The sequence below is a fragment of the Podarcis liolepis genome (assembly GCF_965112155.1).
Source record: "Podarcis liolepis genome assembly, chromosome: 12".
NCBI classification, from domain to species: domain Eukaryota; kingdom Metazoa; phylum Chordata; class Lepidosauria; order Squamata; family Lacertidae; genus Podarcis; species Podarcis liolepis.
The window spans coordinates 6,522,488-6,588,298 of record NC_139563.1 but is presented as its reverse complement, the minus strand read 5'-3'; the positions used below and the strand labels follow the sequence as shown (position 1 = coordinate 6,588,298).

General features: G+C 43.9%; 1 protein-coding gene and 1 long non-coding RNA gene across 3 annotated transcripts; one reads left to right on the top strand and one right to left on the bottom strand.

Moving 5' to 3' along the window:
• Positions 1-5,451: 5,451 nt before the first annotated feature.
• On the bottom strand, positions 5,452-24,523 carry ARF1 (ARF GTPase 1). 2 transcript variants are annotated; one of them, XM_083467289.1, is made up of 5 exons: positions 24,339-24,523; positions 11,583-11,766; positions 10,317-10,427; positions 7,855-7,979; positions 5,452-7,063 (listed from the first exon to the last, which is right to left on the bottom strand). In XM_083467289.1, the coding sequence occupies exons 2-5, from the start codon at positions 11,728-11,730 to the stop codon at positions 6,902-6,904; spliced, it is 546 nt and encodes a 181-aa protein (XP_083323415.1). In that variant the 5' UTR covers positions 11,731-11,766; positions 24,339-24,523; the 3' UTR covers positions 5,452-6,901. The 2 variants fall into 2 exon arrangements, with proteins under 2 accessions (XP_083323415.1, XP_083323414.1); XM_083467288.1 differs by having other exon boundaries at positions 23,761-24,352.
• Positions 24,524-24,642: 119 nt separating this feature from the next.
• Positions 24,643-35,826, top strand: LOC310689579. The gene is made up of 3 exons (XR_014517522.1): positions 24,643-25,669; positions 32,841-33,706; positions 35,699-35,826. It is a non-coding gene; the product is annotated as an uncharacterized lncRNA (long non-coding RNA).
• The last annotated feature ends 29,985 nt before the right edge of the window (positions 35,827-65,811 follow it).

The following is a 65,811-nucleotide window of genomic DNA, read 5'->3' as shown; positions in this document are numbered from 1 at the left end:
AACCAAAGTCATGGAGGATATCAATGGCCACTAGCCACCAATGCCCATTCTCTGCCTCAATAATGCTTCTGAAAACCAGTTGCTGGAAGCATCGTTGGCCAATTGGTGCCAAAGAAGGACAGAACCTTTTTTATGTATGCAACAACAGCAGCAAGAATACTCATCGCAAAGTATTGGAAGACACAAGATTTACCCACTCTGGAGGAATGGCAAATGAAGGTGATCGACTGCATGGAACTGGCAGAAATGACTGGCAGAATCCGAGACCAGGGAGAAGAATTGGTGGAAGAAGATTGGAAGAAATTTAAAGATTATTTGCAGAAACACTGTAAAATTAAGGAAAGTTAAAGAGACGTTGGAGGGAAAATAAGTGGTATTGGTTAAAAGTTTTTTCTTCTTTTTTTAGTGTATGTAAGCATAGATTGTTAACTCTTAGAAATATATATTTACAATAGGTGACGAAGTAGAGTTATGAAAAAGGACAGAGGGTAAGGATTTGCTGAAATGACTTTTTAAATGGGAATACAAAAGGGGAAGTGTGAGGGGGTCAAAGAACTAAGGTGATGAGATAAAGGAGATTGAAGGATGGAATTAACTTTAAACTTTAAACTTCTTATGTTTGTTCTTCTTTTTACCTATACCTAATCATTCTTTTGCTTTTATGTCTTTTTTATTTCTCTTTAAATTGTTAGTGGTGTGAATTGTTCTTTATAATTTTATGTGTGTTTTTTTAAAAAAAATCTTAATAACTATTATATAAAAAAAAATGAAAACCAGTTGCTGGAAATTGCAAGAGAGGAGAGCATTCATGTCCTGTTTGCAGGCTTCCCATGGGCTGCTAGCTGACCACAGCGAGAAGACAGTGCTGGACTATACGGGCCACTGGCCTGGCCCAGCCGGGGCTCTTAGGTTTTGTCTCAAAAGGCATTCTGCTTCCTTGATGAAGTTATGACACAGTTGTGTCAGAAGATGGCACTGTGGAGTTGCACCCACTGAAACCTGCTATTGCAAAGGCATCCCGGTTTAAACTGCCTTGCCAGTTTTAACAAAGCACCTTGCTAAAACCCTGAGGACCAACAGCTTTTGTTGCAGACTACAGTCCACTTCATCATACTTTAGTCTACGAAAGCTTACGCCGTAAGAATGTGTTCATCTGGGCAGTGCCAGAATAGTCTTGGTTTCCCCGCCCCCTGCAAGACGAATAGGAAATTGCCAAATTTAGTGACTTTGGGGGAAACCCTTTATTATGGCATTAGCAGTCCTCCCCAGCCTAAATGGATGTGCAGTAGTGGCAGGGTGGGAAAGGTTCTCTCCTGATGGATGATGATGATGATTTATTTGTTTATTTATTTATACATACATACATACATACATACATACATACATACATACCCCACCCATCTGGCTGGGCTTCCCCAGCCACTCTGGGCGGCTTCCAACAAAATATTAAAATACAGTAATGCATCAAACATGAAAAGCTTCCCTAAAGAGGGCTGCCTTCAGATGTCTTCTAAAAGTCTGGTAGTTGTTTTCCTCTTTGACATCTGGTGGGAGGGCGTTCCACAGGGCGGGTGCCACTACTGAGAAGGCCCTCTGCCTGGTTCCCTGTAACTTGGCTTCTCGCAGGGAGGGAACCGCCAGAAGGCCCTCGGAGCTGGACCTCAGTGTCCGGGCTGAACGATGGGGGTGGAGACTCTCCTTCGGGTATACCGGAGCGAGAATCCCTGCTCTTGTGGGGGTGGGGAGAACAGGCAGAGGTGGAATTCTGCCCCCTCCCCTGTTAAATCCCACACAATGTCAGGGGCTGTGGGCTAAGCATGTACATCACCCTCATGCCCCCAGGGAATGTGTGACCAGTGTTGGGAGACAGATCGTTTTGGCAATAAGAGACGGAGCTTTCACTGCTGAAGCGATTGCAGGGCTGTGTTGGAGGGGAGAATTAAGGGTCACAGGGTGTGGTTCTTCTGTGATCCTATTCCCTCTACTCTCTCTCTCTCCCTCCCCCCTCCACACCGATGAATCTTAAGACTGTAAGGAAGAGCCCAATTGAACAAGAAAAAGCTTTCATCTAGTCCAGCATTTTCCTAATTTAAACTTAAGGAAGCATGCCATTTGCTACATGCCAAAATCGAAAGAATAATGCCACTTTACAATAAAATTATTTTGATAATTGTTAGCTATGGCTTTCTTCTAATCCTTTGTTCCTTTGCTGTTGTTGAGACTTTTGTAAATGTAGGAATCTCGTAACAAGATTTGTCCTTCACAAAAATATCCGTAGTGGACCACTCACAAAACCATACACACACATATATACACAGTGGTACCTCGGGTTAAGTACTTAATTCGTTCCGGAGGTCCGTTCTTAACCTGAAACTGTTCTTAACCTGAGGTACCACTTTAGCTAATGGGGCCTCCCGCTGCCGCCGCGCAATTTCTGTTCTCATCCTGAGCAAAGTTCTTAACCTGTAACCTGAGGTACCACTGTATACACAAGGATGCAGGTGGTGCTGTGGTCTAAACCACTGAGCCCCTTGGGCTTGCTGATCAGAAAGTTGGCAGTTTGAATCCCCGCGACAGTGAGCTCCCATTGCTCTGTCCCAGCTCTTGATAACCTAGCAGTTCGAAAGCACGCCAGTACAAGTAGATAAATAGGTACCACTGTGGCAGGAAGGATAACAGCATTTCCGTGTGCTCTGGTTTCCATCGCGATGTTCTGTTGCGCCAGAAGCGGTTTAGTCATGCTGGCCACATGACACGGAAAGCTGTCTGTGGACAAACGCCAGCTGCCTCAGCCTGGGAGCGCCGCAACCTGTCGCCTTTGACTGGACTTAACCATCCAGGGGTCCTTTACCTTTACCTACCTACCTACCTACCTACCTACACACACACACACACACACAGGCTGGCTTCCTCCAATTAAGTGAACAGGGAAGCCACTTCAGATCAGGAATCATTCAATTTTTCAAGTGGACTATGTTGGGGGGAAAACACCTGCTAGCACATTTGCAAAGCTAAGCAGAGCCCAACAAGGTTGTAAACTGGATGGGGGGACCACACGTTGAGATTCCTTCATTGCTGGGGTTGGACTAGATGACCCTCAAGTTCCCTCCCAACTCTGCAATTCTATAACTCTTAAGTAGCTTTGCTGCCCATCGCAGGGCAGCATGGTAGATAGGAGTGTGAGCAGTGCTTTGGCAGCCCCTGGTTCAAAGCTCAGATCAAGAAAGTCACTCTCAGTATCAACCTCCGGATTGCAATGTGAGAACGACTTGGGAGCTGTGAAAGTCCAACTTCAAATTTCTCCAGAAAGGATTCATCCGAACTGGATGTGTCAAAGGCAGCAGAATGGCAGCTGTTCAATGTAAATAAGGCGAGAGCATGTTGCATACACCAACAAGATCTGAGCTACTTAGACCTCTGGACTAGCCAACGAAGCTGGATGTCTGAAAGCCTAGGACAGGCACTGTGCCTTGGGGCATCTGGTTCACAACTTTGAGGAGAGGATCTTAGTCTAGACTTAAGCTCTTAAGTTCTTTCACGTCAGATGACTTTTAAGAGTTTTAATCAACCCCTTGAAGAAACGAAACAAGTGTGTTATTCCAAACACCTGGTTTACTGGGCAAAGAGGGAAAATTTAATCACTTTCTGAATGGCTTCCTCCCAAAGCCAGTTTGGACTTAATGGATGAGAAACATGTAAGCAAATGTACTTGCTTTTGTATCAGCAAGCTGTTGGGAACATACCCTTAAATGGGGGGGGGGGATGGGTTTATGCTAATTTCCCATGCTGCAATGCCACATGGGGTATATCTTATAGCAGTGTTTCCCAACCGGTGTTCCGCGGCACACTACTGTGCCGTGAGACATCGGCTGGTGTGCCGTGGGAGGGAGGCGGGCGAGAGGCGGCGGCGGCGAGGATCCGGCGGGGGTGGGGGAAGCGGGGGCCGTCGCGCGCAACCGAACTCACTTGGCGCGCTGCCGGCTTGTCCTCCTTCAACCCGGGTCGGGCCAGGCCTGCTCACGTCCCCGGATCCCCTAGCAGCAGCCGCACGCTCTCCAAAAGCGCAACGCTGCGCGCAACCGCTCGGCCAGCTGGTGCTCTGTGACTCCGCCCTTTCCCCTCCCAGCGCCGGAGGGTTCGCGCGACCGCAGCTGTTCCCTTTCGCAGCGCGCGGGAAACAATTCCAGGCCGATTGCCTTGTGCCGAAAAGCACCGCCTCTCCTTCCAGCTCAGGCCCGGGCCGCCGGCTCCCCGAATGACGTCACGGGGGCGGGGCTTTAATGGTGGTGTGCCGCGAGATTTTTTTCCGGTAAACAGGTGTGCCGTTGCCCAAAAACGTTTGGGAAACACTGTCTTATAGAATGACTTGAAACACCCTTTCCACAAGGGCTGAGTTAGCGGGGGATTGTGTGGTTATCAAATAGCTGTCAACACTCAAGACATCACAGCAGCCTCGGGCAATAGCCCAGAATGGACAATCAGTTTTTAACTGTAACTGAGAACTAAGGAAATGGCCTTTTGCCAACGAACACCAGAAAAGGACATTACCACTGTGCATGTTTCACATTTTATCCTACTTCTGCCATGCCAAATTATGCAGGACCCCAACTCACAGGAGTCCTCTACCTCATCTACTGCTGTAACTGCATCTCCATGCTTCAGAGATATTGCAAGGTCCTCCTCCCTGCTGAAGAATCCCTTTAACAAAGGTTGCTGTATTTCAAAAAGTGAAAATCTGGACATTAAAGTTGTTTCTTCTTCTTTTTTGCCAAAGCTGTTGTCATGCCCAAAGTTATTGAGCTTTCTTTTTGCAATATTGAGTGTTTGAGCTATTTTTAATGAAATTCGCCAAAATCTACACTTCCCGACACGGGCTGCCATCATTCTGAATGTTCCCGGATTTGTGCGATTCCCACCTGGAAGCTGTTTACGAGGGCTGAATACAAGCTATGTATAGGAAATTCCAGACGTATGGCAACCCTACTTTTAACAGCTGCAAACATGTTTACTTAGCTGAAAGCAGGTTTTGGGGGAGCCCCTGCTGGAGGAAGGCAATTCTCTAATTCAGTTATTTACATAAAGTGTAGGGTCACTCTTGAAGGGTGGCTAAATAACACAACTTTAAAATTACCCATAGTGTATATGCCTCATTTGCTTTTTTAACAGTTCTGGCCCACTAGCCTGTTCCTGCCAATACTCTGCCCACAACCCATATGGTAACTCACTATAACCCACAATATGTTCCCAAGTAAGAGTTGAACTGGTATGTGGCAGATTACAAGAGGGGCATGTTCCATGGCATTCACAAGTCTGCTTTAACATGATATATATGAGAGAGAAAACAGCTTCGTGGACTGCTTCTTTACTTCAATATGCAGGAGCTCAAGGAGGTAGGAAGGGAACTCGTCTAGTCCAAGCAGTTACTCAAAAGCAGAAACTGACGAGCGCAAAGACCATGAAAGGCTTTATTCAGTATGTATTTGGTTATGGAGCCCAGCAAGATGGAACAGGCAAAGCATGAAAACCCCAGGAAATAGTTAAGAGATTTTTATTCTAATAGCTTTAATTACAGTGCTTGTTTGTCGAAATGAAAACTGAAAACAAGTATACAAAACAGTTGATTACTGTGTATTGAAAGCAAATAAAGAGATTTTCCACAACACTAAACAAACCAGTTCTGATAGTTCCTCAAGTTAAAGTTTAAACAGCTCCAGCTTCTTCAGTGTTTTATCAAAATACAAAAGAAAAAAAAAGTTAAGAGGTCTTCTTGATGGCAAATCTGAACCTTGCAGTATGAGGGATGTGAAGGGGTTTCCACACATATACAGATATGGGAGTGTTCCAAAAAATGGCATCAAACACTTCTAGAATGGAATGAAACTCCAAATTCTCATGCTTTTAGTATTTCCCCCCCTAAACATTACATTAGGTGGCTTGGATGGCATTTCTTACTTAAGTACAGTACTTGCTGATGACAGAGCTGAGCACTGCTATGGGCTGCTGTACTCTGTGGAAATAATTTGTCTTCTGGAGTACTGTAGTTCTACATGAGAAAAGTCCAAAACACTTGGGGAGGGGGCGACAACAGAACAGGTAAAGGATGGCGTCCAAATTAGACGCAAGAGGAGAAAAACGTTCTTGCCCAAATCTGAGAGAGCACTAGAGGGTCATAGTGTTTTACACGTGCGCCAATTTCTCTTAAGTCTGTGGCCTGAACTGAACTGAACTCTGACTTTAGGAGATCTCACATTCACAAAAAACACAAAAGAGGTTGTCAAGCACAGGAAGATCCAGGATGCTGCCCATTCCATGGACCTATAACATGTTAAATTGCTGGTATTCAAGTTGTTGCAGAACTCACAATGGACATTTTGTTCAAGTGTTTCAGCTTTCCTTCTTTTCTAAAAAAGAAACTGACATCTCCAGGCTAAAAAATAGCCACCAAATCTGGCCTCCCCACAGACCTCGCAAGCCAAGAGGGATTGTATTCAGCTCTAGCGTACAACCAGACAACTGGCAACTTTTCTCTGAATCCACTTCAAATCCCTTCCCCAGTACTAAACAGCGAGTTGATTTTCTTTATAATAAAAAAGCTGAGTAATATTGCATAGGAGTACCAGAAACTGTCTCATTGGAAACAAGAACTATTTACATTAAATAAGAAACCTAAACTGTTTTCAGGCTTGGATTTGCCACATGTACAGCATGGTGAAGGACATCCTGTGACAAGAGAAATGAAAACAGCTTCCGGCACTCAATACCACAAAGTAGCATGGTTTGCCACGTTAGAGTAAAGCGAAGGGTGGTGAAGGAGGAGGAGGAGGAGGAGGAGGAGGAGGAGGAGGAGGAGGAAATAAGGAGGGGTGGAGAAAAGAGGGAAAAGAAGAGTATTTTTAGGGCTTCATTTCTGGTTTCGGAGCTGATTGGACAACCAGTCCAGTCCTTCATAGAGACCGTCTCCACTAGTGGCACAGGTGGCCTGGATATACCAGTTCCTGTGGCGAAGAGAATGCAGTCCTAGTTTGTCTGTGATTTCTGCTGCATTCATCGCATTAGGCAGGTCCTGAAAAATGGAAGCAATTTGCTTTAGAAAATGGATTTTTGTTTCCTTTAGAGAATTCATAGGAAGAATCTGCAACATGCAATTCAACTGTGGCATAATGGTAAGATGTTGTATTGACCATTAATCTGTGCGATCTGGACTACAGTGTGATATAGACAGAACCAGATCTGGTTCCCTGAGGCCAAAGACATCCTTGTGCTCTCACATGGCTTGCAACAGTAGCAACCCACCCTTCTCAATCCAGTGAGAACACAGAAGGCCCATAGTACAGATCATGACGAGAGTGGAAATTTTGAATCTGGCCGTATATGTAGCATGCAAAATTCCTAACTTGTCTGAAGTGTGGTGGAGAAAAAGTGATGGAAAAGTGAGACTTGTAAAGGCAACAGATGCTCTGGGATATTCATATATTCATACTCTGACTGATATTGTTGGTACTTTTAAACCCCTACATAATGGCATTGTGGTGCCACAATTTGTTTGGAGGTGCAGCAGTTCAGGAAAGTCAATAAAGAAGCACTTTTAGCATGGTAAAATTGTATGTTTTGTGTTGCAAGGGAAGTCCCAGGGGCTCCTTAATGCAACTGTGTCATGCAAGAGACCATATATTTTACTTCTGAAATCTGTCAGTAATATTATTTCCAGCCCACTGCTGACGGCAAGGCCCATAGACATAGGCATAACCAACAGAGGGTGACTGGAAGGTGAGAACTCCTACAGCCCACCATCACAACTGGAGGCAAAGGGAACCCTGGGGTACCATTCTGGCTGTGCTGTTCACGATCACTTACCTGTTTGTTAGCAAACACTAAAAGGACAGCATCTCTGAGCTCATCTTCTGCCAACATTCTCATAAGTTCTTCTCGGGCCTCATTGACTCTCTCTCTGTCGTTACTATCAACCACAAAGATCAAACCTACAAAGGAAACAACAGTTGTTTACATGGACAGGCATGGAGACAGAGAGCCTTTCTGAAAGGAAGTTTTAAGTATGGAACTAGGTCTATTGTCATAAAAATGTGTCTATACCAATAGGCACTGGCAATCTATAATGTAATTTAAATCAAATCCACTAGTTACGGAGCTAAAGCTAGCCACACAGCGACCAAGTAATAGTGAACTATGTGAAGAAGCCATTTACTCAAGTATTGCTTTTGATCTAGCCAATGGATGTATATAATCTTCTGGAATCTGCTCAAAGTCCAAGGCTATAACAATATCAAAATGATGAGATAATTCTGGGCATTTGCAAACAAGGTAGGAAAGAATGAGTAGGAACCCTTTAAATAAGATTCTTGGGCTCTTAGAAAGAAAGCTGTAGGAAGCGCCTACCAAAATTCTGCATGCTAAAGCCACAGATGAAAGAAAAAAAGACCAATATTTAGAGAAGAACTGTTTAACATGATGGGACTTGCGTATTTTTTTACCTTCATCTGTCAGTCAACATGTCCTAAGGTGGTGCTATCTAAGCAAGAGTTCAAGAGAAGCCATCCTATAGCTAAGATCAGCGCTATTGCTGATGTTTTCATCAGTAACATGCTGATGCAGCCAAATTACAACATACTGGAAAAGCTACTTAAAATAGCTCACCTTGAAAGTGTTTTGATATCTATATGGAAAAGTCACAAACTTGAGACCTCACACAGCTTCATTTACAGAAAAGGTATGGAGACATTACTACATAGGAATACCTCAACAATCTTCTCCTAATACCCAGATTACTCAAGAAGGATAGCAAAATGCTGGTTGAATGCTTGAGATGCTACCAAAATGACTTTCTTACTTACCAGGATAAAAGCCAATGTCTAGTATTTTACTTATGAAAAGCAGCCAGTAGACGAGGCACAAATGACCACCTGAAGTCATGTCCGAGAAAACATCTGACTCTTGACTTCCTGACCTAAAAGCTTGCTTTAGTGCCATGCTGCTGCTGCTGTGGCAACCTTATTACACATGTGCAGGTACATAGGAAGCTGCCATATACTGTAAGTTCATCTAACTCAATTTTGTTTACATAGATTGGCAGTGGCCCTCCTGGATTTCAGTCAGGATTTTGTCAGCCCTACCTAGGTACTCCAGGAAACGTAACCTGGAACCTTCTGCATGCAAAGGTAAACTGTGAAAGCGAAACACATTCTGATCTGTCACAGCCTTTGCTAAGTCAGCCCTGAGGGCTGAAAGAGACACTCATAAAACAGGTCCAAGATTTAATGCACACAGCAATAACTTCGCTAAAAGATCATGAAGCTAACAATCAATAGGCCACTGAGTGATCTGAAAGTGGGTTTTATTATACAAATTGCATACCCTCAGTTATAACATGCTAGCAGGTTTAGAGAGTTGCCTTCCGTTTTCCCTGGACTTGTTCTATTCAAAAGAAGGGACACCTGGCTAGTGTTGCTGACATGAACACCCAAAACAGACCAGTAGTCCATGGGTTCAATTTGGCCCACAAAAGGCCTTCAATTGTTCCCTGGGGTGATATGGAGTTGTTACACACAGGTGCACAGCTACTTTAAACCAATGTATGGCCAAAAATACTGCAGAAGCTAGAGAGGGGACAATTGGGCAAGCTTGCTAGGCACTCCTTTTGTTTGGCTGCCAAACACTGACACAAAACCTGAAGCCAACACTGAAGGTACTTGTACTGACCATGGCATACTACTGGAGCTTGTTTTTTGTACATCCTGTGGAAAGGAATCTCATAGAATCTTGAGATTACTTTTTGGGAACACAGAAGTTGCAGAAAGAACCAGAAGACTGACCTATGTATCTAGCTCTTTACTGTCTGACAACAGCTCTCCAGGGTTCCAGATAGCAATGTCTCTCGATCTCCATTGGAGATGCTAGGGACTGAACCTAGATTTTTTTTTTTTGCAGGCAAAACTATGGTTCTGATTTAGGGGAATGCAGCTGTTAGCATACTTGCAAAGAAAACACTCAAAATGCAATTGCAAGGGTTATGTCACATATGTGAATGAACTAAGATAACCTAAGCTGACGCAGAATAGAGATGTCCTATCTTGATACTTGTGCTAAGAATGGACTATCCCTACTGCAAGTTTCACGTTCTGAATGACAAAAGTCTGTGGGACAGAAAGACCTAAAGTCATATCCCATCACACTCAGTACTAGACAGGTAGCTGATAGGTTTACTTCATGCTATCAACATAGTTATGGAGCAACTGAAGATGCCTGAGTGGGTCTCTATAAATACAAAAAAAGGATATGGTCAGTTACAGAAAATAGCTCACCTTGTGTATTCTGGAAATAATGGCGCCAGAGTGGTCTGATCTTATCCTGACCACCTACATCCCACACTGTGAAGCTAATGTTCTTGTATTCTACAGTTTCTACATTGAAACCTGAAACAAAAAAGTGGGAGAAAAGTTGAGCAGTTAACAAGTGAAACAGCATGCTCATCCATATAACCCAAACTAAGATATAGAAGGAAATGGTTGAATTCAATTATATGCTTGTTACACCCCCCCCCCAATCTCCTGACCAACTGGTCCACATTTTAAAAGCCAGTCTTAAAATGCATATTCAGAATATACACTAATACCCCCTATCAAATATATACTTCATAAGGAGCAAACAGCTTATTTAACACAGATTTTTGCATCTGAAATGGCAATATCAGTGAGCTACTATAGTCCAAAGAGCTGAATTGTATTGAAGGCCACACTGAAAACATATTGCCAAGTGAAGAGCCACAAGTAAGTTAGAATACATAATTGCACCTAAATATTATTCGCTTGTCATTTTCAAAAGCATACAGGCCAAGCATCACGTATTACAGTGGTATCTCCAGTTGCGGATGGGATCAGTTCTGGAGCTCTGGCCAGATCCTGAGGTTTCCGCAACCAGAGGTTCTGCACATGCACACAGCGCGATAGAGCGCTTCTGCACATGCGTGAGCGGCGAAACCTGGAAAAATACTTCCAGATTTGCCGCTTTTGCAACCCAAAGTTTATGTTACCCGGTAACGTAAGCCGAGGTTCTACTGTATTTTGCAATATTTCTTCTTTCAAATGTTTGCCACAGGTTTTTAAAGGATTTACAGGATGACACCTCTCCTATGGCTAGTTTCTCAATTTTAAAAAGGAAATACAACTGACCAATGAGATAACATATTATATATCACAGCAGATATTAACCAAAGCAACAAAAATGGCTGTAGCAACATCTTAACATTCATAGACATTGTCAACATTTTCGTCCCTCTACTATTCCAGCATTAGTCAAATCCTTTCTTGAAGAGAAGCAAATTAAGAAATATTGGAGTTGTATCTTGTGCTCTCTAAGCAATGAGTTCTAATGGATCTATAAACATGGTTAGAGCGACCAAATGCTTATTTCACCTGGGTAACAAATGCATCATCAGACATATGCAGACCAACCATATGCGAGTTTACTCAACAGTACTGTCAGTCTGTGTACAATTCCAATCTTTATCTATTTTTAAATATGTTTAAAACAGTCACAAATTTGTAAAGGGAAGCTGCTTGACATCTTACCTATAGTAGGGATGGTAGTTACTATTTCACCAAGCTTAAGTTTGTACAATATAGTAGTCTTTCCTGCAGCATCCAGCCCGACCATAAGTATGCGCATCTCTTTTTTGCCAAAAAGGCCTTTGAAGAGGTTAGCGAAAATATTTCCCATGCTTAAGTCTGGTGCTCACTCACTGGCCAAAGAAATCTAGGAGAAAATAAATTCAAAACAGTTAGTTCTGTACAGTGTGATGATCACACCCAGCTCAATCCTTAGGAGTAAACGCCCCCTGGAACTCAGCGAGATTTATTTTCAAGTGTTAAGTGTGAAACAATGGAGGCTCAATGCAGAGCAGAAGTTTTAAGAGTGTGAACAGGGATTAGAACCCACATTTTCAATGGTGGGTTCTCAGCTTTGGATACTGCAAAAAGACCAACAGTAACAGATACTTTTAACACAAGACACACAAAATGGGTTTTGTAGGAGACTGCAAGTAGTATGACTATCTTGGCCAGTTTGGGGGAAGGGGAGAGAGAGAAGAAAGAAGCTTGAGGAATTCCCACTATCCAGCTTGAATGGCAGCCCCTCCCTCTCCCATCACAGGGCCTTCTGCAGAAGCATTTTGTTTCGAATGAAGCGAGAAATGACAACTTCTTCTAAACAAATGGTCTTTTCCATTCTACTGTTTTGTTTTTAATCAATGCTTGTTGTTCAAGAATCTTACATAAACTTTGTGAGGTCTGCCTAAAAAGGGTTGTATGGATACCTTAAATGAAAAGCTTGCTGCCGTAAATTCTTATTCTTCAGTATATAGTATTCTAGAGAAAGCATTCAAAGTGTACAAGAAACATATTTCTTTATACTACTGCTTCTCACAGATGTGAACATGAAATCTTTATTACGTCAAAACAAAAAAATGACCACTGGAGTTGGATTTAGATAATGTCATGCCTATTTCACAACTTATTCCTATTGATTTTCAAGCACTTTTTATTTTGTAACCAAACCTTGTAACAAGCAAGGCAAGGCACCAACAAAGGAGCAGTAGGGCAAGGACACCCCCAAGTTACTCTGAGATAGTATAACAAGACTGTATTGACAGTATTGTCAGCTACCATGGAAGTCTTACAACTCAAAATACATTGTGAACCTAAATATACTGGATTGTATCAAACCAAGCAGTCCCATTAGCACAAGGACTTCCACTTGTGCACTAGATCTCTCCCCGCTCCTTGTGCCCCCACCATGACAATTTGCAGAATAAATCTGGGGGCCACACAGGGGGAGGAGAGGTTGTGTTGCAAAGTCCTAGTGCTAAAATGACTAGCATCCAGGTTTTAAAATGTCTGAGTAAAAGCATAATGCTACCAATTTCCAGCATTTTGAAAATTGTCATAAATATGCTATAGTAACAAGGAAGTTAGTATCATTAGCAGGAATGTCATAATAAAATATTATTTTACTTTCCTTAACTAAAAATAAAATCACTAATCCACAGCACATCAGGCACCACTAATCCACAGCACATCAAGCACCACTTCCCCCAAAATTAGGATTGACTTGATAATTCAGAGATGGAAAAATCAGATTCCAGCAGAGCTATTCTTATAAAAGGGTAAAACACTGTTTCAAAATCCCCCCCCCCAAAATAATAATCCCAAAAAACCCCCAACCCATCACCAGCAGAGACTTAGGCAACTAAGCTCCTAGGGTTCTCCCTCCACTCCAAATACTAAAAACGCTTTAAAAAGCTAAGGGGAAAAAAGTTGATGGCTACTTGGGGACACAGCTTCTACTTAGCCACACTTGGCAGACATATCGACAGCTAGCACCACGGTTCAGGCACACGAGAAAGAAAAAGGAATTATATATTGGTAGCCATGTGGATTTTAAAGCACTTTCTTAGAACAGGATCACTGCTTGTCTTAAAAAAACCCATTACCTTTATTTAGCAACAGATTTCACTGTGGCAGCCAAAAAGAACATTTTATATACAGTGAGTCAACACATGGTTCACACCTTTATTACACTTACACACACAAAGATCAGGAGTAACATCGTGACTAGCTCATATTAGCAAAGCAGCTTTTTCCTACAGTTTCAGTCATTCTCTCTGTCACCAGAGGAACAAACAACAATCCTTATTTGGTTAGAGGAAGGGCCTTGTAGGAGTAAAAAACAAGTCCTGCTTTCTGGCCACGGTTTCTGCATGACAGCTTTTAACTCTCTGCCTGCACCTTGTGAAGGTGCACAGCCGTTCCAATGCTCTGCACTTATACGCAAATTCACCCATTTTCTCTTTTGCTCCACAACTGAATACTAACCTAGCAGAAAATGCAATTATCTATATTATTGTAGTAAGTATGTATCAATGTTCTTAGATCACTGGGAAGTGGCTTTAAATCAAACTCAACTATGTTATTCTGGGACATCGCTTTTCTTTTGAAGATAATGCCCTGCTTATAGCATCTCTTTCAGAAATTAACACAGATAAAATATTCCATGTTTTCTTACAAAATAGATTCCACAAGCTTGCTAGGAGTGCTCCAAAGATAATCAATCCATACATTTCACATTTCAGCTTTGTAAATTAACACATCCTATAAACTTTGTTAGGACAAGCTGACAGTATAACATGGTAGTCACACAATGTTCAGTTTCCTGCAGATCACTGTCAACACCACTCAACAGCTGCTAATTGCATTTCCAAAAGTATGACTCTCAAGAATGCTTCAGGAAACAAAGACACCTCAAAAATAACAAAGAAAAGATTGATGGCCAAAATTAAAAAAAACTGCATTATCGTCAGTTTTCTGCTAGAAGCTTAAATATTTTGAGATTAAACCCCTGCTTTTAAACATGCCAGACACTAAGCACATGACATGAAACTCACAAGAAAACTGCACATACCAGGGGCTCAGTTACCATTGCTTCAAATACCACCAAAGATATTACCTTTATGCAGCAACAAAACTGAGAGGACACCACTTACCTGGTGCCATGATCGATGGCATAAATAAACTACAAAAATTTAGGTGAGTAGCTATTAACATCAGTTCAGCATAGAGTACAGTGTGGGAATCTTTCCTAGGAACTTCTATTCACTGCCACACAGTGAATTCTAACTGCATGTACCCATGCTTAGATCAGAGGAGGGGAACCTGCAGCACTCCAGGCTCCATCAGCTCTAGCCAGCATGGCTGTATGATACAGCTCAACATTTAGAAGCCCACAGGTTCCCCAGCCACGGTTCAGGAAGAAGCTGCATACAACACTCTTAATACCTGACTACTGTGTGCCCATAATAGCTTATTTCACACAGTCCATACATATCATTGCATAGTTGTGTCTAAACTACACATGAAATATTTGTAGCTCAATTGCCTCTGGCTGTTTACAGTATTTAAGATAACATCAAAACTAAAATATTTATGCATCACAGCTGTGTGTACGTTTATACTTAAAATCTCAACCCATAAACTCTTGAGTAATTCTACAGACTTCAGTAAGACTGCTCTGGAGTTGGAAAAGACTAATGTTCAGGTTCCACGGGAACAGGATTAAATAAAAATCATGATTATGCAATAGTTCATTGCAGCATTTCTTGACCATTTTGGAACTTTACGAAACTATAAATTAAAGTGTTAAAATAGTGCCATGGAGATACTGGAGTACAATAGGCAACTATTTCTGCCTTTCCCCAAACATTTCCACTGCCCTTTCACCTTTCTTCCTACAGGTCCAAGTAACCATTTCTCCTACTTATTCTATACTTTGTCTCCCACCCCCTCACACACCTCATGACTACCAACAGCTTTCATTCCCCAACAGAATGTGCAGAGATTTTTGTATGCAGTTGTGTACCTTCTGTCTGCATGGACTACAAATACAAGATGGGCATTAGAAAAGGAATACAGTGGTACCTTGGGTTACATACGCTTCAGGTTACACACTCCACTAACCCAGAAATAGTGCTTCAGGTTAAGAACTTTGCTTCAGGATAAGAACAGAAATCAGGCTCCAGCGGCGCGGCGGCAGCAGGAGGCCCCATTAGCTAAAGTGGTGCTTCAGGTTAAGAATAGTTTCAGGTTAAGAACAGACCTCCGGAACGAATTAAGTACTTAACCCGAGGTACCACTGTACCTTAACTTTAAAACTGCACAAACTCACTAGCTAGCCAAACCAATGTTTTCAGTATCATGTGCTGCTTGCTACAGAACAATTCCCTTGTGGTCAAGACTGTCTGCACACATTAATCCCCAACTGAGACTTACAGGTTCTCCCCACAATTAAGAGTTGTGCTTTTCAAAAAATAAACTAAAGAGTGCTTCAAGACACTAGCAATGTCCTGGCTATTCATGTAAGAAGCGTAGACTGGCTAATGTGCATGGATGCAGCACAAGCATTTGTCCTATTTAGTGTTGGCCATTTAGCATCCCTTCCAAGTCCCTTCATGACGAGGCAACAGCCACCAACACATATACTTTATTCACTATACCTTATGGACTGCAGGCTGGTGTGAACTTCATACAGGGAAATGTTATTTCATATTTAGCACTCCCTATAATAGCAGATGTGCATGTATATCCATTGCATCCAAAGGAAGAGTGGGGTGAGGAGACTTGTTCAATGGTACAGAGCCCTTTATTCTTAAAGAAAATACAGCAGCAGGGTCTTTTAACACCCCTTGCCTCCCCTCAAACATCAGTCCTGTTTGCCTATGTGTACTGCCAGGAGCTCCCTTGGCAGTAAGTCTCTGGGTCTCAAACATGTTCTGCTTTCAAAGTCATAACAATTAGTAAAAGAGAACACACTGTGATATCACTGTGTGGTTGAGTTTCCTATTACTGCTTCACTTGCTCATTTGCAGGGGCAGGGAAACCATCCAATGACTCCACATTCTGCGGTCTTTACTAGCTGTTACAGGAAGAGGAAGATATTTCATAGGGCTGTTGCTTCTGGAAGCATCTACCTATCCTGCATAATGTCTAGTTTAGTCCCAAACATATATTTCAATAATTCTATAGCTCTTTTAACACAATTTTTTTGGCTCTTGCACAGGAAGGCAGATTGCTAGATACAGATACATGGGGCAACTCTCCACATTAAAAAACAACCCTGCGTGTTCCTTGAACATGCCTTCATTTGTGACCAGCAATGAAAACTAAATGGATTGCAACTAGACAAGCAAAGAGCACAAACAGCACACAGGCCTAGAGCAAAATACTTTTTCGCAGTAAATGGCTTAAATATTAAGCTGCATTAATTGTTACTCAGCACGGAAAGGTACTGAACTGTTTTTATACTCTAGTGAGATTATAAATCAGAGGAGGAAGCAAACAATAGTATGTAACACTTTTCAACTGCGATGCCTATGAAAAAATAATTTGAGAATGGAAATGTTAGCATGTGATATTTCACTTCTCCAAAAAATTACTTAGAAGTAATATTGTTGGATTTTTGCATACTGCAAGAAAGACTGCTGAATAAATTTTAAAAGTTGCAAAAGCTGGAAGCTTACTAAAACTCCCTGCCTAAAAGTTGCAAAAAGGGGCCCAAGTGACATTTCAAGGCTGGACAGCTGACATAGCAAAATATTCAAGTTAGTAAAAGGAATTCCTGCAGATCAGTTTCATGGAACTTCACTTTCACATTCTATTCCGACAGTGGCCATAAAGCATAATCAGTGTTACTCTGATTAGATAGTGTTAATACTGTACTGAATTTTTGTCCTGCAGAAATGAAGGCAAGATCCATTCATTGATATGTCTTCACAATCATATGCATGGTACATTATAGGTAACACCCAGGGAACAACACTCACTGCATTTAAAGCCCCATTCACCTTCAGTGCAATTCTATACATGTTTACTCAGAACTATGTCAGACTGAGTTACATGGCGCTCACTCCAAGCTAACAAGGTATCAGATTGTAGCAATTCAGAAAAGAATATCCAGCTGTTCTGCAATCCTATAAAATAACCATGTTTTAAAATGAATCCTAATTAGACCATACATGATTCAAAGTCTTAATGAAAAAACAATTAAGTCATGAAATATGTTAAAATACATTTGAATTCGAAACAAATAGGACAATGATATTAACCATATTAACCATATCAGGATATAAGGAAAGCAAATGATTGCTAACTGCTCAGACAATAAATGCCCCTGAGCTAGGGTATCAAGATTCCCCCATAAGGACTATTTCCCAGTTTCAAATGGGAAGCAAGCGGCACCTAGCCAGCTATTTTAGGTATGATAGTAACACAGGCATTCATATTTTGTTCTCAAATGATCTCTTTCTACAGCACTAGATCTCTCATAGCATGAGCATATTATATCTTGCTTACTCAAATAAGTCATGGAGCAGGTCAAGGAGAAGATTAATTGAACACTTTCATGACAAATTATTTTTGTCATGAAAGAATTTGAACTTTCAATATTACCCAGACAGTGGGAAAATGTACTAGCTTCAATACCTAAGGTGTAATTAGATTTAAATTTAAGACTAATACAACAGAAAATAATATTTAGAGTTTATTGGACCCTTTACGGTTGTATAAAAAAGGTTAGCTAAGATAGCTCAGTGTTGAAAATGTGGCAAGGAAAACATATTTGTACAGTGTTCTTTACTGAAGTTTTGGGAGAAAGTGCTAGACTGTGTAACTATGACTGTGCAGAAAAAGTTAAATCTTTCAGAGGAGAATATTTTATTGAACTATACACCTGCAGTATGGAAATTATCAATGGGACAACGGAAATTGATTTTCTGTGCCCTAATGTTGGCCAAGAGATTGATATTAAGGAATTGGAAAAATAAAGATATGATACCCTTCATTCAATGGACTGATATGACATAACTGGCAATTTATGAACATGCTTAGAGGTGCAGACTCTGTATGGATAAATACGATAACATTTTGAATGAGTTTATACAAAATGTAGTATGCTATTAACATTTACATAAGCACTAGGACAATAGTACTATACTAATTTATGCAAGAATGTATGGGAATATCATATACTGTATTGCTTTTTGTGTATATTTTCACTTTTTTATGTTTCTCGCTTTTCTCCCTCTCACTTTTCCTTTTTCTGTATCACTTTATTTCTTTTAACTGAAATCACCTTAATAAAATATAAATATTAAAAAAGACTATTTTTGCAAATGTAGTGCTTAGAGTAGCCGAGATTCCCTCCAAAGGTAGGCTAATCTGCAAAAAAATTAAAAAGCTTAGTTATGCATTATTTGAATGCTTCCTTTTGTCCAAAGGATGGACTTCACGCAATGCATACATACCTTACCTGGTTGGGGCAATAAGTCACTACCTTAAAAGTGGTTGAAAAAAGGATTAGAAAAACTCATGAAAAGCAAGTTTAGCAATGACTAATAGCTCTGACTGCTAAATAGCACCTCAATGTTTTCAAAGGCAGCATACCTTTGACCCTAGGACTCAACAAGCAGCAGCTCATATGGTCAGTTTGTAATCTTCCCAGAGATCTCTGGCTGTTCCACTATTGAAAACAGAATGCTGAAGAGATGGACATTGGCCTCATCCAGCAGGGCAATTATTGTATGGAGTCTGCTTGGAGAATTAGAGGCACAATGAACATGATTTCCCCCCATACAAGTTTATCATACATGAGCTATAAAGAAAGAAACCTCATTACAACAAAGGGGTATTTAATGCTTATACTTCCAACCATACAACATGCTTCTTCTATAAAGTCTAAAATAAGACTAACATGTATTAAAAGTGCAATTCTGGTGCACATTATCTTAGAAACTAGGCAATAAATAAAGAAATAGAAACTTCACTGAATTATGTCATAATCTGAGATTAATGATACCTGTAAGAGATAGCACTGCTTTACAACAGGGCTGATTAACCCCAGGAACAAAGGTCTGATAAAGTTTCCCAGCCATTTTTTCTGCACCACCTCCCAAACTACATGGATTTTGGAAACAATGGGAAAAGCAAAAGAAAAGACAGCATGTGGTGGGGTAGAGAAGTTACTGTCTAGAGCAGAGGTAGTCAACCTTTTTATACCTACCGCCCACTAATGCATCTTTCTTGATGGTAAAATTTTCTTGCCACCCACCAGTGCTCGATGGAAGGAGGATTCAGCTTGTGCCGTAGAACCCGCTACCGCAGACCAGGTTGACAACCCCTGGTCTAGAGGGAAGCTTGTGTGGTGCCGAATTGTCATGTCTTCAGCATATTTGTTTCCCCAAGGAATTTGGGTAGCACCAGTGGTCTGGCATTTGGTGGCTATTATATGTCCATTTATGTGTTGGATGTGGTGTGTGTCAAACTTAAAATAAAATAAAATGGCATAAGCACTGCAGTATATCTGCTCTGTACTGCTATTCATCATTCTTTTGATAATATTTTTATATTTAATCACCTTTCCACCTAGAAGCTGAAGGTGGCATTTTTGGCTCTCCTCCTCCAACCCCCCCCCCAGCAACCCTGCAGGGTAGATTAGGTGGAGACAATGTCTGGCTCAAGGTCACCCAGTCAGCTTTATAGCTGAGTGACAATTTGAACCCTGGTCTGCTAGATTTAGTCCTTTGGGACTTCTACCTGTTTTGTGAAGAAACTGACATGTAACTTAAAGTAAACTAATAAACACCTTAGTCACCAGATTGATAAGTGATGCAATGATGACAACTCCTCCTCTTTTGATTTGTGTGTCTGCAAGTGTACATGCATACTGTGAATGAGTGCGCAGAATATGAGGGTGGAGTGGCCACATCCACCACTGGCATGTGGCCAAGGGTTGGAAACATATGAATACCTTGGGCCAAAAAAGATCACCCACACTCACTTTTTGAGAAGTGTGGAGTACCTTGGTAAGAACTCCACAACCACTTCAACAGTTAACTTTTTTCTAACTTCAGAAATAATGAGTGTTTCCAGTTAAGGCTTCTTGGTGTGCCCAACCCAAGTAAGAAACTTGAAGTTGAAGACGACAACCGACAAGGTCAAAGATAAACAATGAAGCTGGCTGATTTTATGGCCCACAAAGTTTTAATACAATGGTAAGTACAACCTCATGCTACGGTGTAAGCTGATACTTCCCTGAAGGAGTTTGCACAACAGACAGTGCCTGTTCCCTTGTGGTCGAAAGGACAGCTAAGTTCTTATGGCTGACTAATCCAACCTCCCATATGACAATGTAATCAGTGTTAGAAACTAAGTTATGAAAGTTAGGAGCTAAATGGGACCTTAAACCTAGGTTATAGGTGCAACAAGGGAATGTCTAGGCAGAGTTTTTAAATAACAAGAATACAAAGCTGAAAATGAATGAACTGCAGCTAAAATATGTTCATTTTTCACAGGCTCTAGTCCTTCCCCTGCCCACCCCCCTAATACAGTGGTACCTTTGGTTACGAACTTAATTCGTTCCGGAGGTCCGTTCTTAACCTGAAGTACCACTTTAGCTAAGGGGGCCTCCTGCTGCCGCCGCGTGATTTCTGTTCTCATCCTGAAGTAAAGTTCTTAACCCGAGGTACTACTTCCGGGTTAGTGGAGTCTGTAACCTGAAGTGTTTGTAACCCGAGGGGCTTGTAACCCAAGGTACCACTGTATTCTTAAGAGGGTCTCTTCCCAATCTTCAGAGAGTAGCCGGAAGCGGGGAGGCAGAAAAAAGTCTCCTTTCCTTCCACTTTGCAGTTTTAATCTGACATCTTAGGTGCAGGACTGCTCCCAGAGCTCAGAAACTGCTTGCGCTAATGAAATTCCGTCGCAAAATGCGGCTAGAACAATGGGAGTTTCGAACACAAGAACAATTCTGTTCTAACCCTGCTCCAGCCAATTAACCACTGAATCCCCCAACACAAGGACTGTTATGTAAAACAACCTGTAAAGCGTTTTTCATCGCTCTCTTTCACAGAGCTGCTTAGAAGATGCATCTAAAGAAGTTAGTCAGAAGAAAATGAGAGAGAGAGGAAGGAAAAGTCTGCCTTGTTCTTACACATGACCATATTCCTTGGAATGAGCCAGTACCACACCAACCTCCTATCAATGTTCATTCTGGAATATATACTATTTGTTCACTGAAGATGTACAGCCAATTTTCCTCAACAAGCACCAAAGTAATTACCTGCACCTCCCCTTCACACTACTCACAAGCCATGGAGGCCTTCAACACTCTCTTACAGCCTTAATCCTTTAAATATAGAAAATTAAGCACCACAGTACATGTGAATACAGGAGTGTGGGTAATAGTCCCCTGTTTGCACAATATCCCCTTAAGTTCAGATACAGGGGCAAGAGTGGATAGATATACACTAGAAAAGGAGGGAGAAACAAAACTGAATGGTTGGGAAAGCTGAACTTCTCTAATCTGGATCCTTCCTTATTCTGTAGGTTTCACCCAACATACCCAAAGAATGCACAGAAACACTTCCTGGATTTTCACACACTTACTTCTAAGCTATAGAGTTTAAGCTAAAAACATAAGCTAAGCAATGTTTTTCAAGGAAGGGAAGAGGTCTGTAGAGAACTAAATAATTTAAACTGTATTCATCAATGGAGGACTAAATGTATTGATGTAGAGTTTATTAAGAAATAAAAACACCACCAAACACCTAATGTTTCATTACCAATTACAAGGTATACATAATTAAGAAAGGATATTGACCAGCATTTGGCTGATATTCCTTCACAGCGAACTTGGAGCTACTTATTCAAAGGGGCCAAGGAGAAAGACATAGGTACCAAACCCCTTCACTGGAGAAACCTATTGCCCTTCCTCATTCCCTCACAGACACACTGCGGTTCTGTCACTACCATACAAGCTGGCAAAAAACCCAAGTAACTCAATGAGAAATATTTCAACTGAAATTGTTTTAGCTAAAAATATAAGAGGATGGATTGTTGCCAGTAGAGTGCATCTGGCTGCAAAGACGAGCTGTGCCAATGAGCTCAGGACTGCCAATGTTGTAGTGTATTTCGGAGAGGGGGGGGCTATGAAATAATTCTGTGGAGCAATGAGACTGCTTCATGTGTCTGCTGCATAAAGCCTCAAATCTCAACCCTGGAAATGGTATCATAACCATTTCTCCCCTGGAAATGGGGGACGAAGAGGAGCTTTCTGTTCTGCCATTTCACACTGTTTCTGCACTTGCGTAACTTTCTGTCCTGCTGATGAAGTCACCAGTGAGTGACTAAGTGATCAAAATTCAGCTTCCCCACCCCATACCCAGAAACCTCGGGATCAACTACAGGAGACGAAATAAAGGAAGGGAGGACCTGTCCACCTATGTACCCCAAATGTTGAGATCACAAGCTTATTGGGGGGATGGGATGGGGGTGTTGCACTCAAACAACAACCCCAGGGGCTCGAACTAAGCAGGTCACGATGGGGCGTGTCCTCATAGTTATGGGGGTTCCCCCCCTTCTAAGTCCAGCTAAAACTAAGTAGGCATGCCTGTCAATCCTCAACTTTCAGTCAGAGGGTTTTTTAATTTTTATTTTTAAGCTGCCACTTTAGGAAGGAAAGGAAAGCAACGTGAAAGCGAGTCGGGGAGGAGGGTGGGACGAGACATTCCTATACATTTCTACAAAGATATAATAATAATAGTAATAATTCTTAAAGTGTTTGAAGGAAGTGCCCGGCGTAGATTGGGGCGAGTGCGGGGGGGGGGGGAGAGGAGATCTGACCACAAGGATAAACAACTGGCTGTCTACAACGTTTTAAAAAAAATAAAATACGAGAGGGTCTTTTGGGGGGGGGGGAGAAGGGCGGGCGAAGGAGGCCTGGTTGCTTCCTAGCCACGAGCCGTTAAGGTTCGATGGTTGACGAGGACGGCGTTCAAGGGTGGGCCGTTCGGCTGCGTCTCGCTTCCCGCGACTATCCAAGGAAGTCTCCATTCCCCGCTTCAGTATTTTTCAGCCTCAGAAGGGCCTCTCTCTCCCCCCCCCCGCCCGCTTCCTCCGCCGAGGCCAAGCCTGCAGTGCGGCCTGCGGCTCCGCTCCCCTCCCCGGCCTGGCGCTGAAGGCCAAACGGAGGAATGGCAAGAGGAGAGCCGAACCTCCGGGTGGAATTCCAACGCCATTATTACCACCCTCCCTCGCCCGCCGGCCGACCCTGAGCTAGGCCCAAGCGCCGGCACCGCCCGGCCTCTCGCCGCTTCCCCGCCCGCCCTCAGCCTAAAAAAGCAAAGCGTTGAGGGTTAGCGCTGCTTACCGGGCGGCGTCTCGGTCTGCCTCGCTGCTTTGAACCCGGGGCTGCTCCTTCCCTGCGTTTTCCTCCTCTCTCTCTGTTTTTTTTTTGCTCTTTTCCTTCCCCCCCGCCTCCCCGCCTTCCTTCTTTCTTCCTCCCTTTTCCCTCCCTTCTCTTTCCCTCACTGCGCCCAGGCACACAAGATGGCGGCTCCCGGCGGCCACGTCAGTGCCAGGGAACCTCGCAATGCACGACGGGTAAGCAGGGAACGGCTCCCTCTTTCTCTCGGCCTCACTCGCTCGCTCTGTGCGTGCGCGTGGGTGTCCACCACCCCTCCCTCCCTTCTTTACCTCACGCCGCAGAAAGGGGGGCGAGAGAAGAGAGAGGAGCGCCGGAGTGCAGGAAGGTTGAAGGAGGCAGGGGGCGGGGCTTTGGGAGGGGCGGCCAAAGGAAGAGCACTGCGCGTGCGCCAAAGGGAGGGGGAGAAAGGCAGAGCGGGCGAAGAGGGCGGGGTCACACACACGCACAAAAACCACAGGGGAGCAAGTGGGGGGGGGAAGTGTAGTCAAGGGGAAGCTCTAGGGGAGCATGCGCGCTCGTACCCTTGGCTCGTGCCCATGTAGACCGTTAGAACGCCGGCTGGGTAAAGCAAGCGCGCGCGCGCCTCTTCAAAATGCCGTTGACGGCGCGCGGCGGTGGAGGTCGCCCGGCGACAGTGCGCGCGTGCGTGCGCGCTTTCTCACGCAGAACGGCAGTTAGCCTCGCGCTCGAGAAAAGAGGCAAGGCCAGAACGCGGACAAGGGGGCGGAGCCTTGTTGGCCCAGGCGGTTCTCTTTGCCCCGCCCCGTCGTCGTGAGGCGACCGGGGAACGTGGTTTCCCTCAGAATATATGCAATACTGTAGTTCCTCGCGGAGAAATAAGCTTTCTGCTTACTCTTTTTTTTAAAAAAAAAACACGTGTTCTGTCAGTTTTAAGCACGTGGGCCCAATGCACGCCTCTTAGGGAGCATGTCCCCATTGAATTCAGCGGAGCTTCTGAGTCGAGTAAACAGCCCCACCGTGTCCACTTGGGCGAGTGTGAGGGAATTTACTGAAGATTTCAATACAGGCTGCCAGGGCCGTAATGCAGAACAACAAACCCCTGTGTTGCAAACTAAACACAACAAACAATACAAGCAACACGCAGATCAGTATACTAGATATGCCATAATGCAGACTGCCATAAAACACACAGAAAGTAACGCCGCAAGGATAAAGCAACAGAAGTAGAATATGCGAATATTCCGCGGTTGTGTAGTTAAAACCACAATATTAGAAGCTCCGCTAGAAAGTACAGTTTTACCTCAGACCAAGAAAGGATGCCAGCCAGGTTAACGAGCAGAGTCAAAAACGTTGCTGAGGGCAGGAAGCCTTTCTGTAGAAAAGTCCAAATGAGAACATAAAGGTACACAAACTTAAAAGAAGTGTAAGCAGACAGCAACAGGGATGCTAAAAATAGAGAAGAATTCGAAGAGCACATTCAAAGACCATGAAAATATTACTTAAATGCATTGGTAGCAGGAGGTGATCTAGTGAGGCAAATGGATTACAGGTGTGCTAAGGAAGGAGAAGCTGAATGAATTATTTGGATGTGTCTTTGCAGGAAAAGAGTCTGAGGAACTGAGGCAGATAGTGGTGTTGAGGTGTTTATTCTACCTTATTGGCAGAATAAAAGCTGACAAGTTGCTGGGTCTGGAAGGCATCCGCAAGACAGTTCCTAAAAGAACTCAAATGTGAAATCTAGGACTGGGGAGTGGCCAATGCAACTCCAATTTTTAGAAAGAGACCCCAGGCGATCCTGGAAAACAGGCCAGTTTTCTTAACAGAAAACTGGTGGAAATCTCTTGCCAAGAACAAGTCTTGCTGAAGTGGAACCAGCATGGCTTCTGCAAGGGTAAGTGCTGCCTCACTTAAGATCTTTGAGAGTGTCAGCAAGCGTATACGTAAGATAGAAGTAGCTGTTTTACTGCAAAGGAATTTCAGAAATAGACTGGAAAGAGAAGCTGCTGAATTGCAACTCATTACCAAACTTAAAACCATGGAGAGACCTGGTCTGAACAAAGACATTGGATTCTTATCTCATTATACATGACTAGCCATTTCTCGCCTTCTCACCCCTTGCCTTTTCCTGTAGGACCTATTGCAGTCGTTAAGAGTCGTCAACAGGCTCATCTCAGCTATCTGCCAATCTCCCATTCCCACCACCCTTCTGAGTAATACCCCTCCCCACCTTCTCACTATATAGAAGGATCTGGCAACTTCTGTTTCAGTGTATCTGAAGAAGTGTGCATGCACACGAAAGCTCATACCAAGAACTAACTTAGTTGGTCTTTAAGGTGCTACTGGAAGGAATTTTTTATTTTGACTATGGCAGACCAACACGGCTACCTATCTGTAAGATAGAAGTGACGCAGTTGACACAGTGTACTTAGCCTTTTGAACAGCCTCTGACAGAGTACCTCACCAAAGACTCCTAAGTAAGCTTAGCAGCCACAGAATAAGAGGAAAGGTTATCTCACGGATTGGTTATGTTACGAAACAGGAAGCAGGACTATCTTGGCTCAGAGGCTTCTAAGATTAGCAAATAAACAAACACATACAGTATATTTCTTCCTACTTCCTTGAAGTATTTGCAAAACTCCTTTTTGGTATGAGGTTTTCGGTGTGCACACCCCACCATATTCCATTCACAGCAATGACTATGACATAGGTGCTCTGTTTGGGTAGGGCCATTTGAAGTTCTGTACACATTCACTGTTTAATGACCTGTTCAGAACGAGACATTTTAATTAAACAAAGAGACACATTTTTAACATAAAGAACATACAAGCGCAGCCAAACCTCTAGTACTTGCTTTATCTGCTGTAGCAAACAGGTAAGTTAGATCCTAAACGGTGTCATCAGAACCACTATGTAGGTATAGGTTAGAAATCAAAGGTCCTTCTTGCTGACTTTCAGTCAAAAGAGGCAAGATGGAATCCATGGAGCATAGCTTTGCCTAAAGACCCTAAACACTAAAGTTGATTGAATAGGGCTTTGCCAGTAAAACTGTCACAATGCTATAATTGGAATTGTGCTTACATCAAATTCATACACTTCTTGACCATAAAAACCCTCAAAGCAGTTTATAAAAAGGAAGAAAAAGAACAACCCTTACTGAAAACTATTAATGAGGCTATACAGTTAAAAGCGACACATAAACCATGGAATGAGACAAACTTACAACTGATCCTCTAAGTTTATTGAAAGATGGATTTTATCCTCAGTAGTTTGGAATAGTAAGTAACCATTTCCCTCTTTGTTATAAAAGAATTCTCCTTATACTTTATTCTTCTTTGCTTACTAATTTATTTCTTGTATAAGTGAGTTATAGATTTTGTGATTGTGCAACAATGTATAATTGGTGTGTTTGTTTGTTTGTGTGTGTGTATGAAAAAGATGATAAGGATACACAAAGAAGAAAGACACAGAAAAAAAAGCACTTGCTTAATTTCTTCACAACAAATTACTGCACTATTAACAAAATAACTTAGCAAGAATATGTTTGTTGGGAGATTATTTAGCATTCTTGCAGATTTTTCTTTATAATTTGCTTGAGACCCTCCCCTGTCAGCAGTTATCCATGAGATTTTAAAACATTTTTTAAAGAGAGAGAGAGAGAGATGATCAATTATAATGGTGGATACTTTAAAATTACATTTTCAAGCTTTTCAGTTCTGTGAATCAGACACATCATTTATTATACAAAGAAACTCACAATAAACTCACACTAACAGTCAACCCATGGGAGCACATGAAGCAATCTGTTCTGGAGTCTGAGAGAGGGAATCTGTCTTTATTACAAAGTATAATTTATGTGGATTTTATATTTATGGGATTGGAGTCTGAGCACTTCAGTTTTATCTTCTTATTCTTAAGTTGATAAGCGACACATTCTAGGAAGACTCCTGCCTTAAGACCCTTAATCCCTTCTAATATTTAAGGAAAAAATTCATTTGCCTTGTGTCTCATTTTATGCCGGGACATGCATTTCTCATATTTTTTCTTTGATGTCTGGTTAATGTGACTTATTTTTTAATTATTTAAAATTCAAAAGCTTGCCATCTCAATATTGGGAAAAGCTGTTTGCGAATATGTATCAGTATTGTGTCTGATGCTGTGACTTTGCATTGCAGTTTGTAATATCTAATGCATTGGGTTTGGCTCTTTCAAAGCTAAGAAGCAGCATGATATATTTTAATATGTATGATATACCTGTGGAGATTATAGTCTGTCGTCCTTCCCCTAGGGGGAACAGATTTTATGGTTTAGTAGGTCATTGACATCTTTAACCCCAATGACTCTACACAACACAGTGGGAGAAGATTTTTAAATGTCAACACCAGGAGTGGGTCACTCAACTTCCACTGACTAATTCCTGGAAGTTAATTGTACAGTGTTATACTGTTTGTTCCCTTCTGGGAACATAATTTTAGGTTCTGGCTCTAATCATAATGCAATGGACTCTGTTCTGTATACCTTACAGAACAAATGGCCAAAGTCCCTCTTACCCTGCATAACTCTGTTTCCAAGCAGCAGTCTGTGGACCTGAAACAATACACCCCATATACCTGTATTTACTCAGACGGCATGGTCTGACGCAGAGTGGCCGCTGCCTTCCCCTGGCTCTTCCTTGGCATCCTGCTTGGGAGCCTGCTTCCTCTCGCTTCCCTGCAGCAGCAGCTGCCACCTAGGGGGAGCATGTGGTGCCCCATTCACTGCCTTTGCTTCTGCACCATGGTGCACTGCATGCACCTCATGCTGGAAACTTTGAGGGCGATCAACAACTTGTCGCCACCAATCACCCAGATTTTCACTTCTATTTTAAGATTTCATTTTCTTAATTTTGGATTCAAAAAAATAGGGGTTGTCTTGTACATGGAAAAATACAGTATGTGCAAAGAAATTTCCACAAAATTAGATCTACTTAAACATTTGTAGGTCTAGCCATTCCTCTCCAGTTTTTAAGACAGAGCTGCTTTCTGGGATCATCAGCTACTGTATTTCCTGCCTTTGCAATTAAAATTGCTGTGGTAAGGGACCAAAACATATTCCAGTTGTTTTTAAATGTCCATTGTACTTAACGTATGTTGGCCTACCTTTGGCACAAATACAGATACTGCCAGGAACAGGGCAGGTGGCCCAGATCCCAAAGTTATGTTGTCTACCACAGCGGTTCTGAGTACTGGGGACAGGGGCCTGAAATGCAGTGGAACAGCATACCAAACTTCATGGATAGGGTTCTTCTAATGAGTTGAATCAGCTGAAGCCCTGTGTGAGAGCTTCTGCTTGCACAACGGGGCTTTCCCACCTCTCCTTTCCCTAGCACCCCCAAAACAATTGGCTGGGGGGGAGGTCGGGAAAACCCCTAGAACACCACACAGTGGGAGGAGAGGAGGTTTCTTCTATCTGCAGGCTGCAGTGCTTGTGCTGTTAGGATGTTCACCAGAGCACATTGTTGAATTCCACCCCATAGTTCGATCCTAGATTACAATCCTGATTTGGATGAGTTATTTAAACCACAGTTTGCAGTTTGGGTGGCCATGGGAAACTCAGGTTTGAGCAAACCTACAAGTCTTCTATAGCTACCACCCATGGTGGCTATGTTCCACTTCCATTATCAGAAGCAGTGGGCCTCTAAATACCAGTTGCTGGGAATCGCAAGTGAGTAGAATTAGGGTTGCCATATTGTTGCCGTATGTCTGGATTTCCAGGGACATTTCAGCGATTTCTGCCCAGACACTGTTTCCAACTGACATATTCTGGCTATGGCTGGAAAATTTTGGACATATGACAACCCTAGTAGATTGCTATTGCACTCATGCCCAGCTTTCCAAAGGCATCTAGTTGGCTATTGTGTGAATTGGATGCATTTTAAGGCACTGGTTATTTTTTAACCTGGCTTTTATCCTTTGAATTGGATATTGGATGTTAATTAAAGTCATGTTTTTCAACATTGTGTTTAGGGAGATGTCCATGTGCCCAGTATACTATAAAAGCAGTAAGCCTTTATGATACCTGCCTTTAATTTTCGACACTTGCAGTGGTATTATCCTCTTGGAATCAAGCTTTGGAATAGCTTTTTCTTTCAATAAACTTTCAATTTCTTCCTAATATTATTATAGTTTTGTTTGTTTTATGTTTAATAACTTCGTTGGAGAGAGAAACATTACTGAAGACCTCACAGTTCTGAAAACTACAATCGGAGCTTTAAAATGCTTTAAATGTGGTGAATTTTTGGCTGATGTGTGGATGCTGCCCTTAGTAATTAATTATATTAGTATGTTTGTTATTTCCTTATGGGGAATATTTTTGCAGTTATCATCTGAGAAAGTTCTTCAAAATGGGACCTTATCTGGTAGTCTTTTGTCAGTGCTTAGAGGATTCTTCAGTGATTTTTGCACTGTATGGTTCTCTGCAAGCCTTGCACTTGTAATAATATTTTGTCTATTTTATTGTAAACTCTACAACTGTAAAATCAATATGCAATAAAAATACATAATACATAAAATACACGATAACAATTCCACTGGGGCATTGATACTTCTTTAATTAAAATATGTAATATTTAATAATAAAAGGAACGATTAAAAAGCTTGTCAGTTAAAACAGTTAAAGCAAAAGCAAAAACAAAAACACAACCCAGAGCTTTAGTTCTGGGAATGCTTGCCTAAACAAGTGTGCCTTCAGGGGCCTCCAGTATTTCAGCAGAGAGGATATTCTGCAACACTAGTGCCACCAGTGAAAAGACCCATCGCCACATTACGGCATCTCAGTAATCAGCAGATTGTGGTAAAACTAACTGGGTTCCATTAGTTGATCACAATGTCCTTACTTGAAAGTGAAGAGGAAGACAGTTTTTCAAGACACATGGTCCAAAGTTGTTTAGGGTTTTTAAAATTTATTTAAGTAGCAAAATTTTAAAACTGGCTCAGTGGGTTATAGGCAAACAGTGCAGATCTCTCAGCACTGGTGTGATATGTGCCCAACAAGGTGCACCACTCACCACCTAGGCTGTGGCATTCTGCAACAGCTGCATGCAGCCTCTGGATCAAATGCAAGGGAAGCCCTACATAGAGCACATTACAACAGTCCAGACATGAAGTTAACAACACATATGTCACATTGGTCAGGATATTCCTGTCAAGCACAGTGTGCATTTGACGCACCAGCCAAAGCTGATGGTAGGCCCTCCTGGGCCCCCATGGGCAAAGATGGTTCAAAGACCACTCCTAAACTACGTGCCTGTTCTTTCAGAGGCAGTGCAGTCTCATTTAGAACAGGCAACCCCCCCAATTCCCAGACCTGGGGACCACTTCCACAGTGTTCAAAATTAGCCAGAAGCCATACATGTTTTGCTACTGGCATGGGTCCAATTGTGACCATGTAAAGATCTCTGAATGCCAGGTTGGCAACTAGGGAAAGCAAAATGTCACTTAGAGAAGGATTTGAAATATTTTCCTTGAAGCTTGAATTTGTTTTATTTGATGTTTTAATGTGTTGTAAACTCCTTTGAGATTTGTTCTTTAAAATATAAAGCAGTATAGAAATAATAATAATAATAATAATAATAATAATAATAATAATAATAATAATAATTTCAATTGCAAAAAACCCCAAAAGACCTGGTGCCTAGTTAGTCCATTGTGACGACTGTAACCTAGGTTTAAGATGCCATTTGGCTATTAGTTTATATACCTGAATTTCCCACAGTATCTCTGTTTTAGCAGATTTCAGTTTCAGTCGATCCTCATCCACTCTACCACTACATCTAGGCACTAGTTAGGCTTATGTGTGACCTCTCCTGACTCAGATTTAATGGGAAAGTAGAACTGATTGTCATCAGCATCCTGATCACACAGTGCTCCAAATCTCCTGATGATGCTCCCAACAGATTCATATAGATGCTAAATAGCATTGACAGACTTGTGCCTTGTGGCATCCACAGCTAAAATGCAAAGATGTAGACTTGTAGTCCCCCAATGCTATTCTTTGGTACCAGTTATATAGGAAAGACCCACAGAGACAACCCAGGAGAATTCCATGGTCAATGTTATCAAAATCCACTGAGAGATCCAACAGCAACAACAGGGTTACACTCCCCTTAACTTCTTTTGAGTCATCTGCCAGGGCGATCAGGGTTGATTCCATGCCAAACCCAGGCCTGAACCAAGATTAGAATTGGTCCAGATAATCTATTTCCTCCCATAGTGCCTGCAGCTGAACTGCCACCACCTTATTGAGAACCTTACCGTCAAAACAGGTATTAGAGACTTGATGGCAGTTGTCAAATACCTCAGGATCCATGAAAGGCTATTTCAGTAGCTGGCCTACCACCACCTCCTTCAAGGCAGTTAGGAAAATCCCACTCGGATTTGTTAGCTGCCAACTGGACCCACTCAGTCAACCTCTCTGATTTGCACAAACAATCCAGCATGGGCAAGGGTCAAGACGGCAAGTGGTGAAGCAGGTGGCCAGAAGCACCCTTCCCACATCCTTAAGCCTCAATAGCTCTAACTAATCCCTCAGAACTGGATAAGACAGTACGTTGGATATTTCTTCAGAGACTATATTAGCAGGGGAAAGATCAGTATGAAGGCGAACAATTTTGTCTTCAAAGTGCCTAGCAAACTTAACCACAGTAGGCATTTGATGGTTTGAATGTCCCATTGACTGGAACATGTAGGATAAACTTTTTCACCACTTTAAAGAGCTCTGCTAGGTGGCTACCTGAGAATGCAGTGGAGGCAGAAATGTGGACCTTGATGGGAAAGATTTCATTATGTAGGCTCCTTTTTTAGGACTAGCAGAAAACACATAAAGTAAGCAAAATAATCAGATATATGCTAAGTCTGGAGCCTCTTGAATTGTCAAACCAATTCCTGCTCCTCTTGGTTTAATAATAATCAAAGAGAAAATGAGTAAACTAGTAACATGTGTTGTTGATCTCAAGTATGACCACTTGCAAATAAATTAATGTGTAATGCTAGATGAATCAAGCTTATTTTCTCAATTCTTTTTCCTAGAGAGGAATAAAGTTCCATCAACAGAACCTCATTAGGTTGTGCAGCTTATACTAATTTGAGGAGCACATAGCTTGACAGTAAGCATAAGAAGAGAAGACAGAAACCCAAACCAAAGCTGCCAATCTACATCATACAAGAAGTGAACTTTGACCTCTCATAAGAAGGATGGTGATTGTTTCAAGTGCAAGAAGAAAAATGGAAGCTTGTCTGCTTATAAACATCAATGTCAGGGCACATTCCCTAATGGGACACCTGCATGAGCGAGGAAAGAAAGGAAAAAACCAATCATGTTTGTAAAAAATGGCAATGGCAAATGATAAGCTCCCATGTCTTTATTGCACAGTCGTCATCATCATCATCACCTGCCTCCTTCAATAAAATTCCCAGGGCAACTGGTAAAATTTCAAAATACAATAAAAATAAAACATACAGATTTAATATGTGGATAAAATACTAAGAAAAGTAAAATACAATAAATGGGAACAGCATGAAAACCGTAAAAACAACAAACTCAGTCCTGATTAAAAGGGTTTTGCTTGGTGCCAAAATAAGAGTTGGCACCCGGCAACCCTCTTTTGGGAGAGCAACTGGGGCACTGCCACTGAGAAGGCTCTTTCCCCAATAGCTTCTGCCATGCCTCTGATGGCAAGGAATTCAGAGAAAGGTCTCTGATGTCATGCAAGTACATTTTGTTTTGAATATTTAGCACTACACATGCTTTATGCCATAAGAAAAGCTGGACTCTGCCTGAAGGGGCTTTAGATTCAAAGTTTGACAATAGGGAGATACTTCAGGAGAAGCAAGAGTAGGAAGGGATGGTTGTGAACAAATATTGTTCATATCCTTAGACTTAAGAACCTAAGAAGGTTCTTAAAGGTGCCTAAAGAAGCCAGGGTGGCTATCTAAAGAACTTTTAACTGAGTTAAGATTAAAAAAGGATGTGTACAAAAATGGAAAACGGGGGAAACCACCAAAGAGGAATTCAAACAAATAGCCAGCACATGTAGAAACAAAGTCAGAAAAGCTAAAGCACAGAATGAACTCAGGCTTGCTAGAGAGGTTAAAAGCAACAAAAAAGGCTTTTATGGGTATGTCCGTAGCAAAAGGAAGAACAAAGAAACAGTGGGGTCACTCAGAGGAGAAGATGGTGAAATGCAAACAGGGGACACAGAAAGGGCTGAACTCCTCAATGCCTTCTTTGCCTCAGTCTTCTCCGATAAAGAAAACAATGCCCGACCTGAAGAATTTGGAGCAAATGATTCAGCAGAGGAAACACAGCCCAGAATAACTAAGGAAATAGTACAAGAATACTTGGCTAGTTTAGATGTATTCAAGTCTCCAGGGCCAGATGAACTGCATCCAAGAGTATTAAAAGAACTGGCAGATGTGATCTCAGAACCACTGGCTGTCATCTTTGAGAATTCCTGGAGAACAGGCAAAGTCCTGGCAGACTGGAGGAGGGCAAATGTTGTCCCTATTTTCAAAAAGGGGAAAAGAGAGGACCCAAATAATTATCACCCAGTCAGTCTGACATCAATACCAGGGAAGATTCTGGAGCAGATCATTAAGCAAACAGTCTGTGAGCACCTAGAAAGGAATGCTGTGATCACCAATAGTCAGCATGGATTTCTGAAAAATAAGTCATGTCAGACTAACCTGATCTCGTTTTTTGACAGAATTACAAGCCTGGTAGATGAAGGGAACGCAGTGGATGTAGCCTACCTTGATTTCAGCAAGGCATTTGACAAGGTGCCCCATGATATTCTTGTAAAGAAGCTGGTAAAATGCGGTCTTGACTATGCTACCACTCAGTGGATTTGTAACTGGCTGACTGACCAAACCCAAAGGGTGCTCATCAATGGTTCCTCTTCATCCTGGAGAAGAGTGACTAGTGGGGTGCCACAGGGTTCTGTCTTGGGCCCGGTCTTATTCAACATCTTTATCAACGACTTGGATGATGGACTCAAGGGCATCCTGATCAAATTTGCAGATGACACCAAACTGGGAGGGGTGGCTAACACCCCAGAGGACAGGATCACACTTCAAAACGACCTTGACAGATTAGAGAACTGGGCCAAAACAAACAAGATGAACTTTAACAGGGAGAAATGTAAAGTACTGCACTTGTGCAAAAAAAATGAGAGGCACAAATACAAGATGGGGGACACCTGGCTTGAGAGCAGTACATGTGAAAAGGATCTCGGAGTCTTGGTTGACCACAAACTTGACATGAGCCAACAGTGTGACGCGGCAGCTAAAAAAGCCAATGCAATTCTGGGCTGCATCAATAGGAGTATAGCATCTAGATCAAGGGAAGTAATAGTGCCACTGTATTCTGCTCTGGTCAGACCTCACCTGGAGTACTGTGTCCAGTTCTGGGCACCACAGTTCAAGAAGGACACTGACAAACTGGAAGGTGTCCAGAGGAGGGCAACCAAAATGGTCAAAGGCCTGGAAACGATGCCTTATGAGGAACGGCTAAGGGAGCTGGGCATGTTTAGCCTGGAGAAGAGGAGGTTAAGGGGTGATATGATAGCCATGTTCAAATATATAAAAGGATGTCATATAGAGGAGGGAGAAAGGTTGTTTTCTGCTGCTCCAGAGAAGCGGACACGGAGCAATGGATCCAAACTACAAGAAAGAAGATTCCACCTAAACATTAGGAAGAACTTCCTGACAGTAAGAGCTGTTCGACAGTGGAATTTGCTGCCAAGGAGTGTGGTGGAGTCTCCTACTTTGGAGGTCTTTAAGCAGAGGCTTGACAACCATATGTCAGGAGTGCTCTGATGGTGTTTCCTGCTTGGCAGGGGGTTGGACTCGATGGCCCTTGTGGTCTCTTCCAACTCTATGATTCTAAGAACTTGCGGTATCAGGGCAAAGACCCATCTAGTCCAACATCCTTAACTAGATGCCTCTGGAAGCCCATAAGCAGGGCATGAGGGTAGTCTTCAACTGAGGGATCCTGCTTCCAGCCCTGCTGGTTCCTGATCCCCATCTAGATTGTTCTGTTTTACTGTGACTATTTGAGGTTGACTTCCGGCAACACAGTAATCTGCCTTATACTGAGTCATACCATTGGTCCATCTAGCTCAGTATTGTCTACACTGACTGGCAGCAATTCTTCAGGGTTTCAGACAGGGTACACTATCATCCCTACCTGGAGCTATGAGGGATTGACCATGAGACCTTCTGCAATGAAAGCAGATGCTCAACCAGTGAGCTATGGCCTTTCCCCTAATGCCCCATGTTGAAAGAACTACAAGGCTATTCAACAAGGTGGCCTTTTCTCAAATATGTGGTTAAAGTTGTCTAAATAAGCTTAAAATGTTGATAGATCAGCCTTAGCATTGCTATACATGATTTTAAAATCCTTTTTGAAGCATAGGGAGGAGGGGAATTGGTCTGAACTAGTATTTTCTATGTTGAAGTTGTTTCTTTTTTCTTTTTTTTTAAAAAAGCCTCCTTCTTAATTAACCAAAACACAAATGTTGCTTAAGAATTTCCAGCAAGCCCTACTTATTTCAGAGTAACACTGTCTTACATTCCTATTTTAGCTTGGCCCTTGTGTGGCTTCACCTCTCATCTATTTCAATTATTCATTTGCATTGACAGCTGATATATGCGATGTCCTTATCTCCAGGGAAACAGATCGGCTGTTGCCGTTTGATTTATCCTACTGGAATGCATTTCAATTACCATCTTAAGCCTGCGTCCATGATGTGGGGGCTAAGGCAATGATGTGAATCACCCTATTTAATATGCTCTGTTACTTTGCTGAAATCCATTGCGATGGGCGTTCAATGTCTGTAGATAATGCTGTGTGTGTGTACAGATGCATTTGTCAGTTTGTGGTGAGGAGGGAGAGTCACAGTTTATGCTTTCTCCTTGACACAAATCTTTAGTTGCAGTTCCAGCAATGTTATAGATATGGAGGGGAAAGCAACCCAAAATAACAGAAAAGTGCAAAGGGGAGCGTAGAAAGACTCTGCTGCTTTGACTGTTTAATAAACCCAATTCATATGTTTATATGAATACATTCATCAATTTATTATTATTTTAAAAAGTATAATTCACTTTTGAAAGAGGTGCAGAATTGTTCCAGAGATGATAGCAGGACAACAGGTTTGCGATGTCACTAATACCAGCCAGTCAGGCCTGTGCTGAAACACAGAACTGGTTTTAATTGAGTCTTGACAGAGAATCTTGTATATACAGTTTGGTAGGTGTACTTCTGTAGTAGTGTGACCACAGTAACAGTGGGTTTCTTTCTTTCTTTCTTTCTTTCTTTCTTTCTTTCTTTCTTTCTTTCTTTCTTTCTAGCAGATTTTTAGACATTGAGGATATGCTTGGAAGTGTGCATAAGATCTAGGATGCCAAATAAATTGTTGAGTAAGATTCCCAGTGGGTGAATGTGGGATGGGGGTTTAGTGTCCTGCATTAGTTCCTATTCCCTCTAATAACTATACAAAATAGGTTAAATCATCCAAACTGGACTCTGTGCTATAATAATTCAGTATTTATGCAAAGCTAAATTCTATGCCAATAAAAATTGAAATGCAGATAGTACTTTATAAAGATTTAGTTTTAAAATATTTCATCACAGGTTTGAGAGTGGGAGAAACTGGCAAATAATGTTCTAGAGGTAGTTCTTGAAACAAAACTGAAATTTGACTAGAGGCCTCTGAGGCAGTGTCTCTGGAGGTATGAAATGGTGTGAAATCAGTAATTAGGAAGCAGCTAATTAGCTCATGCTCCCCAAGAGTGCACATTGAGAGAGAGTTATATATAGCTAGAGGCAAAGTGGTGCTCCTCAGGATCACACCACTGCACAAGCATATTGTGCATGAAACCGAGTCTCCAAAGCTGAGTCTTGCCATGAAGTGATATAAAGCAGTGTTTGTGGGCTTCCTGGGGCCCCTCCAGACATCCTGTTTATTGGATGATTTGTCATAATTCATGATGATTTGTGCTTATTATAGTTTGAGGCAGTTATACGCAATTCCACTTTCAATACTGTTCACACCTGCAAAAGTTTCAGGGCAGACATATTGCTTCCTTTCTGGTTGGTGCATGTTCTTGCTGAAATGAAGGGCCAGAACCAAAGTGGGATTGGTCATTAGCTCCACCCCATATCATCAGGCCCAACCCCTAAAGCTGGCATGGGGGGCCTCTGGACTGTAGGCCAAATTAGGCCCATCTGGGGTTCTAGTTAGGCCTGCAACAGTTTCTCCTCATCATGCCACCTGCCCCATACCTGATATCCTACCTGTCCCACCCACCTGCCAAAGTGGCCTGCAGAGGGCATAGGAACTCGGGATCCAGCCTGCTGGCTGCATCTTAGTTTCCACCCTTGCCCATATAGCCATTAGGAACAGCCTGGTGTTGCCTGACCCATCAGATGATATCCCTTGTCATATTCTACAAAGCACTACCCCTACAAAGCTGCATCACTCAGCTCCAAGCTTCCACCCTATGGATCTCAGAATCTGAGCCTCAAGAGATCTGGCAGTCCTGGGCAGAAACTCAACTGGAGAAGCTTTCTCCATGCCAGGATGTTGCACCTGTAGATTTTTCTTTGCTTGCCTTGAAGTTACTAGAGACCAGAGTGGGTGGGGATGAGCCGGTCCTCTTTTTAGGAAGGGTTCCATGTGATTAACCAGCAGGAAAACTGCGGAAGAGTGGAGGGATGTATGTGTGTGTTACCATGGCCACATCAGAACTATATGTTTCAAGCAGTATCATGCCACTTCAAAGAGTCATGACCCCCCCCCCAACAAATCCTGGGAAGTTAGTTACATGTGCTGACAGTTCTTAACCTCGGTAGGTAGCCGTGTTGATCTGACGCAGTCGGGGGGGGGGGGCATAAAAAAAATTGTCCAGTAGCACCTTATAGACCAACTAAGTTTGTTTTGGTATAAGCTTCCATGTGCATGCGCACGGAAGCTTATACCAGAACAAACTTAGTTGGTCTATAAGGTGCTACTGGACAAGTTCTTAACCTATCCCACTCACAGTGTTTCAGTTTCTAGAGTACCGTATTTTTCGCTCTATAACACGCACCCGACCATAACACGCACGTAGTTTTTAGAGGAGGAAAATCCGTAGACATGCCACCCGTAGGCATTCCCTCCATAACACGCACAGACATTTCCCTTTACTTTTTAGGAGGAAAAAAGTGAGTGTTATGGTGCAAAAAATACGGTAGTTTAAAAATCAGTCCCTTTTCCCAGTAAATTTTGGGAACTGTAGCTTTGTGAGGGGAATAGGGGTCTTCTTATAACTCTCAGCATCCTTAGCAAGCTATGGTTTCCAGGATTCTTTGGTGGAAGCCATGGCTGTTTAAAGTGGTATGATGCTGCTTTACATTTATAGTATAGATAGGCCCCTATGTTGGAATTTTCACTAAAGGAATGGGGAGGTCACGCCATCTTGTCCTTTGCCTCAGATAGCAAAATGTCTTGAGCGGGTCCCACAGACATATTCCGGATGACATATTGTCAGAGCTGCTTGAAGAGCCTAGCTCACAGAGGATCACGCTAGCCAGCGGTCATTAAGTAAAAGTCTTTATTGAATTACAGTTTCCATTCTCACGCTGCTGCGCGCAACTCTACGCCTAGTAGCTAGGTCGGCGAAGCTCCGTCTGAGTCTCCGCCCTGTGTGCACCAACTTAATATCCTAGCCTTGCTCCACCTTTTCCTCCTGACTGTCCTCCTCTGGGTCCCTCTACCCCCCGGGGCTTCTTCCTTCCGGGATTCTTCTGACGCTGACCCAGACCCTCCTGCCTCCTTGCGCCGGGCTTTAGGACCTGGCTCTCTTTCGGGGCTGCTTACTGCGCCGCCTTCCTCTGCATTTGAACTTGGCGCGCGCGCCCAACCTTCCACTTTCCTCTCAACCGTTTCTTCGCTCCCCGATGGAGGTGTGGCCATCCCCGACTCATGTCCTCCCTCCTGTGGAGGTGTGGCCACTCCTGACTCATGTCCTCCCTCCTGTGGTGAGCTGCCAGCGCTTCCCCCCTGGCTCCCTTCCTCTTCCCTGCTTCCTGGCGGTGACGCTGGTCCCGATTTCCAGCTGCTCCCCCCTGAGTCCTCTCTGGCTCTGTCTTCCTGGGGTGCCCCCCTAGACTCCCCCCTTGCCCTCGCCACTGGTGCTCCTTTCTGTGAATCCTCTGATTCACTGGAAAGACTAGGAGATCTCGGGTCGTCGTCGTCACTCATCTTTTCTTCTGCCTCCTCCCCTTCGCTCTCTGTTTCCTCCCTTGCCCGTGCTTCTGCTCCTAAACCCCTGACATCCATCCCCCCCTCGAAGCCCCCCATTCCCCCCTCCCCTCCTTCCGGTGCTGGAGCTGGGGGCTGCTGTTGCAAAGGGACGAACGTCGGGTATCGGTCGCTTCCCGTGGCAGGCCTCCATCTGAAGTCTCCCGGGTCTTCCTCCCCGCTCTCGTCGACGACAGTCACCTCCGCTTCCATCTCTGTGCCGCCGTGCTCGAAACCAGGGTCGTCCCCGAAAACGTCCATGTCCGTCTCTCCCTCACTTCCTCCTGTCGGTGTTGCTCGTCCTGGGCCTTCCAGCCACCGTCTGCGCCACTGCTCCTCTGGCCTATCGTCCCACCAATACGAGGGTTCTGATGCAGATCCCGAGGGTGACCCCTCCGGGGAACGGACGTCTTGTGTCGGGTCCTCGTCCGAGTCGAACCCCCGGAAAGTGCTGGCCGAAAGTGTGGGCGTGAAAAGCCAGTCGTCAAAATATTCTGCTGGCATAGGTCTATGGGGAAAGAGGGCATGAAACTCGTCTTTGAGGAGAGGTTCGTCCAAGGCGTAGCCCGGCACCCAGCTGTTCGCACTGGCCGGGGTGCCCTCCTTGGCGAGAAAGTATTCTACCCCCTCTTCCCCCCATCTGGAGTCCAAAATCTCAGTGACTTCGTTGATGCGCTCCTTCTGTGCCACTTCCGCGTGCCCTGTTCTGTCTCTGACCGGACTCGGCGCTGTTCCGGGTTCCTGGAACCTGTGCGGTGCCTTGTAGGGAGTGAGCACCGATCTGTGGAATACCGGATGCATTCTGGAACCCTCCGGAAGTGCCAGTCTGAAAGCTACCGGGTTGACCTGCTCTTCGACTTGGTAGGGCCCCAGTTGCTTATGCCCTAGTTTCTTCTTGGCCAACGACCTGGCCGGCACTGCGTGGGCTGCTAACCAAACCCAGTCTCCCACGTGGAGCTCTTCTCCAACCCTTCTGTGCTTGTCTGCTTGTACCTTGTATGCGTGCTTGGCCAGCTCCAGGTGGCGCCTCAGCTGATCGTGGACCTCCTGCAGCTCCGACGCGAACGCATCTGCTGTCTGCGGCTCCCCCTCCCCCATTCTTTCCAGTCCCGGGAAGGTTCTGGGGTGCCTCCCGTTGTTGGCGAAGAACGGCGTGACCCCCGTGGACACGTGCTTCGTGTTGTTGTAGGCGAACTCGGCAAGCGGTAGGTAATCCACCCACGTCGCAGGCTGTTGATTTGCATAACATCTCAGGTACTGCTGCATGATGGCATTGACCCGCTCCGCTTGCCCGTTGGTCTGCGGGTGTCTCGCCGACGCCAGGTTGATCTTGACGTTCAGGAAGCCCATCAGCTTCTGCCAGAAATTCGAGATGAACTGCCGCCCCCGGTCGGACAGAATAGACCGTGGCAGACCATGAACCTTGAACACGTGGTCTATGAACAGTTTGGCGGTTTGCTCCGCCGTGGCCACCTTCGCACACGGAATGAAATGCGCCATCTTGGAAAACAGGTCCACCACCACCAGCACTGCCGTCTTGCCCCTTGAGCTGGGCAGATCCGTGACAAAGTCCAGAGCCACCCTTTCCCAAGGTTCGACCGGAGTTTGCAGCGGTTCCAACAGTCCGGCCGGCGGTTTGTGCACTGGTTTGGCCCTCTGGCAGGTGTCGCACCTCGCCACGTAGTCTGCGACCTCCCCTCTCATTCCAGGCCACCAGAAATCCCTGGCTACTAATTCCACCGTCTTCTCCTTGCCAAAGTGCCCGGCCGTGGGCGCGTCGTGCAGCTGCTGCAGCACCTTGGCTCGAAGTTCGTCTCCCGGCACGTAGATGGCCCCTTTTCGGATGAGCAATCCATCTCGTAGCCGGAAACCGTCGGCCGCTGCCTTGCCCCTTTGCACCTCTGCCATCTTTGCTTGTGCGAAGGAGTCCTCCTGCAACGCACGTCGCACCGCCTCTAGGTCCACGGTCGCCGCGGCGCACGCCCACACTGCTGGTGCGAAGATGTGCATGGCGGCCGCTGGCGTTGCGTCCTCCAGATACTGTGGCTTACGGGAGAGAGCGTCTGCCATGATGTTGGTGTCCCCCGGGACATACTCTATTCGGAAGTCGAAGTTTGCAAAGAACTCAGCCCAACGTATCTGCCTCTGGTTCAGGAACTGTGCCGTGCGCCAGTGCTCTAGATTCTTGTGGTCCGTGCAAACCTGCACCGTGTGCTTGGCGCCGATCAGAAAGTGCCTCCACGCCTTGAACGCTGCGTGAATGGCCAGCAACTCCCTGTCCCAGATGGTGTAGTTCTGTTCGGACTTGCTGAGCTTCCTGGAGTAAAACGCTCCCGGTCGCCACACCCCCTGCGGGTCTTTCTGCAACAGGACCGCCCCCACGGCTCTGTCCGAGGCGTCTGTCTCCACCCTCATCGGCTTGCTGGGGTTGACATGAAGCAGCTGCTCTTCCGACGCGAAGAGACGCTTGAGTGCCTGAAAGGACTGCTCCGCCTGCGCTGTCCAAACGAACTTCTTCTTCTTGGAGCTAAGCGTGTCAGTGATGGCCGCTGTCTGCATCGCGAAGCCCTTGATAAACTTGCGATAGAAGTTCGCAAAGCCGACAAACCGTTGGACCTCCTTCCGGTTGCGCGGACTCTTCCAATCCAACACCGCTCGAACCTTGGCGCTGTCCATGGCGAGCCCCTTGTCAGACAGCTTGTAGCCCAGAAAATCCACCTCCGGCACGTCAAATTGGCACTTCTCCAGCTTGGCGTAGAGCCTATGTTGCTTTAGCCTGCTCAGCACTTCCTTGACGTGTCCGTCATGCTCCTGCTGCGACTCCGAAAAGATCAGGATGTCATCTAAGAAACAGACGCACGTCTTGTAGAGAAGTCCCGCCAACACGTGATGCATAAACGCTTGAAAAACGTGGGAGCCATTTTGCAATCCAAAAGGCATAACTCTATATTCGTAGGTCCCCAGTGGCGTGAACATGGCTGTCTTCCACTCATCTCCTTCCCGCATGCGAATGAGGTTGTACGCCCCCCGCAGGTCCAACTTGGTGAACACTCTGCCCTTCCGTACCTTTGCGAGGAGGTCGTCAATACGGGGCATGGGGAAGTCCGATGGCCTAGTCAGACTGTTCAAAATCCTGTAATCCACTACCAGTCTTTTCTGGGGCGTGTCCCGCTTCTTAACAAAGAATACGGGACTGCCCCCCACTGCCCTGGACTCCCGGATGAAGCCGCGTTGCAAATTATGGTCAATGAACTCTTTGAGTTCCTGCAGTTCGTCCTCTGACATGGAATACAGTTTCCCTTTAGGCAGCGCCGCCCCCGGCAGCAGGTCAATTTTGCAGTCATATGGTCTGTGAGGGGGTAGCCTGTCTGCCTCCTTCTCGCAGAAAACTTCCAAAAATTCAGCGTACTTGTGGGGAATCGCTTGCAGCGTGCCTAGCAGCAGCTGTGACTCCTCTTCCTCTCCTTCCTGCCTGGGCACGATGCAGTGTTCAGCACAAAAGGAAGAGCCGAAGGTCAGCTGCCTCTGGTACCAAGCCATCGCTGGGCTGTGCTTGTCCAGCCAACTCATGCCCAATACAATGGGCGTGTCAGATAGTCGAGTGACGTTGAAGCTGATGATTTCTCTGTGATTCCCAAGTCGCATCACCATTGGTGGCGTCTGCTTCACCACTTGCCCCCCTAGCAGCTCCCTGCCATCCACCGTGACAACCTGCAGGGGCAGTGTGGCCGGCAGCAACTGCACAGCGTGCCTGTCGACAAAGTCCTGCCCTATAAAGTCCGCATTGCTGCCTGAGTCAATGGTGATTGGCACGTCCATGGTGATTCCATTGGGCAGTTGGAGAGACGCTGTGAGCCTCACTACTGGTTTGGGCGGGAGGGGGTTCACGGGCTGTAAAATCGCTGGGGACTGCGTCACTAACACGTCTGGCTGGGCCCCAGTGCCTCTTCCTCCAGCCAGACAGCCTCGTTTCCCTGCTGTGGTCCTCCTTGCTGTGTTGCTGCAGTCACCATTGCTGAGGCTGCAGTGAGCTTGTGGGGCCTCTGGGGACACTCTTTCGCCATATGCCCTGGCTCCTCACAGACGTAACACTTCCTGTTCCCTCTAGGAGGCTTCGCTTTCACTGCTGCTGGTGCTAGGGCTCTGGTTGCTGACTGAGCCCTTGCACCTCCCACCTCCATAGGTTCGGCTCCTCCTCCTGGCGGAGGCGTGGATTGCGCCCGCGCTGCTTCCCTGGGAAAGAAGGAGGGGCCCCCGGCTGGTTCGCGCCCTCCACGCCCTTCGTCCCTGTTCCACGGACGTCCTTCCAGCCTCACCCCCACTGCCAGTGCCCTCTGAACGACCTCCTGGGTGGTTCGGGGTCTCTCCCCCCTGGCGATCTCATCTTTAATCGAGTTATGCAGCCCCTCCCAAAAGAGGTCTCTTACAGGAGCCGAATCTCTGTCCCATTCCAGGGCACTGACCAAGGCGAAAAAGCGGGCATGGTACTGCCTGACGCTGGCCCTCCCTTGTCTCAGCCCATGCACCTCCTTCCGTGCAAGATCCACGTCAATACTTGATAAAAAACACCCATCCATTGCTTTAATAAAGGCATCTGCATTCTGTAGCGCCGGATCCTTATCTCTCCATAAATTGCGTAGCCATGCTCTCGCATCCCCATGCAGATGGGACATGATGAACCCCACTCTCTCTTGTTCATCTCTAAAGTCTTTATGCAGCAGTTGCAGTGCGCACAGTACGTCGGCTCTAAAGTTGGGATACTGTTGCAGGTTCCCATCGAAGTGAGAGACCAGCCCGCCTGTCCGTCTCGCCAACCCAATGCCCTCCTGCCGGGGTGTCTGCTTTGTCAGCACGTCTAACCTGACCTGGAGATCCCTGCAGGCTGCGGCTGCTTCCTCCTCCCTCTTCCTGGATGCTAGAGCCTCGGCGTTCAGTTGTGCCACCGCGTTTCTGAGTTCCTCTATCTGCTGCTCAGCCGTCATGTCGTCTGCCGTTCGTGAGCTTGCTAGTAGGCACCTGTGTCTCTCCCCTCCTCGAGGCTGTAGATGCCCACAAGTGGAGACGGAGCTTACTGTCAGAGCTGCTTGAAGATCCTAGCTCACAGAGGATCACGCTAGCCAGCGGTCATTAAGTAAAAGTCTTTATTGAATTACAGTTTCCATTCTCACGCTGCTGCGCGCAACTCTACGCCTAGTAGCTAGGTCGGCGAAGCTCCGTCTGAGTCTCCGCCCTGTGTGCACCAACTTAATATCCTAGCCTTGCTCCACCTTTTCCTCCTGACTGTCCTCCTCTGGGTCCCTCTACCCCCCGGGGCTTCTTCCTTCCGGGATTCTTCTGACGCTGACCCAGACCCTCCTGCCTCCTTGCGCCGGGCTTTAGGACCTGGCTCTCTTTCGGGGCTGCTTACTGCGCCGCCTTCCTCTGCATTTGAACTTGGCGCGCGCGCCCAACCTTCCACTTTCCTCTCAACCGTTTCTTCGCTCCCCGATGGAGGTGTGGCCATCCCCGACTCATGTCCTCCCTCCTGTGGAGGTGTGGCCACTCCTGACTCATGTCCTCCCTCCTGTGGTGAGCTGCCAGCGCTTCCCCCCTGGCTCCCTTCCTCTTCCCTGCTTCCTGGCGGTGACGCTGGTCCCGATTTCCAGCTGCTCCCCCCTGAGTCCTCTCTGGCTCTGTCTTCCTGGGGTGCCCCCCTAGACTCCCCCCTTGCCCTCGCCACTGGTGCTCCTTTCTGTGAATCCTCTGATTCACTGGAAAGACTAGGAGATCTCGGGTCGTCGTCGTCACTCATCTTTTCTTCTGCCTCCTCCCCTTCGCTCTCTGTTTCCTCCCTTGCCCGTGCTTCTGCTCCTAAACCCCTGACACATATATTCTTTCATCAGGGCATCCTGACCTGTTGTGATTTCCCTGCAAATCTGAGCATTTGCCACTATATAATACTACTTATTTTATATTAGTTTTTAGGTTGCTTGTGGGTGGCTGTGACGCTAGCAGCTGAGTCATTTTCATGGGGGGATTTTATTGCTGCCAGGGTATTCAGAGTTCTGTGTGGGAGGCTGACTGAGAGATGGAATTTTTCTTCACCCCGTGGCATAGTTCTGGAATGAAGATAAAATGATTTGCCATTGATGTGACAAGTTGCTGTTAGTAAGGTGATTCACTTCAAATTACTCATCATCGAGAGGCTTGAAAGCAGACCATATAGTGTCCCACAAATGGATCATCTGCTTCTGAGTTTTTTGTTGGGTTGTCCGTCGCCCTTGGGTAGAGGTGGGACTGACTGTTAAGAGTCATCCGTGACCACTGGTCCTGTTAGCTAGGGATGATGGGAGTTGTAGACCCAAAACATCTCGGTGATAAAGACTTTGCATACCTGCCAGAAAAATTGAAATCCCCCCCCCCCGCCACCAGTCCTATGGTGAGTGTAGACAGCAGCAGCAGCCTATTTGCTGGATGCAGTTAAGGGATGCCTTCGTGCCTGTTTTGGGGCAATAGTCTCATAAGAGAAAATGGAAGTGGAGGTCTTCTCTGTTGTAATACTTTTATTTCATTTCAATTCATTACCTGCCCTTTGCCCTAAGATCCCGGAGTGGGCTACAGCAATCTAAAAGTCACTAAAAACAATTTAAAACAACTTACAACACCAAAATATGGTGGGTCCTAAAAATACACATGTCAGCTGTATGTTAAAGGTCAGGGTAAAGAAGCACATATTCAGCATATGATAGAAATGATGTACTGTAATGAACTTGCCAGTTGCACCTCTGTGGGAAAAGAGCTCCGCAATTTAGGGGCTGTGACACAGCCATCACCCCCTCACTGAACTTCAGAGGGCACAGAACTACCAAAAGGGTCCATTTGCTGATCTTAACACCCAATAGAGTCTGTAGGGAATTGGGTCTGAGTCATTTAAGGGCTTTTAACACTAACGTGAGGACCTTGAATTAGGCCTGGAAACTAACTGGCAATGCAACTATTTTAAAATGGGTTATGTGAGACCTAATGGAACCCCAATCATTTGGATGTCGCATTTTGGACCCATTGAAGTTTCCAAGTCATCTTTAAGGGCAGCCCCACACAGAGTGCATTGCAATAATGCAATCTGAAACATACTAGAGTATGGTATACAATGACCAAATAATTTCTGTTTAAAACAGGCCACAACTGTCACATCAGCTATAGCTAGAAAAATGTATTCCTAGCCACTGAGGTCATCAGAGCCTCTACTGACCCTTGAACCCTTACACCTCTAATCTGTGGACCTGCTCCTTTCAATGAAGAGCACCAAACTGTCTTCAGTCTGATGAGGTATTAACTCTTCTGAATGGAAATGCTTGATGCAGGCACATTTACTGGCATTTACTGCATTTCTTTCTGCAGTAAATATCAGTAAATGCCCCCCAACATAACAAAACCTTGTATTTTATGTTGAAATGACTTCACTGGTTTAACTGGTTGCTGTCAATTTCCCCCTCTTGAAACATCTTTACTTTTGGACAACTGCACAGCAGAGGGCAGCAGTAAGTTTGAGTGGAAATCTGGACTATGTTGAAGCGGCTAGTAGTACAATGCAAAGGGAATCTAGCCCCAGCAAAATCCTTACCAGCATTCCAAGGGCTCACTCTAGCTGCCAGTATGAAGTCCCCACAACTCTCTCTTTCCTTACCAAAAAATTAAAAAGCAGCGCTACTGACTTAGGTTGCTTCCATGTGACTTGTTTATTGATCATTCAGTCTCATTTGTTTTCACAAAGTTTGCATGGAGTTTAGATAATGTTAGCTATGTACTGAGCATTCATTCCAATTTGTTTCTGTGGAAGTTATAAGACACTGATTGCATCAAGAAATTGTTATCCCATACTTTCCAGTGCATTTTCTCATCACTTTCCTTATTGCAAAAAGTTGTTTCTTCTGGGGGAAGCTGGTTTGAAGTGCACTAGCTCCAAATCAACTTTCACTGCACAATCTGAATTTTGTAGTATGAGGCTGACTTCCAAAATAATGACATAGTTTCCTTTGGATTAGAGAACACTGAATATTCTATGTTATATTGCAATATTGGATTTCTGTCTAAATACACTAGTAGAACATCAGTGGAAGCAAACAGGCCTTTTTTAAAAATAAAAAAGCAGACAATAAATCTGTTGCTGCCTCAGAAAAATCCACAAACCTTTTTTTTTTATTAAAAAATTCCATTTTCTATAGTCATAACAAATTATATTATAATAAAAATCCACAAACCTGGCTCTCCTCCCCTGGGAAGACCAATTGTTTCTGGGACCAATTCTTCATTAGATCCCCTATCCAGATACCTTGAATCCTTTATTAAACCTTTTGTTATGAAGTCTACTACTTTTCTTAAGAATACCATGCATTTCATTAAAGAAGTGGAAGGTATTTCAGTACCTTTTAGGCTCCTGTCTAATAACAATGAATGTCTCCTCCGCTAAACACGATCATTTCACACAATGAAGCTTGTGCTGTTGTAGCCATTACACTAGATGAAAGATCTCACTTGAAACACCCCCCCCCGCATTTTCTTTTGGATATTTTTGATTTATGTATTGAAAATATTCCCCCCCCCCAAATTTGAACAGAGATTCTATTTACAAACAAAAGAAGTGGCAATGGGGAGTGCTCTCACCCCAGTATAGCTGGTTTTTGTACATGGCTAACTTTGAAATTGACACTATTCAGAGTCCGAACAACCCTTAAGCATCTGATATTTTATTTTACAGATGTTATATTGATGATTTGATTTTCTTTATGAGGAATAGGGAAAGTGCCACTTACTTAGACACTTGGTTAAATTCCTTAAATTCCTTAAAGGATCATCTTAAGTTTTCCCTTAATACTGATGAACGTTCCATTGCAGTTTTAGACACTGAGGTTTACTTTAATGAAAATAACTGTATCCAAGTCCATTTAAAAAAACAACAACAGACAGAAATGCTTTATTTATTTATTACATTTTATGTCCTGTCATCCCAGACATTTAAAAACCAATTTGCCTTATGGTATCTTTTTAAGGTTTAACATAACACATCCAACTCTGAGGAATATAAGGATTTTGCTCATAATTTTGAAGGGAGATCTTGGAGATCGTGGTTACCTTCAGGCAGTAATTCAACAGGCATGAGAAAGAACCACATGGGTATAAAGGAGCAGTTTATTGGATACTAATGAAAAATCCACACAACATAGAGTTAGTTCTTTCAAATTTTCTTTGTTGGATGAACACATCAAGAAAGTATCCTCAGACACTGGCATCTTTTGGGTGATATCCTGGGATGCAATCTTAAACCGCTCATTGGATATTTTTAGGGCTCCCACCTTAAGGGACATGTTAGTACATAGTGATCTTGCACCACCTAAAAAATTACCTAATACCAGGGGATATTATAGGTGCAATAGATGTAATTGTTGTCACTTGGCTATTAAAACAAAAACAATTGATTGTCCAGAAGCAGGTTTTAAAATAAGATATTCAACGTTTTTCCCAATTGTTCTATTGCAGGGGTTGTATCCCTCATCTGTTGTCCCTGCAAAAAGAAATATAAAGAGAAAACGACTAGAGTTGTGAAAATTAGGATTAATGAACATAGATTGAAAATTAGACAAGGGAACCAAAATGCTCCCTTAGTAAAACATTTTTCAGCGTGGGACATAAGGACACAGACCTTAAATTTTGTGTTATTGAAGGAGTTACATCTCCAGCACATGCCCCTAATGATATTGAACGTAAATTGCTGCAAAGAGAAGCTTTTTACATTCATCATTTAAAGACAATTATTCCTTCAGGTCTAAATTCACATCTTGACCTGAGTCCTTATATTCAAAGGTTGTTTAATAAGATCAACACATCATACTGTAATTTGCATTGCTAATATCCTGTTTAAGAAAAACTCCCTCCATGGGTATTTGCATAGTAACATCTTGGCTATGCAGTATTTGGTAACATTCTTGGTATGAGTGGCAACAGTATACCTTTAAGGTATGTTTCAGGTGCAACTAATTAACTGTGCACTGGTGTAACTGAGATACAGTAGGATTTGGTATTAAGATCAGGGCACCAGGAAATATTTTTTTCAGTGAGGCTTGTATGATCATAAGATTGATAAGCAACAATTATTTATGTGCTTTATTATCTCAAGGGATTATGTCTATAGTAGCTTTTGGAGTATTTTTGATATCATTTTTATTGTATTAATAGAATTGATTATTTATATCAGCATAGCCTTATGGTTTTAAAATGTTTATAGATGGCATATTGAACATATTAATTATTGCTTTGTGTGTTTTGGCTTTATATCAATATGTATATCAACATGATGGATGTATTTGGAAACGGGTGTTTTATGCTACCTCGTCTGTTTCTTGCTCATTAGCATTTGATGCTGAATACAGTATTATTCACATAAATTCAATTTTCAAATCAGCGTTTTAGTGCCTTTTTTTTTTTTTTTGCTTTAGCCTCAGAAGCCTAGACAAGCCTTTGCCAACCTGGTAGTCTTCACTTGTTTTGGATTATGACTGCCATCATCCCTCACTATTGGCTGTGCAAGCCGGCAAGCCGGGGCTGATAGGAGTTGCATTTTGGAACATCTGTAGGTAACCAGCTTGGCAAAGGCTGGGCTACAGAGTTGTTGTGGCCAATTCCATGCCAGTATAACCATCCTAGCTAATTGCAGCTAAAAGTCCTAATCCTGCTCAGCCACAATGAAACTCTGGGTGATCTTGATCTCATCACTCTCAGTTTAAACCACCTCACACTGCTGTATATATTTCCTTTGGTAGCTGTCTGGTGGATAGACCTATGTTAGGGGGTGGAGGAGTTGTTTTTATGGTTTGATTACCTTGTAATGTGCTTTGTTTTCAGTTAGTTTTATATGTTGGGTTTTTGTGTTTTACTATTATTTGTAAGTAACCTTGAGATGTAATGTGAGTAATAACTTTAATTAATAGTGAAAACAAGCAAACAACTTTGTTCTCTGTCTGTCTCTGTTTGAACCCTGGTTTTCATTTGCAGGGGTAGTAAGATTCTGTGGTAGTGGAATGGACTGTACTATTTTAGGCTGCAAGTGGAGGATTCCAATATTGAATGTTCCCATAGTTGGCAAAGCAGCAGGGGCAAAAGAGGGTGGAGCAATGAATGTAAATTTAACCTTTGTACACTAGGCTAGTTTCCACACAAACTTACCTACCCATCTCTCATCCATACAGGCAACCAAGAAGCATTATCAGGATTCTTTCTGATGCTTTCCTGCCAGGCAAAAACACTTTAGGAGGGTGTAAAGCTGAGTGGGTAGCTGGCGGTTAGCTGGGGAAAGGGTGGGGCTTGAGAGTACCAAGGACCAGACAGAGGCTTGGTGTGTCACATTCATATCTGGGTCTGCAGTTCTCCAACACTGCTGTATTTCATGTGCTAATTCAATAACTCCCTAATGGTACACTGCAACAAATACATGCAAAATCCCCCTGGAAGCCTCAAATACCACTTTCCCTTCCACTACCAGTGGAGGCTACCCATTGTGTCTTTGGGACTTGCTTCCATATCCAATCACTGTTTTTTTAGGGATGTTAAAATGTGAGTTATTTCCTCTTCCGAGTGCTGCTTTTTGAGCCACCCTGTGCAGTGTGAAGGGGCATGCTTGTAAATGGTCTTTCTGCTTGGCTTCACCAGACAATGAAATGAGACTGCCCCCCTCCCTGGAAACTGAACTGAAACTATGCAAAAGGCAAAGATGTCATATGAGAATTGGAAAAGGTCAGGGGCCTCGCTAGTTGTGTGTGTGCCCCTTGTCTGTCTCTAAATTCGACTCTCATGCATGGATTATGGGAATGGGGGTGGTGAGGGGAAATAGAACAAAAATGTAATCCCTTTTTAACATTATTAAGGGGAAGAGGACAATATGAATGTGGGTTTGTAACCAGGCTGAAGGCCGTAGCATTCCTGGGCATACTCTGTCTCCATCTAATTGCCTTTGACCTACAGTGATGAATGGGGTGGATGGGTAGGTGAGGGAGCAGAAGGCCTATTAATATGTCCCATCATGATCCAATTGCTATTGACCCCCATGTGGCCGGCAGCCTTGCATGTGGTTCTGGTCATGTGATTCCCAAACCCTCTCAGCTTGTGGGAGACCCGCTTTGTTCAAATGGAGCCTGGGTGGTCCCTCCCGGCACCAGTAACTGAAAAGGTTCATCAGAATTGTTGCATAGCTTTATAGCCATAACTGCAGGGAGTTATTCTTTCCAGAATTAAGTCCGTGACCATTGGAAAAGCATTAAGGTGGGGTTTCTAAATTCCAATTATCTTGGTCTCTTGAACAAAAAAACAGATTAGGTCTCACCAGACAAAGGAATCTCCCCCCTCCCATGTCACTTTTTGTCTTGTGGAACTTTCCTCATGTGTAATGCCCGTATAACTACCCCTGTAGTGAGGCCATCTTATGTTTTTTGGTCAAATCTCCTATTTACAAGGAAGGGACAGATCCATTCAAGGAAGAGGGGGGTGGGGAGGAAAAGCCACAAATGCACATTCAGTTCTTCTCATTAACCAGACCCGAGTGAATGCAGCGTCTCGAAGATATGATCTGAACACAATCCTTGGTGACCACATTAACAGAGATGAATGGAGGAGAGCTTGTCTTTCTGTTCATACCTCAAAAGCCAGGATGTCCTATTCTTCAGTCTGGCCTCTGCCTTTTGATGCGCCAAAGACCTTCCCTTGCCACCATCCCCAGGACCAAGGCCTTTCTCCCACTCTCCAGCTGCTCACTCCAATTGTATAATTTGGAGCGTATTCATGTTAGTTAAGAAGCTGGTAACTCAGGCAAAGAACTTCATGACTGGTTTGTGGTACATATTTTGGCATCCAAATTAAAAAGCTGCCTTATACAGAGTCATGGAGGATAAGGCTATCAATGGCTACTAGCCAAGATGACTATGATCTGTCTCCACTGTTGGAGGCAGTATGCCACTGAATACCAATTGCTGGAAATCAAGTGGGGAGAGTGCTGCTGTTGCATTCAGGTCCACCTTGCAGGCTTCCCTTAGGCATCTGGCTGGCCACTGTGAAAACAGAATGCTAAACAGGTTGGATCCTTGGTAGGATCCATCAGGCTCTTGTGTTCTTTTGTTGACCATTGGTCCATCTAGCATTTCAGTCAGGGGTCTTTGCCAGTCTTACCCAGAGATTCTGTGAATGAGAGAAAGGGCTGTAGTTCATCTGCTTTGCACAATGATCTTCCCTATGTCAATAATTATTCAGTTTCTCTCGTCTTTTCCATGTGCCATTTTCAGCCAGTGGGACTTTAACTCCTGGGGCTTTGCTAATTAGTGCTGTGGCAAAATTTCAAGTGTTTTTCCTCTGCAAAAGAGGCTTCCACATTTCGGTCTTATTCTTGGGGCAATTTAGAAGAGTTGCTTGCTTGTAAGAATCTGAACAATTTTTGTTACATATATCTATACATTTGTCATTTCTGTTAGCTTTTAAAATAAATTTTAAAGATTTCTTTAGAATTTTGACCTTATGTTGTGAGATGACCAAGGACTGTGTTCTTCCCCCACTCCCACTTCCAGTAAACATTTATCTAGCACTCTGCAGCCTCCCTGGCTGCCTGCAGTTTTTAATCTGAAAAAGGCCCATGGAGGCATTACCCCATGATGCCTTTCCCCGGGCTTTGATTGAAGCATGGGCATTTGGGAAGGCTGTACAGTACAGACTAGTAGTGAGATGACTTGCAGAAATAATGAAAGAAAGGACATCCACAAATAGGGCTGGACAAATCTGTCAGATTCAGCTTATCTTTATTTCTCATCTTTCCAATCTTAAACTGAGTTCACCACATTTTCATATTCGTTCATGATTCTTCTAAAAAACTTGAAAAATTGTCAGTACATTTATCCTAATATACTCATTTCTGTATGGAATTTTATCTAATATACACATTTTTGAAAGCAGTTTCCCTTACTATAAGAACTTTTATGTGCACTAATGCACACATGTAGAAAGGGTAGGATGCAGGCAGAAGTAGTGAGTAGCATCTAAACCCATCTTCCCTATCCTGGTGCCCTTCAGATGTTGGACTACGACTCTCATCACCCCCAGCCATCATGGCCAATGGTCAGGGATTATGGGAGCTGGAGTCCTAAACATCTGGAGGGCTTCAGGTTGGGAAAGGCTGATCTGAATTATTCTGAAGTGCTTTCAAGATTGATTGGTTGCCTGTTGAATGAGATTTTATGAGAGCTAAAAAAAGGACAACTGATCAGGCAATCACTGAACAACAACAAAACAGAACATAATGTCTAATATGTTATGTGAACAAAGTGCTTCCAGAATTATATGATGGTACTAAATTTTAAGTTGTGTTGCACCTTATAGACTTAACAAATTTTACTGTGATAAAAGTATAAACTTACATAGCATCTCCTGTGTTGGAATTTGCTTTATGCTGGGTGGTGTGGGTCATCCTACCTGACTGGCAGGCTGATTTTTTAAAAAACCAAATTCAATGGGCTGCATCTGTGGTTTCTAAAAGATTAATTAATAACCACCACAGTAGGTGGTAGTGGTGGGATCCTAACTGGGTTAAGTCAGTGGTTCTCAAACATTTTTTCTCTGGGCCACACTTTCAGAATAAAAATTTGCTCTCGCCACACTTAATTGATAAGAAATACATTTTTTAAAAAACTCCTAGCAATGCTTGATTTATAACATAAAACACAACTAGTTTATAATATAATCATAGGACATCAAGAAAGTATAAAACAATGCTACATAAGAACATGAATCATTCCCAAAATATAATTATAAACGAGTCTTCTCCAGCACTCTGTTCGAACAGCAATTCTCAGCAACAACTCAGATTCTCTTTGGTATCATTTGATACTCTTAGTCTTGTTTTGAAAAGATGCATATCAATATTCTGCAAATAATTTTTTTATACTCTACTCTACTGAAATGTTTAAACGTTTCTTTGAATGAATCTTCCCGCCACACTTACCATCCTTTCCTGCCACACTAGTGTGGTGCACCAGACCCTTGGAGAACCACTGGGTTAAGATTTGTTTGGCACCCTGTATTTAAACCCTAAGTGTATCTAACACAGAGAGAGGCACACTTCCCTCCTCATAGTTGTTACCACAATCCCCTTAAATCTGGGATGCAGAGGCCCAAGGGTGTTTCTTGTCTGAAGGTGTGGTTTCTAGATAAGCTCCAGTGCCTCTTTCTCTTTTGGAAATAAATCACAGGAAAGAGCATTCCAGTCTAGCAAACCACATTTACCAAATTACAGATAACTGAAAGAATGGAAGCTAAGAAAAAGAAAGGGAGGGGAGCTAATTTGTGCAGATCTGAGTAGCACTGCTGGCAGCAAGAGAATCATTAATGCTGCAGACAGATAAAGTCCTTCCTTCTTCCATATATGGCTTCTGGTTGATGAATCTTTTGAAGCACAAAATTACAGTGGAAAATTATTGCTTCTGCTTCAATTGCAGCAGATCTGTGGGCTGGTTCATACATGCAGGTTCAGTACCTCATGATTGTAACATCAAGCAACAACCTGCATGTGTGAATGACTCTTCACAGATAGAGAAATAATGTTTGGATCTCCTTACATCACTTCTAGTGCAATGATTTTCTGTTAGACATCCCCCCTCCAGCCCAGTTTATTTTTTCTATTGTGACTTCATTTTTCATCCAAGGACTAGGACCTAGGAGACCAGGGTTCAAATCCCCACTCAGCCTGGTTTGCCTTATTCCAGGGATGGGTTGAGAAAGAGTAACTGCCCCAAGAGAATCAGACTCCCTTCACTGCTGAGCAGAGGTTTCAAACTGGATCTCACCAGTCCACATGCATGCAGTCCAGTCTTGCCAACCTGGCACCCTCAAGATGTTTTGAAGTATAAGGGAGCCAGCACAGCCATGATCACAGAATCAGGGGCACCAAAGGTCAGAAGGAAGCAAGTCATCAGCCAGCTGTGAACCAGAGGCAAGTGGTACAGTCCAAGGTAGGGGAAATGGCAGGTAGTAGGCCAATAATGCAGTGTAGTGGTTAGAGTGCTGGGCTATGACCATGGTTCGGATCCCAACTCAGCCATAAGGCTCACTGGATAATGATAATGATGATAATGATGATAATGATGATGATGATGATGATGATTGATAATAATAATAATTTATTTATACCCCACCCATTTGGTTGGGTTTCCGCAGCCACTCTGGGCAGCTCCCAACAAAATATTGAAAACACGATAAAATATCAAACATTAAAAACTTCCCTAAACTGAGTCAGTCAAAGTCTCTCAGTCTACCTCACAGGATTGCTGTGAGAGTAAAACCGGAGAGGATAACTGTATATGACACCGTGAACTCCTTGGAGGGAAAATTGGATTTAAATGTAATAATCAACAAATAAACAAGGAAATAAATATGAGGCCAAATGTATGCTGCAATGTCTAGGCAGGCAAAGGGTCAAGTTTAGGATGGGAGGAGTTTGGGGTTTATAGTTGTTTGATTGTAAAAACTGTCTGAGGAATTTGGAAGAGAATATAGAAATGCCTATAAATGATTTTTTTTAAAAGCAAGTAGGTTCCTTTAAGTCAGACATACTGATCTGAGCTATGGGGCAGAAAACATTGGGGATTGTGTATATGACCCATATTAACGAGCTCCATTAATGTTCCCCATTCATTTTAGCATGGCTTCTGTAGGCAGCAATCTCAGCAAAGCATGATTCATGTTCACTAGCTTGTGTGTGCATGTGTGTATGTAGGCAAGGCAGGTGATACTGTATGGATTTGTATCTCTGGCACCAAAATGTCTTGGGACAGTCCTACCCTTCCATCCCTCTCTGAAGCAGCTCCTGTTTGAAAGTAATAATCCATGGCGGGTTCATGGAAAGTGGCGCTAGGCAAGGACCACACAGAACTCAGCTCACCTCCCCAGCCACCCTGTAGTTCACCCCTGCGGGGAAACACTGCGGTTTTTGCCTGACTAGGTTTGGAAAAGGCTTCTGGAAAAGCATTTTTGCCTCCACATGCAGCTCTGTATCATAGGAGGTTTTTGGACAAGAAAAGTGCATATTTTCAACAGTAAAATGTTGGAGAGTATGCAATTCAGAGTCTTCAGCAGAGATGGCCAAATCAACTTCAGTTTCTCTCAGTTTCTCATTTTTCTAATCTTAAATTCAGTTTTTCACATTCCCACAGTAATTTGTGGTTTCTTTGGGGGTGGGGGTGGGGTGGAATCCTCATGAAAATTAGTCAACAGATTAGTGTGAATTTCTCTTAGTAAACACATTTTTTCTTGCAGTTTTAACTAATACACACATTTTAGTAAGCAATTTCTCTTAACATATGATGTTTTAAAATGCGCTTTCCCCTAATATATCCGTTTTGATGCATTTCCTCCTAAAATATGTATGCTTTTACACATTTGTTGGAGAACTGCATCACAATGTTTGGAGGAATCAGAATTTCAAAGGATAGCTGTATTTTGGTTTGATGAGTGCAACTTAGGTAGTTTCACATTAAAATGCAAACAAAATCAAATTGCCTCCCCAGTGTTAGCCAGACCAGCATGGGATGATTACTTACCTTACATTGTGGCCTGAATGAGATCCACTCCTTCAGCCGCAAAGAACTTCCAAGAAAGTGACACCTGGTATGACCCTGGGGAATAACAAGTACGAGGGGAGGAAAATCTCTGCTTGAACAATCCTGGTTCCATTTGGACACCATGTAATTGCTTTTGCTGTTCCTGTACTAGATTTGAGGATGGTTTTGTTCAGATAATCCTTTGCAAGCTGCTTTGAGAGACCCCTGAGGCTATAAAACAGAATATTTATCTTTATGTATTTATTAAATTTCTATCCCTCTCTCCATTCATGGAAAGGAGCCAAGTGCAGTAAACAGATAAGTAGTAAAGCAATACAATTAAAAATAAAATAAAACATTAAGAAAAATTAATAACATCTAATAACATTTTAAAACAACCACTTACACTTGCAGCTAATAATTTCAAGGTTAGCTGGGAACAGTATCTTTCAACCATGAAATGTCTGGGTGAACGGGAAACTTTTTAATATTCCCCCCTGATTGTTAATATTGAGGGTATCAGACATATCTCATCAGGGTGGACATTCCATGAATGGGAAGCCATCACAGAGAAGGCTGTGTCATGGGGCAGCCCCCAGTGGAGGCAGCACCAACAACAAGGTCCCTATGCCAATTGTAGGATCTGAGATGGTGAATAATGGAAGAGGTACTCTTTTAGGTACTTGGGTCTCCATTTGTTTAGGGCCTTGTATGCTAGTACTTGTATGCTAGTATTACAGGGACGCGGGTGGCGCTGTGGGTAAAACCTCAGTGCCTAGGGCTTGCCGATCGCATGGTTGGCGGTTCGAATCCCCGCAGCGGGGTGAGCTCCCGTCTTTTGGTCCCAGCTCCTGCCCACCTAGCAGTTCGAAAGCACCCTTAAGTGCAAGTAGATAAATAGGTACCGCTTTATAGTGGGAAGGTAAACGGCGTTTCCGTGTGCTGCGCTGGTGCTGGCTCGCCAGAGCAGCTTCGTCACGCTGGCCACGTGACCCGGAAGTGTCTCCGGACAGCGCTGGCCCCCGGCCTCTTAAGTGAGATGGGCGCACAACCCTAGAGTCGGACACGACTGGCCCGTACGGGCAGGGGTACCTTTACCTTTACCTTTATGCTAGTACTAACACCTTGAATTAGGCCTGGTAGCTCAACTGGTGTAGCGCTAGTGTAGCACTTTCAAGATCAGTAATATGGTCTCATTGGGCTGCCCCACTCACCAACCTAACTTGGCAGCCACTAGAATATTAGCATTTTAAATCAATACCTACTTTTGCAGTCCCACTCTCAATGTGGTGGTTTAGGTCCTCATCCTCCTTTCTTTTCAGCTTGCATCTTTGGGGACGTAGGAGTTGAACATCAGCTTGATAGACCTACACAAACACATCTCAGCTGCTTTAACCACATGAACAGAGCAGTCTGTTTAGCTTGACACTTGAGTCTGGGTACTGTGTGTGTGTGTGTGTGTGTGTGTGAGAGAGAGAGAGAGAGAGAGAGAGAGAGAGAGAGAGAGAGAGAGAGGAGAGTGCTGGGCTTCTCATAGACATGTAGTTGGCTACTGTGAGAACAAGATGCTGGACAATCTAGCTGCAGGATTCTTCTTATATATACAGTGGTGCCCCGCAAGACGAATGCCTCGCAAGACGGAAAACTCGCTAGACGAAAGGGTTTTCCGTTTTTGAGCTGCTTCGCAAGACGAATTTCCCTATGGGCTTGCTTCGCAAGACGAAAACGTCTTGCAAGTTTGTTTCCTTTTTCTTAACACCGTTAATACAGTTGTGACTTGACTTCGAGGAGCAACTCATAGAACACAGTGTACATAGTAGCCTTTTTTGAGGTTTTTTAAGACTTTGGTGATTTTTGAAGCTTTTCCAAAACTTCTTTTGCAGCCATTTGGTAAGTTAAGCTTTTAAAACTTTTTTGGGGGGTTTTGGATTTTGGGTTGGGGTGTTTGGAATTCAAGGACTTGGTGTTGGGAAGGGGTTTGCAAGAATCTGGAAGCTTGTGTGTTTTCCCCCCTGCATTTTTATGATTTTCTGTGACCATTGGGCCACTCTGCTGTTTTTTTTTTAAAAAAATCTGGATATTATGTGGCTTTATGTTAAGTCCCTTGGCTTGAAAGCTTCCACATTAAGAGAGAGAGGAAATGGACACTTGTCTGGAGACAGTTTGCCAACCTAGTGGGTTTTCTCCACAACAGTCCCAAGAGAAAGGAATACAGTAGACCTTGGAACATGCAAAACATTAAAGGTAGGGCACCCAGGGACATTTTCTGAGGGGCTTCAGAAGGGCTTGCTACCAAGTCTGACACCCCCACCCCACCCCCACCCCACCCCCAAATCACTACATCATTTATTCATTGCCCTGTGGCCTGCCATGACAGCACCACCACCAGGTGAAGCCACTCAGAAATGTGTTATGGGGATGGAGAAGGATCCCTCACTCTTGTTTGCAAGCAGAATTTCCTGCCAACAGCATTATAATGGGCGGCTGCAATCAGGTAAGCCCTCTTGCATGGTTGAGGAGGACCTGTGGCCCAGGCTGGTTGGTACAGGGGGCCCACTGAAGACAGCCTATCCAGGGCTCTCCAAAAACTGGAGCCAGGTCTTGGAGCTATATAGAAGGCAGTGGCACATTACTGGCCTTCTGGATTAACATGATTCTTAGACTGAGAGGTTTGTGGTCTATGGTTTTAGTGTCATGGCTCAAACTGCCTGCTGCTTCCTATTCCTTGCATTGCAGTTTGAAGCATGGAGTTGGTGTCTGACCCACAAGGCTTATCATCAAAGCCTGGTGATGCCTGATACCTTCATTTAAACTTGGCTTTCAGAATGTTCCCTCTGTTTTAGGAGTTTTAGGAGTGCCATGACTTGGTACCTGAATACCTAAGGAACTATCTTCTGTATGTCTTCCCTCATGCTTTGTTCTGGGTGACTCTGCCAGATGAGATAGGACCAGCATCTACCAGGTGCAAGGCTGACTACGAGCAGAATTCAGACACCACATGAAATCCTGACTTTTCTAGCTCAATGTTGGGTAAACTGAAATTGGGATTTATTTTTCACTTCTGGTTTGGTCGCCCAGACTTATACTGATTGCTGGCAATTCCTGCCAGTTTTCATTTCTGTCATTTGTGTTGTGCTAGATTCTCTCCCCCTCCCCAAAGACTTTTGATTGAGTTGTGTTAATTTTTTAATGTGACGTTGTCAAGTACCTTAAGTTATATATGGGATATACCGTATTTTTCGCCCTATAGGGCGCACTGGCCATAGGATGCACCTCCTTTTTTGGGGGGGAAATGAATAAAAAAAAAATATTCCCCCCCCCTCAGCCGCGGGGCTGGGACAGGGGAAGCCCGAGCTACCCCCGACCCCAGCCCCCAGAACAGGCTGCAATCCACAAGCCTTGCGAGCCCGGCGGCAACTCCCGCTAGGCCGACCCCTCTCGCTCTCCAGGCTTCAGCGAAAGCCTGCATTCGCCCCATAGGACGCACACACATTTCCCCTTCATTTTTGGAGGGGAAAAAGTGCGTCCTATAGGGAGAAAAATACGGTACATAAATATGTACATAAATAATGAATAGTAAATCTTCTGCATTATCTAGTCATTCACTGTATTTACACCTTGCTTTGCAACCAGGGTCAGGCCATTGGGTCATGAAGTCCAGCATCCTGTTATCACAGTGGTCAACCAGATGCCTGTAGGAAACCCATAAGCAGGAGCCAAGCACAAGAGCACTTCTAAATTGTGATTCTCAGAAACTTGCATTTAGAGACTTAGTGCCTCCAGGAGTGGAGATATAACATAGCCATCCTGGCTGGTAGCCAATGGTAGTCTTATCCTTGATGCCATCTAAGAGAGCTTATCCATACTTCCTCATGCCCAACTACTTTCGGGGTGGGGGTGGGGGTGAGACAGCTCTTTAGCACTCAGTCGGAGCAAATGGCAATTTGCCCCCCCTTGCCATTTGTTCTGATTTATTGCTAAAGAGTGGGCTTTTCCTGGGAAAGGAATGTGGATTTGAAGCATATTTAGATATACATGCCTGTATTCCCTAGCTTACTTAATTGGGCAAGGAAGTGTTCAGAGCACTGAAGTGTTGCCCTCAAATTTCTGAAAATGCTGCTCAATTCCTCCCTAGCTTCTGTATTTTTTTCCCAGGACCTGTCAATGTATCCCGAGAGCTAGAGATTTCTGAGTCACTTGTGCAGTACTGTCACTGTCACCCTACTCTAGTAGCTTGACCTTGTTTTTATTTTCTTTTTACATTTTTATTTGTTCTCTTCCCTGGCTTCAACTCATGAAAATTAAGGCTGGCAAAGGGGCTTGTGGAGTGTTTCCAACACTAGATGGAGCAGCAGGCTTAAAGAAGAGAAAATGGGAATACTTTCCCTACATGATGAACACCTTTTCTGTTTCCAGAACCATACTGGGGCGGGGTTGGGGTTGGGGGGCGGAACACTAGAACTTGAATGTCTCCTGCTTACATAGATGTAATATGTAGACAAAGGCAAAACTTAGGTAGTATATTCACATATGTCCTTTGACCCAGTATGATAAGCAGAGCCACAGCAGGAACATAGGAAGCTGCCTACTTAGTCGGACCATTGGCACACCAAGCTCAGTGTTGTCCAAACTGACTGGTAGTGGCTTTCCAGGATTTTAGGACATTCCTTGCTCTACCTGAAGATGCCAAGAATTGAATCTGGGACTTTCTGCATGCAAGGCGGTTGTTCTACCGCTAATCTTGATGGAGAGGGGATACGAGATTTTGCTTTCCCAGTAGGCATTGAGCAATATACTTTGTTGAGCGCTGGTCAGTGGACCAGAGAATGATAGTGAAGAAAAAAGCTCTCAGAGGAACTTAGGAACCTCCCTTATAGTCAGACAATTAGACAATTAGAAAGAGCCAGTGTGGTGTAGTGGTTAAGAGCGGTAGTCTCGTAATCTGGTGAACCGGGTTCGCGTCTCCGCTCCTCCACATGCAGCTGCTGGGTGACCTTGGGCCAGTCACACTTCTGTGAAGTCTCTCAGCCCCACTCACCTCACAGAGTGTTTGTTGTGGGGGAGGAAGGGAAAGGAGATTGTTAGCCGCTTTGAGACTCCTGAAGGGGAGTGAAAGGCGGGATATCAAATCCAAACTCTTCTTCTTCTTCTTCTTCTTCTTCTTCATCAGTGGGCCAGAGAATGATAGTGAAGAAAAAAGCTCTCAGAGGAACTTAGGAACCTCCCTTATAGTCAGACAATTAGACAATTAGACAATGAGACACTTCCTAGTTGCCAAGTATGTCCTCCTGTTTCTCCTGGACTTTGGTTGCCCTGTCTGTTTCTTTATGTATTTTAGATTTAAATGAAAGTCGGGGGGTTTTTCTGCTAGAAGGAACTCAGCCCTTTCAGATCAATAACAGTAAACACATATAAAAAACATATAGTAAAATTAAAAGTCCACTCTGTTTGGTGTCCTATGATCCCAGCTTTCAAGACATCCTAGTAATATCACCACAGGACTAGTGGTATTGTTATCTCTGTTGCGTTCGTTCATTCATTCATTCATTTAAAAGTATTTCTAAACCACTTAATAGTTTTTTTAAATGTAAATAGCTAATATAAAAACAAACATTTTAATTAAAACAAAAATACAGTCTAAAACCAAGAAAACAGCAGTATAAAACATGTAAAAACATATAAAAGCAAATAAAGTAAAAATGCATAGTTTTACTCATCTCAGTAACTGGAGTCCAATAAATCTGAACCATTGCACAAGACCACCAGAAATGTAAAATCACAGCACCCTCAATTCCATTTCCCCAGCAAAGTGCACTTATAAATCTATATTCTAACGATATACTGTATCTGTAAACTTTAGAGGCTGCTGCCACACTAGCTGTTTCCCTGGAGTTGCTGGGGATGAATCCAGGACCTAGCTGCTCTACCCCTGAGCTCTGGTCCTTCCCCATCATTTGCCCACTCAGAGAATATGGAAAACATCATTTCCAATGTATTACAGTCCAGTGTTTCCTATGCCATCCTGCCATTTCCCTCAATGCCTGATTTGTGATGATTTTTCTGACCTGCTCACTGTGTGTCTGCAGAATTCTGAATGGAATGCTGGACTTGCAAAGCACTATTGATGTACCTAGTAGGAGAAGTGGCCCATGAAGTAGTTGGTGATGTGCTTACTGTTACCTGGTGTCCTTTCTGGATTGCTTGCCCTCATTTCCTGGTTTCACTGCCGTTGGATGTCCCACCATGTGATTGGAACATAGGAAGCTGCCTTATACTGAGTCAGACTGTTAATCCAGCTAACTCAGTCTTGTCACTTACTGATAGTGACTCTCCAGGGTTTTAGGCAGACGTTTCCCCAGCCCTAGCTGGAGACATTGGGGATTGAACCTAGGCTCTTCATCCAAGGCAGATGTTCCACCACTGAACTACATCCTTCCCCAATTAAATGTTCATATATTGCTTTCTTGGCATTCCCCCTCATGTTATGGCAGCAACCCAAGAGCTGGAAAACTCACCTACTATAAATGCTCCACAGAAAGCTGACCTCAGCTCTAAAACATCACTGTCCTGCTCTTCAAAGGAGCATGTCGGGTGTATGCTTGGTGCACATGTACAGGTGCATAGCTAGGGGCTGGATAGCTTGGCCCCCACCAAGGGTGCAGGCCCAGGGGCTAATTTGAGCCCGGAAGGACAACAGCTCAGAGGTAGAACATCTGTTTTGCATGCAGAAGGTTGCTGGTCCAATCTCTGGCATCTTTAGGTAGGGCTGTTTGAAACCTTAAAGAGCCACTGCCAGTCATTGTTAACAATACTGAGCTAGATGGGTCAACTCAGAATAAGTTGTGTTCATAATTTCTGTTTCTCCATCACCATTGACATGGTGCTACTATTGGTGCTTTGTCATTCTCTACATCCCATGTTAAGTAGGCGGTTTCCTCCTTTTTTGTTTCTCAGGGCTAGTAATAGATTCCTCTCAGCCTTAATAACGACAGTGATGTTGGATGAGGCAGTAGGATTAACCTCTGCTCAAAGAGTTTCTCTTGCTCTCGGATGTTGACTAGCCCAAGGGGTGGTGATTCCCCCTCCCTTCCCCTTCAATTGATTCAGGCCCACCCTTTGGAGATGCAATGGCTATTGCTTGATGGTGACTGGGAATAAAATGAGTCACAAGGATCAGGAAAGTTCAAGATCCAGGTCATTTCCTTTTTGCCTTGACATGTGAATTTCTGCCTCTGCACAATAGGGCTCTGACCAAAGGTCAAAGGCTGGGGATTAAACACACAAATGATGATGAAGACCAATACATACATGAAGCTGCTTTATCTGGCTACTGGTATTTCTGGCCCAGCTCTTTCTTTTCCTGGCAGTGGCTTTCCAAGAACTCAGGCAGGGGGTCTCTCCTATCTCTATCCCTGGAGCCCCTTTAAGCCACAAATGCCAGGGGTTGAACCTGTGACATTCCACATGCAAAGCATGTGCTCTTACTACCAAGCTACGGAGCTTTCTCAAAGGTTTGGCAATAGCCAGTGGATGATGATTGATGATTCATTCTGCATCAGGAGATGCCAATGGTATGGTTACACATTACACATTTAAACCAGCTTCAAACCTGTATAATTTGCACAACTCTTAACTTGGTTACAGATAGGTAGCCGTGTTGGTCTGCCATAGTCAAAATAAAAAAAATCCTTCCAGTAGCACCTTAAAGACCAACTAAGTTAGTTCTTGGTATGAGCTTTCGTGTGCATGCACACTTCTTCAGATACACACTTAACTCTTAACTTGGTGTTAGGGATCAGTCCTGCCCGGACGGACCTCAGCCCTGAGGTCTCCTCAAATGAGGAGCAAGGAATAGAAGCAGGACCCTCCAGCAGATCTCCACACTGCCAGTGACCCTGAAGACCCATTGGATCTGGACTTGGCTGTCCCAGAACTGGAGGTTCACACACCAGCTGCCTGGATTCTTAGCTGGCTCTCAGAACACACCCTTCTGTCCCAATCTCTCACAGGACAACAGGAGTAGAGGAGATGGCGAGCCAGGCAGAAACTTCAGATTGGTGCATATCCACAGGTTTCTGCTGGAATCCCATTAACTTGTCATAACACAAATGTTCC

What these genes read in the sequence shown, in the direction of transcription:
- ARF1 (XM_083467289.1), bottom strand. Translation starts at nt 11,730, where the DNA reads ATGGGAAATATTTTCGCTAACCTCTTCAAAGGCCTTTTTGGCAAAAAA. An exon ending in AACTACCATCCCTACTATAG is followed by an intron (nt 10,428 to 11,582) that starts GTAAGATGTCAA and finishes TTTTTGTTTCAG; the next exon opens with GTTTCAATGTAGAAACTGTA. An exon ending in TTATTTCCAGAATACACAAG is followed by an intron (nt 7,980 to 10,316) that starts GTGAGCTATTTT and finishes TTTCCTTTGTAG; the next exon opens with GTTTGATCTTTGTGGTTGAT.